General features: G+C 35.0%; 4 protein-coding genes across 4 annotated transcripts; 2 read left to right on the top strand and 2 right to left on the bottom strand.

Moving 5' to 3' along the window:
* Positions 1–20,248: 20,248 nt before the first annotated feature.
* LOC141437920 (lachesin-like) lies at positions 20,249–51,243 on the bottom strand. The gene is made up of 9 exons (XM_074101501.1): positions 51,124–51,243; positions 44,070–44,169; positions 42,254–42,360; positions 41,410–41,595; positions 38,467–38,659; positions 37,042–37,170; positions 35,377–35,496; positions 23,502–23,672; positions 20,249–22,540 (listed from the first exon to the last, which is right to left on the bottom strand). Exons 2-9 carry the CDS (start codon positions 44,134–44,136, stop codon positions 22,158–22,160), a joined length of 1,356 nt encoding a protein of 451 aa, XP_073957602.1. The 5' UTR covers positions 44,137–44,169; positions 51,124–51,243; the 3' UTR covers positions 20,249–22,157.
* On the top strand, positions 39,437–41,415 carry LOC141437919 (sodium- and chloride-dependent GABA transporter 1-like). The gene has a single exon (XM_074101500.1). The coding sequence runs from the start codon at positions 39,495–39,497 to the stop codon at positions 41,376–41,378; it is 1,884 nt and encodes a 627-aa protein (XP_073957601.1). The 5' UTR covers positions 39,437–39,494; the 3' UTR covers positions 41,379–41,415.
* A 4,553-nt stretch (positions 51,244–55,796) lies between the features above and the next one.
* On the bottom strand, positions 55,797–58,080 carry LOC141437966 (NADH dehydrogenase [ubiquinone] iron-sulfur protein 3, mitochondrial-like). The gene is made up of 2 exons (XM_074101576.1): positions 57,030–58,080; positions 55,797–56,420 (listed from the first exon to the last, which is right to left on the bottom strand). Exon 1 carries the CDS (start codon positions 58,025–58,027, stop codon positions 57,221–57,223), a length of 807 nt encoding a protein of 268 aa, XP_073957677.1. The 5' UTR covers positions 58,028–58,080; the 3' UTR covers positions 55,797–56,420; positions 57,030–57,220.
* Positions 58,081–64,573: 6,493 nt separating this feature from the next.
* Positions 64,574–68,307, top strand: LOC141437906 (ADP-ribosylation factor-like protein 16). The gene is made up of 3 exons (XM_074101479.1): positions 64,574–64,895; positions 65,492–65,590; positions 66,634–68,307. The coding sequence occupies exons 1-3, from the start codon at positions 64,617–64,619 to the stop codon at positions 66,829–66,831; spliced, it is 576 nt and encodes a 191-aa protein (XP_073957580.1). The 5' UTR covers positions 64,574–64,616; the 3' UTR covers positions 66,832–68,307.
* The last annotated feature ends 3,782 nt before the right edge of the window (positions 68,308–72,089 follow it).

Raw genomic sequence — 72,089 nt, 5'->3', positions numbered from 1 at the left:
AACAGGATAATATATAGTATGCGATCTGCTTTGTGTGGTTGCAAATTGCCGACGGTCGTCTAGACAATATTCAGAATATGTCAGGGTTGTCACAAAATGTATTTTTTTATACAATAGTTTTCGCTGTATGTCCTTTTTGCTGACTGTTAGCTTTTGTTGAGTGTTACACAGAAGGCGGTACCTACCCAAATCCGACAGAGAAAGAACCGTTTTTGTGGTTCGAACTTATTATGAACCCTTATAAACTGGTGCCGTATTGTACATATATGAGTGCCGTGCCAGTAGCGTGAAGTAAACATTGAGGTACCCCAATGAGAATCTATTTAGTTGCTACAATGCCACGCCTCTGATGGGTAGGTACCTATTTGTATGTACCGACTTATATCTGGAGTGCGTAACATTCTGGATTTCACTAAAGACCAGAATGAAGTTAACTGACCTCAGTTAGTCAGTCAGTTCACTTTTTTCCTTTAGTCCCTTATAATCAAACAAGTACACGAAGTCAAGTAAATAGTAATAAAAAAATATAATTGAACCAGGCGTTATTTTCCGGAACCAGGCTTGCCATTAATATACACTCGGAAAAATTAAATGCATACTCGTATAATAGAAAGTATGGAAGCCGATGCAGTATTTTGTTTTCTGTGTAAATAAAGTTCTGGCCTATAAAAATCTGGTACCACTTTTAATCAAAAGTAGAAAATAAACAAACCTATTTTTTTTTAAATGGCGCACGATCGTTTTGTGTTCACAATATGCAGCATTGCGCTGTGGCGGCGAAGTTATTAACTCCAAGTAACAGGCGTTACGTCGCAGCGCGGAAATACATCACGGGAATTCTTGGAGCTAATTGTGGAAATTAAATTTGCATTGTGAAATGGAATTTAATAGAATGTTTAAGTTGTGGACGGTGATACGGGGACAGGCTTAGATGTCTGTTATGCGCTTTCAATATTGTCAAATAATATATCTTTAACAGATGTAACAAGTGCCGACCGGGCGAGTTGGAAATCCAGGGGAGAGTCCTTTCCCCAACAGTAGGACATTACAGACTAATTTTAAAAAAGATGTACTTAAGAAAAAAGGTACAGTTTATGGCAACGTTTATCCTCTTCCGTCGTATGGTGTAATATTTTGAGATAACTAATTAAATGTTCACTCTACATTTATCTTATAAGAAAAATATATATTTTGAAAAGTAGTTATCATTTATCTGAATTCATAAAATTGTGTGTTTTAAAAAATAAAAAAGAATACATTTGTAAATAATATTAAAAACATTGTACCTCTCTTAAATTGTTTATAGAATTATTATAAGTACCTGATATTATAATATAATATATGTATTGCATATACAAAATAGGCTAACTGTTGGAACTATTCTGATCATGAAAAAACATCAAAAAGTGAAAATATGAAGTTCCTGATTATTAAGTTAACTTTTGAGTGTGAAAATATTTGGAATATTAAAGTTAATACTTATTTTTCAACTTGCAACTGTTAGTGTTGAAGTTCGCTCCATTTTGCGCGATAAAATTATAAATAGAATTACGTTGTATTTGTTATTAAGTATATAGCGAGATGTCACTTACTTAATATATTACATATGGGGCCGCACGCCCGCAACTCTTGGATGTTTCGTTCTAAAATAGCGGCAGACTGGGATGTAGCAACCTGTTTATTTCTATATGAACCGGTCAAGGTGGAAGTAATACATCCGTATTGTTATTTATTTATTAGGTTGTCAAGTAAACATAAAAACAAACCTAATCAGAAGTTCAGTTGCTCTTGTTCTTCGTGGAGCATTTTCTTGTGCCGATAACAAAGACTGCGTGGAGCCGTGCCGAAAGTTCTTGAAAGTTTACCCCATTAAAACCGGTTTTGCAGCACGGTGGATATTGAAACAAGCGAGGTTTTATTTGTTCTTGTTTAGCCTCAAGGGTTTACCTAAAATAGTCTTTTACTGTAACTTGAGTATACAAGTCAAAGAATACTTATTTAAAACACTGTAAAATCTGAAGACATTTATTTTAATAGTCGTTTTCACAATTACATGAAGAACTTTCTGCTGCACTCTGATGATGTATATAAACTAGTATCCTATCGTGTAGTAACAACAATTTTGCATACAAATAAAATATTATTAATAATAAGACGAGGAGTTGTTACGGTCATTAAACTTCTGAGTAAGAACATAGTTGTACACACGTGATGCCCAATTTATTATTGTAATATATTAGTTTATAATTTATGTTATTTTTTTTATCATACACTCAGGTGGTAGTAGTTTGCAGGTGGTAGGACCTTGTGCAAGGTCCGCCCGGATTGCTACCACCATCTTGCTCGCTAATCCTGCCGTGAAGCAGCAGTGCTTGCACTGTTGTGTTTCGGCGTGGAGAGTAAGATAGCCGATGAAATTACTGGCACTTGAGGTATCCCATCTTAGGCCTCTAGCTTGGCAACGCATCTGCAATACCCCTGGTGTTGCAGATGTTTATGGGCGGTGGTAATCTCTTACCATCAGGAGACCCACTTGCTCGTTTGTCATCCAGTCAAAACTCATTTGCGTATAAACGTAATCACCTTCCATTGAATTCACCGTAGTCAGATTAAACGCAGTAAAAAAAACCATCCTGCCAGAGTATAAACTTTTTTTAGAGAGCAGCAAACCGTCTCGACTCCACGGACTCCGCATTCAGAGATCTGTAAAAACTTGGTTCATTTGGCCGGATGCATTGGGAATTTTAATACTTTTCTTTATCTTGAACTTTACTTGTTAGGATCTTATCGAGTATCTCTTTATTGAGAGGTTAGTGAGTTTCCTTATTTTATTATTATAATATTTCATCTTCATATATTCAAGATGCGAATAGTTTTTAGATGGTATGCAAGAAATGTTAACGCTTTGCTCGCAGCCTAATACTTGCAATTTAAAATAAATAAGTATGTGGGTTTCTTGTATTCTTGACTTCAACAGTAGTTATACGACTCTAACTGCAACAATCGCAGGAATCTGTTCAATAATTGGCTGTGTTTGTTTGTAATTCAAAAATTAAAAAACTACCTAGCCGCTTTACAATAATAAATTCATCTATACATATAAATAGGTACGGTTTTTATTGTCACAAGAAAACCCAAAGTTTCAGTGGAACATAGATGTAGTGGCAGGCAATTATAGTTCCTTACAAATTATAAGTAAAACCACTGAACCATTCTATTACGCTTGTTGGATATCAAAAATAGAGTCGAACAGAACCCTAAACAGCTTCATAACTCCGGCCGAGTAACAAATATCCGGCTCATGATTGCGTTATTAAATCCGCTGCACTTTATTCCATTATAATGCTCGACTAGCCGCATCTCCGCTGCTACTTCCTTTTGTGAATAATTTTAGTTGTTCATTGTGCCACAATGCCCGAAATGTTAGTAAATTGTTGTAACCCTATACTAAAAAAAAAAACCAGCCAAGTGCGTGTCGGACACGCCCAATATAGAGTTCCGTAGCCATTACGAAAAATTTAAGTAATATTTTTCCATGGATTTTGTATTGTGTACGTAATGCTCGATTTCAATTAAAAATTAGCACTTTAAAGTTGAATATTTCGCAAACAGATCACTATATCGAAAAATCGTCTTGGCAATCCCCCAATGGTTTTAAACGACCTATCCAGCGATACCCCACAATATAGGGTTAGTCGAGAAAAAAAAATCACCCACTCTCTCTTGTTTATAAGTTTTTTATGCAATAAATTATTTTATTTTCATTTTCATTTTCATTTTTCATTTTCACTTCACGTTTATGGGACCATAACTTATTTTTATTTTTACCACTGTCAGCAATGACTGATATACATGTATATTCATGCCAAATTACAGCTTTCTCGTAGGTACTATTGGTCTTTGAGCAAAGCCGCGGACAGACAGAGAGACGGACACACGTGGCGAAATTATAAGGGTTCCTAGTTGACTACACGGAACCCTAAAAAGGCAGATTGTTTCTCAGTTTAATAGTACAAATTTCGCTAATATTTACTTTACTGTGTCTGTCTGGGCGACTGAGCTGAACATGAAGCCTTTTGTGAAATTAAAACACAGTTACCTACCCGGCGGCAAAAGACCTCTTCCGAGTGTCAGCAGCTCACCAAGAGATGGCGCATAAAAATTTAAATATCTTGACAAACTTTAATGAATCTCCTCGAAGATAATAATTAGGTATCGAACGATTTCAAAATTTTCCTCATATAATAGTTTGAGCCGTTTGCGACATTTTCGCGACGTAATTAAATTAATATATATACAACACTTGCTCATTTATCTCACACATAAAAATATCAAATACCGCTGGAGCATAATTCGAAGCTAAAGTTGAAACATAACACAAAAAGACAAGATAATACAAACGTACTATGACTGACAGTCATGTAGTCTGGTAACTTTCTGTACTGTGACGAAAAAGAAAAAGAAGGTTGCAGGAAATCATATTTTTCTCTCTTTATATCAGCGCCACCTATCCAACTATAACAAAAATACATAAGAAAGTGGGAGACCAACCCCTAGGGAACGCTCTAGGGTAGTTAAAGTAGAAGTTAAAATAATTTTCGCTAGATGTCGCACTACCAGAAGTAGGTAAGTAGTAAGGGGTCAGTACCTAGATAGGACGTCAAAAATAACACAGATGGCTCTAACAGAACTGTAGAGGATTAAGTCAGGCTAGCTAGATATTAGGTAACTACACCTTGAGAGGAGCTAAAGAATGTTGGAATCCTCCGTTAGAGGGCGCTTTTACAACAATTGTTATTCAGTGTTTAGGTTCCGTGCCAGAAAGGTTCCCTTTATTAGTTTTATTCTTCTGATACACAATAAATTATACTCAGCTTAGACAAGTTACGAAACAGTAGAAATGGAAAATTTCGAGTTGCATTGTGAAATTTGTTAAGTTTTTCTCACTTAAATCGACAAGAATAGATAGAAGGGAAGATGGATTCTTAAGTAATTTTAATACGAAGGGCGGTGTTGGTGACCTTTGATGTACATCACACAACCTAACTCGGTAGGCTCGAGCTAGAAGCTTAGCCCACTAATCTCTTGTAAGTGTGCACTAATAGTAGAAATCTTTCAGTAGGTGATCCAACGTAGTCTTCTGTGGGGGCGAAGCAATGGGCATAAGGTAGTTTATTTTTTTAGGGTTTCGTAGTCAACTAGGAACCCTTATAGTTTCGCCAGTCTGTCCGTCTGTCTTTCCGCGGCTAAGCTCAACGACCGTTAGTACTAGAAAGCTGTAATTTGGCATGAATATACATATCAGTCACGCCGACAGTGATAAAATAAAAATATTTTTTTTTAAGATAAAATAAAAATAAAAAATTTTAGGGTACCTCCCATATACGTTAAATGGGGACGATTTTTTTTCACTTCCACCCTATGTTGTGGGGTAGCTATTGTTTTATTGGTATTTGAAAATTAATAGAGGTTTGCAAAACCATTTTTTGATAAAATGAATAATTTCGAAGATATTTACTCCGAAAGTTCAAAAAATGTGCCCCCTCCCGTTACTTTAGAACAGCACGTCTAAAAAATATGAAAAAAAAACACGGAAATTAAGCTGCAAAAATTTTTCTAGGGAAACAGTTGAGCAGTTTTGAAGTTTTTGTAAAAAAAATATCTCTAAGGCAAAGTTAAGTTAAAGTAAAGTTAAGTTTAAAAGGCAAGGTCGATAACTACGGAACCCTACACTGAGCATGGTCCAACATGCCCTTGACCGGTTTTTTTATATAAGATGGACACACAACAGGCGGGTCACCTGACGGAAAACAAATACGCCGCCCAGGCTCACCTTCAACACGTAGGAATTTCGAGTCCTATTAAAATACTAATACACATTATTCTTAACATATTTACTTCTAGTACCTAATACTATACTAGTTGAGCTAAGCGCTGTGCATTTGTATTAAACGGAAACACCTGGTCTAATTGCGTTATTTTACCTGTAGGTAGATCTGGCAGGGAAATCTAGCGCTTGAATCTTTGCTATAAAGGTACCATTTAGGAAAAGTGTGCATCTGTATGTATCTCATACACGGAGTTTCGCGTTACGTGACAAGTCTGGCAAAGTTCGCGTCTTGTTACCGCCGAGTGTTTGGCAGATTGGATTTGTTTCCCCGCATGCTTATAACACCGTACGTGCGGTCTGTGACACCCCGGATTAAATGAACAAAAAAAGCGTCGCGGGTGAAATAAAAACACACCCTGTTTATTACCAGCCAGTCTTTTACCTTTCAAAAAAGCAATTATCTTGTAGGAATGGCTTGGGTGTGTAAATTGTGCTTGCTTTAACCGCGTTTTCATATTAAACATAAATTTTAACTTAAAACCCATTTGGAGCATGATAAACATAGGCTTATATTTTTTTTGTATGAAGTAGGTAGGTATTTCTTCTTTCACAGATAATAAAGTATGAAGGCCGGTGTTATGAAATCATAAAAAATATGTATTAAACGACTAGAAAAAACATGAAAATAATTATCTACTACTTTGAAGTCAATGCCTGAGCACGAGCCACAAGGAGCGATAGAAGTCGATACTATCTTGAGACGTAAGATTAAAAAAACATTATACTAGACTCTAGTAACTAGGGCCTGATTTGTGCTGAGGCGCACAAACTTCAAAGTGGTAGAATAAAAATTTCATGTTTTTTTGTAATCGATTATTTTTTTATTATTTTTCTTTTCTCACTTTTAAATTATGTACCTACCACCCTAATCTGAGTAACTTAAAAGCAACTGCTCATTACCGGTTACAAAATATTGCTTTTTCCGATGTAGAGACGTTTAATTGCTCACAGAATTGCGTAACAATAAAGTTTCGGTTTCTGCCATTTAACTACAGAACCCTAAAAACATGGTTACGATGAATTCGAAACGTTGGAATACTTTACTTGGTATTCTAGGGTGCGCCAAGGTTCATATAAAATTGCAAATTCGATTATTGAAACTTCGAAAATGTATGTCATACAATTTTACATCCTACTGATCATTATACATTTTTATTTTAGATAATAATCATTAGAACTCCAAATTTATTATATTCATAATGTCATTCAACATAAATACCTCTATTACTACAATTTATGTATATATCATTACTCAACATATCGATTTAGGCAATAACATTCGGTATTATATATATTTTAAAACATGCACTTGTTTATTCCTTTATAATCTATCCACACATAAATGCGAGTAAATTAAAAAAATAAACTAAAAAAAACTGCGACCCTCACAGAACCGAAATCCTGCCAGAAAAGTGGGTTCGGTTAGGTTAGAACTGCGATAATTATATGAAATAAGTTTATAAATAAAGAATTTCTCCCAAATAACATTATGGGTATAGATAAAATCTCACTGTTGAGATTATGAGTAAAAAAATCGAAATATGTATCATTATGAACAATGTAGGTAGTAGTAAAAATAATTATTTTAAAAATACATAACAAACAATTTTCCGAAACATGATGATTATGATTACACAGCGATATTATTATAAATAATCGAATAAAAAATAGTATATGAGCCAATATGGACCCCTCTTCTTCTCTTTCTTTTTCATTATCGGACTGTAAAACATTTAAAAGTAAGAATTACTTACATAATTATATCAACGAAAAAAATAATAGTCATCAACTCAGCACCGTTATTGGTTAAAAAAATAACACAGAGACCCAGCTTCTCATTCGGGTCAGTCTTACCACATTACCTACTTGCATTACATACAAAAAAGAAGAGCTGCGCTACACGATTGTTCGCAGTAATATGCAACGAGGCCGCGTGTAAATTGTTAAAGTTGGGCGCGCAGTTGCAATTTTCACAGCCATATAAAATATTGTCAGGCACAACAGCAGATGTAGTTGGAACCCGATGGATCGTGCCTTTTGGCACGTAGTGCTGCGTCACCGATACATTCTATTTTCACCAGCACCAGTTGTTTCATGGTCTTAACACGTTCTAGTCCAAGTGAACATTACTTTGGCGGTTGTGCGTAAAGTATACGGAGCAGCGCGTTTCGATATTCACAAACAATTAGTAAATAGGAAACAAGGTGAAGTGAATATTTAGTTTTTGGTGCATTTATTCATCCATATAAAAAGATAAAGGGAGCGCAAGAATGAAATGTTTCTCAAGAGTTCTTATTTCTTTTTTTTCCCTGCATTGAATGTGGTTAAATATTCGTTTGTATTTTTATTTATTTCTACACTGTACCCCATTTTACACTATCTATTTTCCTACTTTCCACGGAGTAATGAACTCACTCATACTGAATACAATTTTAACTTCTTTATTTCAATTGCCCGTCATGACTGTCTCCACTCTTTATACTCGTGTCGTTCATGTAGTGCGCGTATCCTTTCCCTTTGTCTTTATTGTTTTTCCTCAATTTATGCATTTATGGCATCCACTCTATACGTGTTCATATACGTGTTCCACAGGTCTGCCTCAGTTGGTTCTGGCAGAATATCAGCGCTGCGGTCTCCGCAGCTATATGCTGAGTCAGCACCTTTCTTTTCATGACACTTGGCACCCATAGCTTAGATACAGCAAAATTTGTTTTTTTTTTTACATTATTTCACTTGTTTGTATCTGTGTGTGCATGTATTGTGAAAAAATAAAGTTTTTATCTATCTATCTAAATGCGTTAGCCTAGTAAGTTTCAGAGAGTTCGACGGTAAAGGAACAATTGTAGCATAGCGTAATCCATTGTTAAAATATTTTTATTTTGAATCCTTGGATGATTGTGCTCGTATATGACATCCTCATTAAGATTTCCATGATTCAGATAAGAAAATAAAATTATTGCAATTGGGTCATTTGAATATAGCTTTGTTCTTTCTTCCGTTAGATAGTTACAAAAATAATTCAGACTTGGGTTTTTCACTATCGTTAAAATACATTAACGACACTCCCAAGACAAAACAAAACTCCAAAACGTTCAGTACTGTACTGTAACAGAATTGTTTATTTATAAATATTATTATTGTGTTTAACTTGGTTACGTGTTTTGTTAACGTGTTTAGGTTGTTTTTTACTTACAAATTTAATCTGACAGCGGGTATTTTAATAATCGATTTTAACCTACAACACTTTTTTTCCTGACTTAAAAATCAAGGCTCTTTTAAAACGATAGTTAAATTCATACCCTCTTTTTTTAGTACGTTTACCCAAATAAATAAATTAATATTTTACCTATTTTGTCAAGCTCTCATTCTCAAAATCTTCGTTGCTACAAATCACATTTTTTTTGCCACAAATAATTATACAGGTAGCATTTAAAAAAGATAAAAAAAATCACATTATTTCATGAATCTATCGATTGTTTGTCTGGCTATACCTTTGTTAGTTTGTGTATGGAACTAAATCGCAACGCAGCTACTACTTACTGATAATTTAGGCCGTCTTGCAGGAAAAAATAAATCTAGATTTAGTCGTTAAGCCTGGCTTAAGCTTGACAGTTCCATACATTTTGACACTACTAAACTGAGCTTAACGCAAACTCGAGATTTATGTGTTTCCAGCAAGTAGCCATTAAAGCATAAATAAATTTTAACCAATGGATTCTAAATAAACAGTGCAGAGGCTCGTTGCATAAATCCACTACCGTATTTAGTGGAGTAGATTTCAAATTACGTACAGCTGTCAGATGTAGGCAAACAGTCGTGCAGCTCGTTTGGGACGGAACTAGGATCCGCTCTGTTTCTCACATTAGTTCAATCCCGATGAATTGGGGCACTTGGATAACGGTTTCGTTGGTTACCACTGTAGACTGGTGAGTGCTTGGAATAGCATAAGTTCGGTAAAGCAACGTGGAACAGTGGGAAGTAACTTTTGAAACATATGGATGTGTTTGTACGGGGGTGTGTACAGTCGATTCATAAACTTGTGAGCAAAAATTTGATCAAAAATATCTGAACACGACTCTATTGTTAACAGCGTAGAAGCGTGTTCATATATGTTTGATTAAATTTTTCTCACAAGTTTATGAATTCGACTGTACATGAAATGAGTTTTGACATACAATGAGGGTTTCTTGACAGACGAAATATCGCTAGGTGGCGTTACTATTGAGAGCTCCGTTTGACGTTACAGTCTTGCTTGTGATTGGCTCATTTTCAACGGTTGCCAAACAGACCTTATGATGATACTAGCTCGAACTAACCTGTCACAGAATTATTGGTAAAATAGCAGCATCCGACTGTGAGCTGCTGGCAGGGCGACGGCCGAATGTGTCCACTGAATAGGTACTTGAGATACTGTGAGTGAGATGATGGATGTTAGGCAATCTAGTATTTTTAAATGACGCAGTAAAGAAAAATTTCTTTACCTAGTTTATAAATTGTTAGCTTCTCGGTTTATTGGTTTATCACTGTAAGGCCATGTACTTAAATAATACTTAACTAAATAAATAAAATAAACACAAGGTTTTTTTTGCTAGCTGTGATGTGAAGAGCGCATTAGAATAACTAGTCTTAGGGTTACTATTGACGTTCCTTAATAATTTTTACAGTTACATTTCTTTTTTTCGGAAAGAAAATTTACTGATTGTAATGTCTGTCCTCAACAAACTGAAGTTGGTAAAATTGCAGTAAATGAAAAATAATGGGCGAGGTTAACAAATGCGACAAAAAAGACCAATCTCTTCTAATTTACGTTGTATTAGGTCTGACCGTCTACAGAAACCGTGTGCTCGTTAAGGCATGCACTAACCCCGTCTACGTTAGTTTCTTTATCAATAACACCTCACGGACCCTCAGTACTAACCGTCAGAATAAAGCCGCATTTAGCAGGTGCGAGAAATATTATTGCGGTACATGGCCATCGATGATTGATCGGTTATATAGCTATGGTTGTTTAGGCTACGTACGCACTATGTGGCGCCATCTCTTTCCCAAGCGATACTTTGAGAGGGACTGCGTGATAAAACTGCGCGGCTAACCGCATAGTGTGCTTTTGCCCTTAGGATGTGCGTTGTCTGAGTCAGTTAGTTAAAAAAAACCTCTTTTTTCCTTATTCCGCGGGATTCTGAAAATTCCCTTCTTAGTGCACTAGTACGACCCTTAATGAAGATGTCGGCCCAAGTCTGGCTTTTTTTTAAGATGTGTGTTGTCAGTCAGTTTGCTCATTTATAGTATAGATAGAAAAATATGACGGCTCTACAATTGTATTTTCGCTCCGTGTCAGGTGCTTAAGTCTCAATATGGCGTTAATAAGCAATAGTAGTTTAGATACAAAGGCTTGTATTATGTTAGTTGGTTATATTTTTACGAATGAATCAGTACGATATTACTAAACAATCAACGAACGCTTTCACTGATTGTTGTCATTATTTTCATTAGGTACTGTGAGAGTAATCATTGGACATTACTATGAAAGAAAAAAGATATAGTCCGATATCACGTTTTGATGAGGACAGGTGTGAGTTATTATTTAATAACAATGAGAACAATCGTAATGGATGTTTTGTTAACAGGTACGTTCTGTGGAGAAGATAATCGAAGTATTTATTTAGACAAGAGAAGACAAGACCGACCGAAATGTACAGACTAAGTTCAAAAAGTGGTGTAGCGGTATAGCACGCGGTACGGAATACCGAGGACCTGGGTTCGATTCCCAGTGCTGGTCTTATTTTTCTGGTTTTTCTGTGCGTCTATATTTCAGTTTGTATTTTCAATTTAGGTTTTAAGGGATGACCGTAAAAGTAAAATTTGGAATTGAAATAAAAAATACAAAAAGATTCCAAAAAACCAATCTTAATTTGATTGCTTGGTAACGACAGCTCTTGTCCGGGTGAGCGGTTGGTTCCAATGGAGTGCCGAAAGTTTCTCGATGAGGGCTACGGTATAGATGTCGCTAGCGTCACTGCTTAAGTGGCTAAATAAGAAACAAACAAGCTGAGATATGAGGTGCATAGGGGAAATTCGTGTCTGTACCGTTGACCAGCAGTGGTGTAGCGGTATAGCACGCGGTACGGAATACCGAGGACGTGGGTTCGATTCCCAGTGCTGGTCTTATTTTTCTGTGCATCTATATTTCAGTTTGTATTTTCAATGTACCTACTGTTGTTATAGGTGTTAATATGTATAAAGTTAATATAAAGGGTATTTTTTTACTAATCAAAGAAAACAATTGAATAAAATTCCAATTTAGGTATTAATTCGTTATGAGCCTGCAAATTGAATAGGTATAATTTAAGAGTAATTTTAACGAAATTATGATAAATTTCCGTTAAAAGGTGTTCAAGTAGACGTGCACAAATTGCTCCGGCGCAGAACCTTATTAACAGGTTTAATCTAGAAGGCAAGACAAGTGAAAGCGAGCATACTTCATTTAATTTTTGAATAAATCTTTACGAACCTTACAATCTTCGTTGTATCGAAATACAGTGACATCACATTGAGTAGATATTACCTGAGGGACTGTTTACGGTTCCGTGACTCATAAAAAATAACCCTTTATAAAATCATTTGTCAAGACCTTCTGTGCCTGTGTCAGTGTGGAGCAATCACGTGTGGAAGTATCAAGAAAGAATTTAATAATTAGGAAACACTAAGAGATATGGAAACAATAAAATAATACAACTCTTCCGAAACTTATTTTCATACAAAAACAGTGGAAATCACAATATAAATCTGTAAAACTTGTAAAAGTTATAAAACTTATCAAGAAGTAAGTCAAAATATCCTGTAATTTATCTGGAGATACATCTCGACGCCCAAATTTGCCTATCACCGGATTCTATGCAGGAGAAGAGAGAGATATATATATAAACCCATCATCGCAGTTAATTCGGTTATATAATTTTGGTATTATAAAACCGGTGTGCACGAGTTCAACTCGTATTAAATGCTCGCACTTGGGACTCTTCCGGTGCTGCGTGCTGCAGGTGTCCATGGGCGACGGTATTGTTTACCAGCAAGCGATCCGTTGGCTCGTTTTCCCCATGTTTTTTTTATGGTATAGACCATAAAAAAAACATACAGTGGTAACTACAACTCTTTACAATCCCTGAAGTAACGAGATGGGTGGATGAGACTTGACGCCCGGGCCACTTGGCGGGGCTTTTAACACGTAATTGCTTTAATGTGCCCCAACGTACGACACCTACCAAAATTAGATAAGCCTACACTCAACGCAACACGCAACAGTTTTTCTATTTCACATAAAAATAATAAAATCGTCTTTCAGTTTTGGCCGCGTATGGCCATACCCGAGCAGTCGAGCATATATATAATCTATTTACAAACTACCTAAATATACTTTTTTCGTAAGTACTACCCAAATAAAAAAACCGGCCAAGAGCAGGTTGGACCATGCTCAGTGTGGGGTTCCGTAGCCATTACTATAAATAAATGCACCACATTTATGAAAAAAAAACATTAAATTTAAAAAATCAAAAAACCCGACTGCCTTAAAAACTAAAAGGAAGAAAATAAGTCTAGTGGTCTAGAACTCAGTCAAGAAGCTCATTTAAGGTTCAACAGTCGGGACCCACTACCAAGATTTTTTGAGCTGGTTACTATTTGAATGGTGGGTATTTTCTTCCTTTTAGTTTTTAGGCAGTAGGGTTTTTTGATTTTTTTAAATTAATGTTTTTTATTTTATATATTTTTTGATATTTCTGTGAAAATAGTAGATTAAAAGTATTATAATCCATATATATTTAGAATGGGCTAATTATTAGCATTCATTTGATTCCCATATCAACAGGAAGGGGGGGGGGCACAATTTTTGCTACTTTGGGAGCGATTATTTCCGGAAATCTTCACTTAATCAAAAAGTTTTTGAGAAACCTTAATATCTTTTCAAAAGAGCAGTCGAACTGTCGAACTGCCACACGTTGATGCGAGATAAAAATTTTTTTTCAATCTGTTCCGTGTATGGAGTGCCCCCCCCCCCCTATAAATATTTATTTTTGTTATTTAACTACAAACCTAAACAGCGGCTATTACAAGACATCTGTATTCCAAATTTCATTGATATACATCTTGTAGTTTTCGAGTAAAATTCCTGTGACATACGGACGGACGGACAAACAGACAGACAGACGGACTTGACGAAACTATCCTTATAGTTCCCCTTAGTAACCCTTGTTCCGTTTTTGCCATTTTAAAAGGCTAACTGTACCTACATTAAACCTTACGAAATTATGGTATTCTATAAAATGCGCCACAGTGGTGCGTATCTAAGTAAGTAGGTACTCATGATTACTTAATTTCTGTTACTAGTTTCGATCACCCTTTAACATAGGGTACTAGTCCAAAATTACCCAAAAAACTCGTTGGTCGCGCGGAGGGTTAAAATTCATTATCACTCCTTTATTTGATTTACAGATAACGTTGCCAATTAAATGATTTAATCCCACTATGCTGTTTATATTATAAATGCAAAAGATTGTGGGAATGTGCGAGCACGCGTGCATATGTGTGTGTGCGTGTGTGTGAGTTTATCACTCAATTCCAATCCATTAATACTTACCCGTCAACATTTTGTAAATCTGCTACAAAAAAAACAAACATAGTGATAACTTAAGCACAAAATCAGGTGTCGGAGGAAGGTCAAGCGCTCAATCGATTTATTTGGACATTGCACCGCTGCCGCTGACACACCCCATCTACGATAGGCTAGGCTGCACTAGCATTTTCAATTTACTGTATCTAAGAGTACATTGGCTAGTAATTGAAGCCGGACATCTTTGATGTATCGGCTCTGTTATCGGATTGGATGGACGCAATAACAGACCGTTGATTGCTTCCAAGTGGACTTGGGAGATTGATTATTTTCTCGTTACTACCCCCGTGTCGTGCTTTGTTTCCTCTCACAATGTCTACACGAATGATTAGTCAGTAACTAGCAGTGCAAAATAAGGGTCGGATTTTCCCGTCAACTAATTTATACACAAGGACACATTGATGAAAAATTATATGACCTATAAAAACAGCCCAGAGGGAATCAGACCCGTGCCTTGAAAAGTTTCACATTGTATTTAAAACCTGGAATATATTTATAAGACTGCATTTCATAGTATTTTCATGAAAAACTGTGAGACACCAAAAATTTTGTTTTTATACAGACCTATCGAGTAGGGTATCAAAATGAAGGAATTTAAAAACGTTGCAAAAGTATACACAAGTCATTTGTTTTTATTTATGGTTTTCACGGAAATATCAAAAAACAATAAATTTAAAAAATCAAAAAACCCGACTGCCTTACATATTATTAAAAAAAAGAAAACAAGTGTAGTGGGCTAGAACTCTGTTAAGTAGCTAATTTAAAGTTCAAGAGTCGGGACCCATTCAAGTCGTGACCAGCCCAAAAATTCTTATTACCTAATGGGTCCCGACTGTTGAACTTTAAGTTCTCACGAACTCAACTCAGAACTAAACGATATCAAAGCAAAGGAGGAGGGTATAATTTTGACTGTATTTTTTAGAGTTCCGTAGCCAAATGGCAAAAAAACGGAACCCTTAGGTATAGATTCGTCATGTCTGTCTGTCTGTCTGTCCGTCCGTATGTCACAGCCACTTTTTTCCGAAACTATATATAAGAACTATACTGTTGAAACTTGGTAAGTAGATGTATTCTGTGAACTACATTAAGATTTTCACACAAAAAAAGGAAAAAAAAAACAATAAATTTCGGGGGTTCCCCATACTTAGAACTGAAACTCATAATTTTTTTTTCAACCAACACATACGTGTGGGGTATCTATGGATAGGTCTTCAAAAATGATATTGAGGTTTCTAATATCATTTTTTTCTACACTGAATTGTTTGCGCGAGAGACACTTCAAAAGTAGTAAAAAATGTGTAACTTCCACAATAAGAGAACGATAAAACTAAAAATATATAGATATGATGTACATTACCATGCAAACTTCTACCGAAAATTGGTTTGAACGAGATCTAGTAAGTAGTTTATTTTTAATACGTCAAAAATCGTAAACCGCAATTTACCTTTCATTCAATCAACTCAAATAAAAAAAAATGTTTACGGAACCCTCGGTGCGCGAGTCCGACTCGCACTTGCCCGGTTTTGTTTGTTATTTTAATATCTCCACGCCATGACAAAGAAGGTTTCAACTGACAGACGCATTTCCTTTGGTGGTACGAAACTTTTGCTTAGACCGTAAACCGTATGTAAACCGTAATGAATGCAAATAAGGGTTCTGATTAAAATTATTTTAAGTAGGTGTAAAATAAATGCAATTGAGCTAAAAGGTCATACCTGACTTAATAAGCTTAACCGCAAGCAAATCTCAGTTAGGAGTGTGTTAACATTAAAATAATAGGGGGTTGTTAAATAAACATTCTTTCGAAGACCCTCCTAAAACAATGGCTATTCGGGGCCAGCGTATATTTATTTACGCATCTAAAATGGTATTGCAAAAAACAGCAAACATTAATGTGAAAATATTGTTGGTCAAGCCGGCCGTCCGTCCGGTGCTAGCCAAAGCTCATAAATAAACAGAATACTGGATGCTTCGTCGAAAAGTTCGTAAAAAAACCGAAAACGGGAAAATTTACAACCGGGAATTCAAACGCGTTTTAATTAACCTTCCAACCGTCGCGAGCCGCATCATTGTTATTTATATTCTACATTGTAGTAATGAAATATTTCTATAACAGTTACCATTCCAGAGTACAGTCATCATCCCAGCCTATATACGTCCCACTGCTGGGCACAGGCCTCCTCTCAGAACAAGAGGGCTTGGGCCATAGTTCCCACGCGGGCCCAGTGCGGATTGGGAATTTCACACGCACCATTGAATTGCTTCGCAAGTTTGTGCAGGTTTCCTCACGATGTTTTCCTTCACCGCAGAGTACAGTCACGATCGTTAATTTGGGACCCACTTAAGATCGAACATCTGTCATTTTGTAGGTATGACAATGCAAAGAACTTTTTGACGAAATGGGTCCCAATAAACGATCGTGACCGTACGTGGAGCTTAGACACTGACATTGGTTCTGGCATGAATGCAAATTCAAGAGTTGCGAATAATTAATACAATTGCTAAGTAATTTATGCTCGTCACAATGCAGATGGTTATGAAGCCCCAAGATAACTCTTTAACGATTAACAACTCTACGACGATCAAAACATAGGTAGTTCTTATCTCAGGCCGAGTCAGCAGGAGTCAGGAGTGGATCTAGTCACCTACATTATAAGCGATTGTGGTACCGAGTTTAAAAAGATCAGGTAGGTAGAGGTAGCGCACACGGAAACACACACAATATTAATTTGATTTGTTTCTGTGGTAGCGCATGAAATACACTTTTAAAAAGTCTACAGATTTAAGTTATTTTTCGGTTTCCAATGACTGTTTATTGAAGCTGGTTTAAAATTTCTATGACCTTATAATATTACCTTCGTTCACGTGATTCTCAAGAATTCCCGAAACTTATGTCTCGGTCATTTACGTATAGGTCGAAGATCATCCATGCAAAGTTTCATATTTTCATAATTAACATGTCTACCAGACTCAAATACATTTTTCAACTTATAATTTTGAACTGGCTGATAAAATTTTGTTCTTATGAAGACATACGATGCTGGTTACAAAGCCCACACAGCTCATGGTACCCTTGAAAACAACCGTGTTGTCTGGAATATTGCATGAAATGTAAGAATCTCGTTTCAGCGTAAAGACGCAGACTATCGGGCGCTTAAACATTAAATCTGACACCAAGTGCCTCGAAATATACAAAATTGTGAGCACATGACGACCATTGCGGCGCAGATAGCAGCGTAAAGTACGTATACTTGGTTCGTACATTGTACATCATGCGGCAGCGGCAGAGTATGTTATTTTGGTGCTGCTTCATGTTCACACGTTGAAGCTAAAGCAACATTACGTACATGAAGCAGTGAAGCTACGCAAAACGCACTTTCTGTTTAAATTGTATTTATACCTAATGAAGGCAAATTCTCAATTACTTCACCAGTTAGTGGTAGCTGGCAAATAATAGTGATGATGACGAGGCCAATAAAGCGATCTTAATCATATATTTTTACGAATTACTTGACAAGTATTTTTTTAATTTAAGAGCCTAGAAAGAACATTAGGTACGATAGCTTTTATCCCGGGAAATTGGATAGTTCCCGCGAGATAGCGATAGACGAATGCTTTGCAAATAGTCACGGGTAATATTATAGTATTCTATACTGTCATTTTTTTATTTTATTTGTTTTATTCTATTTTGAATTTAGTACTTCATCAAAATCTGACATACAAAAATATTCGGCGGCAAGAATTCAACACTGTTGTTTTTTGTTCATATGCTGTTTTCACATTAGCGGAAAAACACTCCTCCTACGTTAGTGTGTAGCAATACGTGGCAGTAAATGTATGCTACTTTGAATGAAATTTCAGGTGTTCGTACCTATAGATAAATATATTGATAAAACTTACCTTAAGGGCCAGTAAAGTAACTGTCCATTTAATAAGATAACTTACTTCAAAAATTCACGAAGCTTTTGTTGCAACATTAACTTTTAATCACAGCACCATATCTAACCAAAAAGTTCATTTATTTGTCAACTCGACTGGTTCATTTGCATACAGTTAAACACGCCGTTGTGGGTAGGCGTGTGAAAATACCAAAGTTCCTCTCGCATAATGAAGATGAGTATAGATGTTGCGAATAATCCCGGGAACTTGGAACAAACCGCAAGCCTGGCTGGCTTCCGAACTTCACTTGTTACCTAGTTGACTTATTCCTCGCGTCACACTTCACACCAATTTTCCTTTGACTTGAAGACGGGGCGAAGTTACAGGCGTGGTGTAGTAAAGTTAATAGTGGGTTTGTCGGTTTTAAACCGCGTTTACTATGATTTTATTTGCGATTTTCGTTAATTTTGTTATGAGGTATGTTTTTACTTCTATTCTAGCTTTATGCAAAGTGGGGTAGTTCTGATGGAAATGTCATGCTTGTAAATGCGTTCCAATTTACGCTATTTTAGACGAAATAAATAATAAACACTTAATCCGTCATAGTCATAAAACAATATTGATACAGCCATCGCGTCAAACACACGTATGTACATGTCCACCTTTTTTAGTAGACAAAATTTGTATATAAATATTTTTGATGTCTTAGTCACGTACATAATTTATGACGATGAACAAAAACTAAAATGCTTCATATTTTTATTATATTTATTAATTTACAATGGTGTTGTTGTATGGGAGAAAATTACAATAGTGGCTATGAAAATATAAATTAGATATGAACGCACAAATATTAGACATTTATTATATCAAATAATATAAAATACTTTAATCAAAATTGTCTAAGACAAAATACAATATACATTTCACAGGAACAAAGGGGATAGTACATTAAAAAAAAGCATAAGTGACCTACAGATATATAGGTACGCGTACTTACATAGTGCATAATGATTTTTCATTTTATTGCAAAAAATAAGTCCGTGTTCAAAGATATTTTTTGGTATTTCTGGTATTTGGTGGTGATATTTTTGGTTTTTCAAAGATATCTGAAAAACTCAATGTGGATTTGTATAATTTTGATTTAATACACCTGGATTCTGGATTCTAGATTTGAAAAAAAAGGAAAAAAAAACAAATTTCTTACGCTGATTGACTTGGATGGACTTATCTTCATTTGAAAAAAAAACTGTCATATGGATTTATCTCATTTTGATAAAATATTATGATTTTTACTGTATTTTTCTGAAAAGCCACACGGAATCATACTTAACCGATAAAATTGGAACAAAACTAGTTTTTTACCCTTTTATTTAATAGAAAAATCTTAAAAATATCAGAATTGGATTTACCCGAGTTTGAAGTTAAGCGACTCAATTAGCGTTAAACCATCGTACAACCGTTTTGACATTTGCAAAAATAATAAAGTTCCATATAATGGATATGTAATGTCATATCACTCCGATTGAGATCCAACATTTTCGGATATAAAACTATTAACAAACATAAACACTTCATAAATAAAATTGTAACCCTGATTTATATAAGCAGAAAAGTTTGTACTGACAGCCCCGTTACCTCATAAAAACCTTTTCTCAAAAATGTCCGTAAAAGTTGACATTATTCTTTACATATCAGAAGGTGAAGTGCATAGTTTATGGTCAGCGAAAAATTAAAAAGTTAAAAAGATTGCTGGCGCGCTAGCTCGACAATAATGAATTAGCGCACCTGCAATCAGTCACTTCTTTTTAAAAAGTTAAAAAGGCCATGGAAATGTTGGCACAAGTCGTATACAGCCAAGTCTAATGGCCGGTATCGGATATTTTGTTGGAACTCCGGACTTTTTCTATTGGGTCTGAAATAGCTTGTGGTGTTTTCGGTGGAAAAATACTCCTGCAGTTTATTTTTAATGAAAAAAGGCGGGAAAGCATAAGAAAAATATTGGAATAAAATTAAATTTTACAATATATTTTGAGAAAAAGTTCATTCTATTTCAGAATTATTCACCATTTTTGAGAAAAGCTTTATATTAGTCTCGGCTGGAATAGCAATTGCTGGCTTCGTATTAGTTAAACGGACTCGCAAGCTCGTCCGTTTAATACTCATACTCAGCCAGCAATTGCCTACTTCCAGGCCACGACAATAATCTACTATTATGGTTTCGAACAATAAAAAAAAATATTATTATCATTCTATCGCGTACGTCATAAGCGCGATAGAGTCAGGCCATTTCTAAAGGCCGGAGCTTTTGCCGGAGCTTTCACATCAGTATCAATTTATTGTCCACTTCAAAATGTTCAATTAATTAGCTTTAAGAGCTGACGGAATGCATTAAAGTAATAAAACTGTTAGTATTATGATTTGTTATTGAAACCGGAAAAATATCAAGCGATCTATTCATTATTTAAAAGCCATGCAATTTGTTGCCATTAACTGTTTATATTATATACAAGTAGTTGTTACTTTAAATGCCAAATAAATAAGCTAAACAATTTAGAAAAGTTGGAAAATCCCCGACGATTTGTTTTAAAATAACGTTTTAAACTTAGTGATTTTCACTCATAGTCAAAATACCATAAACAGGACCTATCACGCTAAAACACACGAGCAATATTTACCTCGACATTTCGACCACATTTATAAAAAAAAAAACATTTATTTCAGACAATTAAATCCATAATTTGTTATAATGTGACCACGGCCACGGTAATGTGGTCGAAACGTCGAGGTAAATATTACTCGTGTGTTTTAGCGTGATAAGTCTGGTTTGTGGTATTTTCACAGTTTTTTTTAAAGTTAAATATTTCAAAAGCTACAGGATCGATTTTTATCAAACCTTGCTAAGCACCACCTCAAAGATACTCAAATTTACGTAAACCCAACCGCATCGAAATCAGTCCATCCGTTTGAGAGGTACGATGTCACAGAAAGATAGACAGACATTGTCGTCAAACTTATTTATAACATCCCTTTTCTTGCGTGGGGGGGTTGAAAAAGGTATTTATAAATTTCAATATAAGATATTTTAATAATACCTAAAGGAAGAAACCGAGACCGAGAGTTGTTCACCAAGTGTAAAGAAAATACTGCCATCCATATGGAAAACCACAATTCAATACGTGAGTTGTTGTAGATGTGTGTACCTTTAAACAATAGCTAAGGCCATATTTTCCTGGGCTGTTTTACACCGACATTTGTGATTTCTCTTGCAATTAGTTAAACATATCAATTCCAATACAATAACTATGTTATAGTTAATACAACAATAGTGAATATTTTTATAAGGATACATTAATACCTATTTAACTTTCAATGAATTACAGAAGTACCAGGAAATTATGTTTTTGTTAGAGTAAGATTTTTATTTAAACCAAATGTTACGTTTAAATATTAGGTGTATAAGTAGATACTTTTATCATATAATTTTCATTCATTTAAATGTTTGTGAACATAACTTAGTCCTAGATATAATTTGATGTGTAAGTATTAGGTATATAAAACATTGTGTATTTTTGTTTCCTATCTACGATATAATTATCATACTTTAAGGCAAAAAATACACTTCATATTTTCTGCCTCTAAGTGTACATATCTTTGACCTTATTTTATTTAACAAAGTTTTATAGACTCGTTTTTTACAATAAACTTACAATGATTGAACCTTAAGGATTCAAGGAAAGCCTGAAAACTATACTTATTAAAGTAAGTACTAGCACAAACATTGGTCCTAAGCTATTACTGTAATTAATTTCAAAATCTGAATCTTCTATTTCTAACTGATTTAAAATTTTGCTAACTTTGTTGCTAAGTTTTTGTTTGATTGTATTGGAAGAGGTTAAATAGACAAATGAACGATTTCTTGTATTGTTTTCTAACACGTGACGGATTTGTGTTTTGTCAGTGACAAAGAACGTGGACTCCCTGTCTTCTTCATCATCAGATCTATCTGCTGATCCGAATTGATTGTCAGGCCCTTCAATAGGCGTTGAATACTTGTATTCTTCATTTCTTGGGCTAGTGTTGTAGGCTGTGGGACCTGGGATTTCTGAGAACAAATGAAACATACTTTAATACACATTATTAAATAAAATTAGTTACGAACCGGGCTACTTCAATTTGTGGAGAACGTTACACAAAAATATCTAGATGAACTGATACAGGCATGTATATGTATGTATAAGCGGCCAATTTTACCAGATGGAGAGAAATAATGTAAACCTCAATGTTCCGCGATTACAAAAAGGAACATTTTCCAATAGCGTCAAACTTTAAATGACTATTATTATATTAATTTGACAGCATTAAGAAAATAATACTTTTTGTTTAGAGAAAACTACAACTATTGTTATGTGTTAAACCTGTTAAAATATATTAGACAGAACACAGTTGCAGGTTTACAAGCAGGTGTTGTGGCCCTTGTATTAATGACAGTTCCGCTATTATGCTAAGCCAAATAGCTAGCTTTAGATCATGACTAAGCCGTTAAGACAACGCGTTTGCTATTAACATAAATGCGACGCTTACTGCGCGTGACCAATTAGCCTCAATTAGGTGATATTATGGCTCAAATAAATTAATAAGTATAGTTGTTATAGTTTACTGATATTATAAGTGATGACGAATTTATAAAATTGTGTTTTGTTTGCGTTGAGTGCGATAGTTGAGTAACTAACTGCAATGTAGTAAAATAAGGCTGTACTTTTACTTTGTGTATCGGTAGTTTATATTTTTACCAAGCATATGTTTACCGTCTGTAATAGATTAATATGGTGTAGGTTCTTCTAAAGATAAATTGAATATCCTCCTGAGCTATAGGGCCTATGTAACTATTAACTGCGACTTCAACAAGATCACTATCAAATTACTAAATTAGAAAATAATAATATGGTATCTGTGGTAGATTTTCATTAAAGCATTAAAGTCGAGTCTAAAATCTAAACTGTTAGGTGGAAAATTTCATCACCATCACATCTGTTTAAAAAAACTTGAAATTTCTAGATCCTCACCATATAGCCGGATGACACTATCGACTTCCCCAAGCGAGTTCTTGGCCACGCAGCGGTAGCCGCCGACGTCGGCCGCGGTGAGCCGACGCACCGTCAACGTCATTCGGCTCTCGAACGAGCTCAGCGCCACGTTCATCACTTCGTACTTGTTCGACGATATCACCATCTCATCTGTTTGAAAAACGCTTTAAATTAGCTTTTGTGAAGATTTTTTTTAATTACTTTTGCTGATTTTGCTTTCGTTATCATTCAACCTGATACCTGAAACAAAATTACAAATACAAAACTGTCAAATTGATACAAAACTTCAGTTTGTCACAATTAATTAGAGGTTAATTCCCAGGCAGAATAGTGGAAATTAAACTCGAATTTATAAACTAGCAGTTTTTCTTAACTTTTTAAATGACATTTTTATAGATGCGAATCCAAATATCGGCCTCTAGGCTTTAAGGCGTGTCTTAGATAAAAAGTAGCGACGATACAGATGCTTTTCCACGGTAATTGATAATAAGGAGTATCAATTTGGCATTTGTAACAACCACCGGTACTTAAATAATTAAAGATTATTAACTAAGTAATAAAGAAACTCTGTAATGCTATTCTGGTTAATGATAAACAGTACATTTTTTTTACACGTATTTTAGGAAATAATGTTATTTGCAGTCCCGCACGGAATTGGCCAAGTGGATACTGTTGAGTTCAGAGGTTTAACACGCTCGGAATATGGAATAAGCTCTTAAGTTTTTTGGTAACATTGTAACTACAAGAAAATAAATCTTACAAAACCGTGTCCATGGTTTTAATTCTGAATCAAAACTTGCCTATTTATATACAGGGTGTAACATTTAGATCGGTCAGTATGAGAAAGTCTGAAACTATAAGACATACGAACATCTGTTCTTAGGAACCATCTCATCAATTTTAGTAATAAGAAAAACTGCTTTCATAGATTAAAAAAAAACTTGTATTCAGAACGGGAATCGCACCCGTTTGTTTGTTTGTTTATACTCTTTATTGTACAAAAAGGAAAAACAAAAAGGTTACATAAATAAAGTAGTGTTAAGTACAAAGGCGGACTTATCCCTGCAGGGATCTCTGCCAGTCAACCTTTGAGTGGTAGAGAAGCAATCAAAAAAACAAGGATCGGAAAGGAAGGAGGTTTGTTTTGAAAAATAAAACTTACATTATTTCTATTTGGATATCGATAGTGTAGATCATAAGCAATAAATGTTACTATGAAACACGATATCTAGATTGAATAAAATCCATTTTATTTCATATTCTTTGAAAACATAAGTTTTATTTTTCAAATCGCCCGGTCGATTCCCGAGCCGAGTAGGTACAAGTTTTTTAAAATATTTGAATGGAGTTTTTCTTGTTACTTACTAAAATCGATGACATAAATAAACAAATAAATATCACGGGACAATTCACATGGTTCCTAAGAACAGATCTTAGTATATCTTATAGTTTCAGACTTCCCCATACTGACAGGTCTGAATGTTACACCCTGTATTATGTATATGGAATTATCAAAATGAAAATTGTTCACTATAACACCAGGATAATTACAATCAATTAATTAATACAGTGGATCCCAAACTGGCATATTAACAATAAAGATAGCTACCGTTGTAATGCACAATAAACAAAACCTACATAATACAAAACCAGAATGAAAAGTTCGAATATTGCTAAAAATTTATAATACGAGTAAATATTAAAATTAAAATTGAATGAAACGAAATAACCATGCTTCGGCATTTCAACCCCTACTCTGCATTGTGTTCGTGTATACTGTGTGTGTGTATGAGTGTGTCAGTGAAAGTGTATGTGTGTGTGTTACATTAGAGGAGGAATCCTATGAACAAATCTCAAGCAATTCTTCCGTTTGAAAGTAGGACAGTGTCACTAACCACTTCTTAGTAGCCATCTTCACAGCGGATATACTACGGTTATTTAAGTCCACCCTTCTGCACACTGCATTATATGCAAAAGGGTGAACGAAATACGGTGATCGTCTAGCGAGAGCAGACCTGACTCGTGGGACGGGAGACTTATACAATAGTCTTGTCAAAATCTTTCCGTGAGATACGGATTTAGTAAAGGAGCTATGGGTACGGACGACTGCCCTAAGAATGAATAGCTGTCAAACTCTAACAGCCTTATTCATAAAAAGTTAGAGCCTACTTGAAGGCTCCTTGAAGGCCCGATGCTAAAAAACGTGATTCATAAACGTCTGTTAGCGCTAATCAGTCGATCAAGGCTCTGCTAAAGTTAGAGGACCGTAGACCCTCCTTTATCTCCCTGCTAAGTCACAAAATGGCCGCCACAAGTCTGAACAGCTGACTTTGACAAGAGCAAAAAACCATACCGAAGATATTTTTAGTGAAGGGTGAAGTTACGCAAAGATTAAAAAAAAAAAGGAAAAATTATTTTCAGGAATTTGTATTTAAAAATCCTCTAAAATTACTGCTACTTTACTAACAATAAATATGAGAAAAATAAAATTAGGATGATAAACATAATTACGGCTTTTTGCACTTAAACATAAACATGCGGATCGGAAATGGCGGGAAAACAAACATCTTGCTTTTTTTTCCTGCTAATTTGCTGTCAGTGCTGTCAATTTTTTTTTTAATTATCGATGAGGCCATTTTTTGTCTTTGATTTGTCAAGATTGCCAACATAACGCGTCTAATCCGTCTATCAGCAGCTCAACAACTAGCAGACTGCTAGCAAGCGTTTATGAATCATACTTCTTGACAACCGTCTAACAAGCTTAATCAGTCTGCTAAGTAACAGACCGATCAAACCTCAATTAAGGATTTTTTATGAATAAGGCTGTAAGTAACCCAGTTTCTCTATACAAAACGTCCGTTGGGAAACGATATGGTTTTCTGAGCATAAACTAGAGAACAGCACGCTGCGCCCTTTCGACTTCAACCAGATAGGTCTTACTCATCCCATTTAATGGTTTATTAAATGAGGTTAAGATTGGTTTTTGGAATCTTTTTGTATTTTTTATTTCAATTCCAAGTTTTTGTTACTTTTACGGTCATCCCGTAAAACCCATATCGAAAATACAAACTGAAATATAGATGTACAGAAAAACCAGAAAAAAAACCAGGAGTGTTAGGAGGTCCATCAATGTAAATAAGGACGTAAGTAAATCTGTATTTGCTAGAATACGTTTACAAGACCTAAGTAATTAAATTATAGTCACAGTATTCAGCCGACAGCTCGACATGCAATTTTTTAAAAATAATGGCACCTACTTCAATAAATTATACAAATGAGTATAAATATAAAATATCCCTGTCATCGTTGAATTAAAACAATAAAAATAAAAAAAAGCTTTTGAATTTAAAAATGTCCATTTAAAATTAAAGAAATGGCAATAAATTCGATCTGAAACAATTACTTTGCTCACTCGCGACCAAAGTGCGGATGAGCAAAGTAATTGTTTTAGCTCTATTTAACAGTACTTATCGAAAATACAAACTGAAACATAGGTGCACAGAAAAACCAGAAAAAGAGACTAGCACTGGGAATCGAACCCAGGTCCTCAGCATTCCGTGCTGCGTGCTATACCGCTACACCACCACTGGACAGGAGTACAGACAAAACATTCTTCTATGCACCGCATATCTCAGCTTGTTTGTTTCTGATTTAGTCACTCAAGCAGCGACTCTAGCGACATCTATGCTTTAGCCCTCATCGAGAAACTTTCAGCACTCCATTGGAACTAACCGCTCATCGGTGCATAGGAGAAATTTGTGACTGTATATTTGTACTCCTGTCCAGTGTGGTGTAGCGGCCAGTCAGGTGTAGCGTTATGAGGACCTGGGTTCGATTCCCAGCGCTGGTCTCTTGTTCTGTTTTTTCTGTGCATCTATGTTTCAGTTTATTTTCGATATGGATTTTACGGGATGACCGTAGAAGTAACAAAATTTGGAGTTGAAATAAAAAATACAAAAAGACTCCAAAAACCAATCTTAATTTTATTTAATAATCTCAAACCTAATTAGAGCGTTTTCAGATTATCCGATCCGATATCGGGGTAAATAAAATGTATGAAATATGTACCTATCTTTCAGATTATCCGATTCGATATCGGATCATATTTCATACATTTTACTTGCCTCGATATCGTATCGGCATCCGATATCGATATCGGATCGGACAATGTCAAAACGCTCTTAGGCTCTTGAACAATTTTATAGACTAAAAAAACCGGATGGCCAAGTGGTTAGAGAACCTGACTACGAAGCTATTTGTATGAATAATACGAATGTTTATTCTCGGATCTTGGATGTTTAATATGTATTTATCTATGAAAGTATGTTTATCCGTTGCCTAGTATCCATAGTATAAGCTTTGCTTAGTTTGGGACTAGGTCAATTGGTGTCAGGTGTCCCGTGTTATTTATTAAAAATGTTTTAACAGACTAAGTCATACACATTCCTAGTAGAGAAAACGGAATTACCAATTGGTTTTCTCGGATGTTTGAAATTGCCTTTGTTAGACTGAGAAAAAGAATAATACTTTTCTCTTATTGCCGTATGAATCTAGCTTGCACGTGCTTGGGTTGTAGCGCTTGCTACGTATTTACCGTCTGATGTAGACCGCTACGCCGCGTCGTAGCAGCATTTATGTAACCATAGGATAATAATAATGGATAGAACCATTTCATTCATAAAAATATTTTTTTAGCTGATGTTGTCAATTTAAAACTTGTTTGACTTTTGTAATCACATTGCTCGAAAATATCATTAGACAGTAAACATTTGTAAAAACTTAGGTACATTTAGGGGCTGTTTCACCATCCATTGATTAGCGTTAACCGACGGTTAAATGTGATGCCGTCTCCGTCTATCCGAACAAAACAAATAGAGACGGCAACACACCTAGCCGCCAGTTAACACTGATCAATGGATGGTGAAACAGGCCCTTAATATAATTAAAAAGGGAAACGCTACAGCTTTCATTAATTTGAATATTAATTTTGTGGCACTATTTTTGAGTGATGTGGTTTTAATAATCGGTAATAAGGAAGAAAAAAGGAACCTAATAACTGAAATAAAAAGCTTATATAAATAATTTTACACAATCCGTCTTGGGTAGTAAATAATTTGCAAATGTCATCATTTTACTTAGAGGAAAAGTATGCTTTTAAAACCATGAGGTTTGATTTTATTAAAGCATTATTCTACTATTTATTAAGAGATATGTCCACAAGTGTCAGAATTCTCTATAAAAGAACTACATAAGTAACATACCCTGCCCAAATATTAACGATCCTCTTTTTAACAATGTCTCAGAGGAGTCTTTCTACTATTTATCTTTGTAGGAAAAGCGTTATTTTTCAAGCGAGAGCCAAGCGGCGACGTTTCCTCTCCTTTAGCCGTTGCGACAATCCCTCCATCGCTGTGTTGCCCGTTGTCCCCGAGCTGCGGTAAGCCCAAGTGCTTGTTGCTCGCAAATGATAAAACAACTAGTTTGCGCCCTAAAAACGAAATAAATCTTCCGACAAAATACTAACACGCTCACAGAACTAAGTATGAGAAATAAAAATGTCGCTCGAGCTGAATCGCGACCTGTATGGTTATTAGCTATATATATATATTACTGCTAAATTATTATTTTTAATTGTATTTTATTGATTAAATTGAATAAATTATCTGACTTGTCTATCGCATTGGGCATATTTACCTGTAAGGATAGATTTAAGTTTTGTGAAATTATAAATAAATAATAATAATAATAAATAATATATATATTATTTATTATTATTATTATTAAAGACTTGATTACATACTGAAAAATTAATATATGGCTATTAACCATACAGGTCGCGATTCAGCTCGGGCGACATTATTATATATATAACATATTTTTAACTGACGAAAAAACACAGGAGTCGACTTGAGAACCTCCTCCGTTTTTTTTTCGTCGGTTAAAAATATGTTTACTGTTAGATTTCATTAATGAGTACCATAATACGCTAAAAGCTCAAGCTTAAATCATTTAAATAGCGGGAGAGGCGAAAAAAAAATTGATTGTGGAAGGAAAATATACGATAACATTTCTATTCTTTTTTTTATTTAGTTCTGTGAACACATCAAAAGTATTATTTCGCATAAAATATAAACCTTTGTACATGGACAAAGATAAGACCCCCAAAAGAAATTTACAATGCAATATCTGTATCCTCGCAAAATTTCCGCGGATAACAACTTTACAAGGAAACGATAACACCAGTCACGCTTTTTAGAATCTTCATTCCGATCGAAACTCGAGGTTGTTTACTTTCCAGTGTAATGCTTTGACTTTCCAGCGTGCTCGGTGACCTTCGAGCAAAATTACCCGCCTAACTCGGGTCTCACCCTCGCCCGTTTCATTATAACAAGAAATTTCATCTCAATTAATGTCTAAAATAACACTGTAACACTCTTAATTACGCTCGAGTGAGGCCTGCTTAATTAACACTTACATGTCAGCGGCCCTAACATAGATTGATGACAAATGAAAATGACGATCCCGCGGTGTTCGCTCTTTTGGGTTGATTTTCGGAATGGGCCGGGGAAAGCGCCAGTCACTTCGCGAGTTCGCGGCCGAACAAAGGTTTGATCGACGGCCCATAATACATGGGCTCGTATCACTGCCAGACAAGTTGGGACCCTAATGCACTTTAATAATTAACGCTTGTTGCTTGAGTGAGCGCTGTCCAGACTATAGTTACTTAATGTTGCCTATTTTTTCTTTGTTTTGTTGTGATTTCAGAAATATCACAGCTTAGAAAGTTACCGTAATGAAATGAAACAAACGGTAAAGTGTAAAACTGATTACGTAGTGTTTTTTCACTTAGTAAAAATTCACATAATTGAATCGAGTTTCAAAAATCTATTCGCAATTATTATTTTTTTACTTGTGTACACCGACAAAAAACAACACTACTAACCAAGTAATTATAATTTACCAGCGCAGCGTCGCAAATGAACGTGAAATATAATGTGCAACTCAAAAATGTTCAGAAGCTCGAAACCCGTTCCCATTGTAAATTAACCCGTAAATTTCTGGCGACAACTGCCGTGCCGAGTGGAAGTTTGCGAAACCGCCGTCGGCTGTGCACAGCGAAGTAAATATGGAGTATTTTTAATTCAAATATTCACTAAAATAGTACGCTTGCAACGTAGAAATGTTATGTTTATATTGTCCTTTCGAAATTGTAAGCTTGCTGCCTAGTAACAGTAATAAATAGATGACGATGGCTCTACATTATGAATCAACTTGTTCACAATCAAATCAAGTATAATAAAGTCTGCTCAAATTTAATTTTCAAAGCATACATACAATACAATTCCAATTTAAAGCAGAGAGCAAAAAACAGTAGCAAAGCGCACAAGGAAATACCTGAAAGTGTGGCTTTGCCTAGAATCGCAACAAACGTAGTTAGCACTACATTACTTGGAGCTGCCGAGAATTCTTAGAATATTTTTCAGTTTTATTTTTTTCAATTTCCGCACTCCAGTTTTGCGCTAACAAATGCAATGCGCTGAGATATTGTCATTCTTCTTGAATACGTAATACCGTGATTTGGCGCTGCTACGTTACGCGCCAGGATTCTCTGACATACGCTGTTATGAGAGAATGGCGGGCAGAATGTGTTATTTTATTACGTAACTTACTTTGGTTTATTTTACGGGCGAATAAGTGTTAATGGATTTTTCACTGAGAATATTGCGGTGACTTTTATTATGATTCCTTAAAACTTATACTTATTTGCATGCGAGTACATATTTCAGTGTTATTGGAGCAGGTTCCGACTCAACGAGCTGGGTTACGAGCTGCCGCCTTCGTGACCGCCGCGAGTATTGAACTCCGTTGCAATAACCGCAGCTTGCAATCTCACGAAATTTCTTTGAGATAAAAATCAATTGGAAGTTTTATTTCTTCTATTATTCATTATTAGGTAGTTGCTTGAATATTTCTCCGAATTAATTCCGGTTTTTTTTTTTAAATTATGACATTATTTTCAAATAAAAATTATTGGAAACAGCACAGTTATCAATGAGTTATTCTACCCCGTAAATAAACATGATTATACTTTTTTCCTATAATATTTCGAAACATATTCATACGGAGATATTATGTTAATGTTTCATTTCTATTTTATACAGAGAGTAACCGGAATCATGCAGTACAGGTACCGGGGAACCCCCTCACCTTATACACGGCAATATGAATAAAATATGGACTCATCAGTTAAACAAAGGAACATTTCACGCCTGAATACTTTCGTATTCATAAAAGGTGTGTAAATATCACTTAGGTCTCTTCAACTAAAATGTTTGTAATTTTTTATTTTTTGACGTTAAAATGAAGGTAATTTATATTTATTTGTACAGTAATTATGTTTATAAAGTCAAAAATTATTCGTGATGCAAAAATAGAACAAAAATAATCTGACTCAGAAGAAAAATATGTGAAAAACTTCCAGTGCTCGGAATACCTAACTATTTTAAAATTGGGCTATCCTAAATGGTTGTAGGATGGTTGTAGGTCAGTCGACAATACAGTAATAAAATACCGCGAGAAAAGGTTTATTAGAAAAGTAATTTTTTGACAAAACTCAATAAAATACACAAATAGACTACACAAATAAATGGGTATAACTTTGTGCAACTTATCTTTCATAATTGCGTCCACACAACGATGCAATCAAGTTAGAATTGAGATTGAGTAGGTATTGAAAAGGAAAAAGAGTCAGTTAATATAACAGTTTGACTACTACTACTACGATCAAGTTCCTGTAGCAGTCAAAAGCTAGTTATTATGATAATTGGAACCAAAATTCAAAGTATAACCAAAGACCATACGAGCATCCAGTCAGAATTCAAGTAGGTAGCTAAGTTCGGTGACTCGTACAGGAAACTTGGAGGAATCAAAAGCTTGACTTAGTTACTGGAATGCTTGCTGAAGCGTCGAAACTTGTCGGTTACATTCGGACTCGGACGCTACCTCGTTATATTTAACTTCAACAACAGGAACGAGCTTAAAATTTTATGTATATATTTAGCACTACAGATTATTATTTTATCCATTTGTTTCGATGATTATTAACTGACTAGACAAGAGAATACTGAACTAAATCAATTAACATGTTTTTGTCAAATTTTGTTGAGAAATTGTGATAAACACGTGCATTTACTAGTTAAAACCTAAAGTAGTCTTGTTGTTGGCCCTTGTTTTTTATATGTTAGTGTATAATTCTAAATGCGTGTGTAATTTTTATTCCCAAAAAATTGATTTGTTTCTTTGCAAAAAACAAATACACAGAACATTCTTATAATAATTTTCGGACAACTTTTTCACTGTAAAGTCGCGATAACTTATAAGACAACCTTGGTGAAACATACAAAGTGAAAGATTGGCGGAATATAAATTACAAAAGCATTGTGGGCTCTAAAGAGCAGTCATAAACGCCACGTCCTCTCATCCGGAACTAACGCGCATTGTCTTATTTCACCACAATAGGTCAATTTTCTTAAGAATTAAACCCAACGCACTCGTAAATTCAAACTTAATATCTCATTACTTGCCAGCGTAACCACGCCCTGGCTGCGTTGCCAAAAATTCGACTATTTTAAAATTATTCACAACTGTTGAAATAAAAAGATCATAGCAATTTTATGTGTGGAAATAACTTTCGCGTGTACCTTTTTTTTAAACTGATGCTGGCTCTATTATTCATTAGAGAGCAATTTTATCATTCCCTGGAAAAGTTTCAATTCATTTTTTTAGTAACGTTATGCAGCGTATCTCCGCAATATTTTACAGTAAATTGATTGTAAACCGATTGATTCCGCGCTTTTTAAAAATGCAAATCAAAATTTTAGCATTTAGACGATAAAAAATTATTCTTTTTATCTCGATGCCTATGTTCTCTAGTGAGCGATAATTAATCTCTTTTTTAACAGGCCATGATTACCGCGTGGTGTTTGTTAATTATTCAGTTATATTTAGCGCAGTCATTAACTACTCATCAATGGTATTTGTTGACATGCTAGAGCCACGTGGATGTTTCATAAAAAGTGTATTGAAGCTGAAATCGTTTTTGAAATTCGCATAATAATAAAAAAAGAAAAATATTTTTTATCACCCGGTTCTATGTAAACTCATGAGTAGATACTAGGTAGATACATTTATAAGTTTAGTGTTACGGAAGAAATGTGTCAAAATAAAGTTTAAAAATAATAATGGACGAAGTATTGTATGTAATGGTCATTTCATATAATATCATTTTCAGTGAAACTATAAAGGTTAGGTTAGGTTTATTTATAACAATTCTACAAACAAACAGACTTACAAACTTTCTAAACACTTTTTTATTAAGTGCTTTTCAAATGATCCCTTACAAGCCCTTAATTGAAAAACTAATTATATCGCTAACAATAATTCAACAACTCAAAAGTGTTCACTCGAAGGACTGTAGATAGTGTTCTCAAGCTACTTTTACGTCGCGTGATGGTTTAATCCCAGTTAAGTAAAGGTACATTTGCGTGCCTGAGTAACATCAGCTCACTCCCAGAGGAGCGCATTGTATCTAAACTTGCGTTCTGGACACGAGAGGGATCCTCTGTTGGTAAATATCTTACGATTAAGCGCAATCAAACTTAGACGGGTTGCTTGGTTGTAAGTTAACTTAAACAAGACGGGTGGAGCGAGTTATAGTTTAAACGTAAGTGGCCATGACGATAATTATTTGCGGTAAAAAAGCTTAAGTGACGTAAAGTATGCTATAACAATTAATAAAGGAAGTTGTTGAAGCATATTTCGGCGTAAACCGGGTATAAAAATTATATTATTATATAGGATTAGGGTAGGTAGTTAGGGTAGGGTATTAATTTATAGAATTTCATCATGAGTCGGCACAAATGCAACCCTTATAGGATCCTTATGCTGTCTGTCTGTCCGTCTATCCATTTCACTTGTTGTCTTACTCTCCACGTGGAAACATTTCATTTATACAAAAACTTATAATAGATAGCGGTCCCTTAATACATTCATCCGTCAGAGGCGTGTAATTTTTTTTGGTCTAAAACATTAAGGGGCTGTTTCACCATCCATTGATTAGTGTTAACTGATGGTTAAATGTGACGCCGTCTCTATTTGTTTTGTTCGAATAGACGGAGACGGCATCGCATTTAACCATCAGTTAACACTAATCAATGGATGGTGAAACAGCCCCTAAGCGTCAAGATTTTAAACTAAGTAGGTACTTTCATAAATAATATAATATCATTCAAATTGCTGCCAGGATTAACAACTAAGACAGTAAGTAAAAAATTGCAGAATATTACTCAAAATCCAGTGATTATAACCATAAATTAAGTAGCAGCACTCCCTCTTGTCTTGTAACCTTTAATTCTGTGAACTGTATTGCATATTGCAAATGCTAGGAAAAGAAATGCTAGGAAAACCCTGACCTATGTCAATTACTTATTCTGTGCCTATGACAAAGGTTCTAAGTCACTATTAATGCAAGAAATAGTGTAAAATTACTACATTAAATGCATAAAAACACTCGGTGCGCATCTATTCTCATAATTTTCGCAAGTTATCATATATTTTAGGTATTCATATTTTTTTCCCGTCGAAACCATATTTTTTTAGAAATTACTAAATGGTTATCTTGTAGAAATGTAGGTTAGGTTTCTTTTATAACAATTCTGGACAATTAATGGATTCAGAGAAAAAAGAGTTATATAAAACAATACAACATTACATTATGAATTACGATAGTTATGAGAGTCGATATGAACCCAAAAGAATTAATTGCCTATCCTTAAGAAAAAACATTAGCACTTACTAGAGTCTCTAACCCAGTAGTTGATGGACTTGGGCGAGGACTCGACGTAGCACTCGAGCGTGACATCGGTGCCGAGCGGGGCCCCCACCAGCTGGTTCGGCACTTGGATCACTGGGTGAACTGCATAAACAAACATATTTACTCCTGTTTTATCATTTTGATGCCATCTTTGTTTTTTTTTAAATGACAGGAACCAAGAGTAACGTCACTGGTGTAATTAATAAATAACAATTAGTTTGACCTAACACTCAAAATGTTCAAAGGATTTTTTTATTGCAGAGGACAAATATTTCCATATTATGGAGTAATTTAAACTATACTTATAGGTATCAATATTCTGGATTGGTTTTCAAAAGACCTAATTCAATGGAGCTAAACAATGGGTCTCATATTCATTAAAGATGGAGCGAGTTTTGTTTTTGAACGAGTTTTCGAGCTCAGGGTTTGCCTGCGTAATCGAATTAAAAACGAGGAGATCCATAAGACAACGAAAATCATTAAGGTGGAGAACCTGCATGAACACACATTTGTCGCATAGACGTAACATAAGGTCATGGGTGAACAAAGTTATTGTTTTTAGTACATTAAACCAACGATACCAACGACTGTTAGATATCACAAAATTTTAGACCATCTTCTTGGACCATGTTTTAACATCTTTTTGAGCTTATCTAAGACGACTTCCTTTTTTCGAGTTTCTTTTATTCAGGCCATATATGTTTTTTTCTAGATCATCATCTGCTAGAAATTTTCCTGAAAAATAACATCTTGAAAAAATAAGATTTTGTAACAAGGCAAATTGTCTCATGCCAACGCAGTGACATAAACAGTCTCCAACAGCCAGAAAATAATTAAACGCCACTGGCCTGACATTATATAACACCATTAATAACCACCCCAAAAGTTGGTGAAATACAATTAAATATTGCTATTTCAGAGCCTACTACTACTTGGAAAATGGTCTTTGAAAGACAACAGAATTAACTATGTCTATGAAATGAGTCAAAAAATACCTACTTATTTTTACAAAAAAGTCTAGTTTATCTCTAAAAGTTAAAACAAGTGAAGTTTTATTAATATCCACACTGATAGACTATGGGCCTAAATTTAGCCATGTGTTAATTGATTGAATTCAGCCAGGTTCATCACCACTAGGAATAGGAGAGTTAAGAATAAAACGAAGAGAAATTTCACACCTATTTGGTCCGATTATCATCCATATGGGTCACTGTTTGATACAGCGCCATCTATAGTTCATCTGCTGAACTAGATAGCTTGCTAATTAACCAAAATGATCGATGCCCGTTGACATTTATGAACCTCATCAGTTACAAAATAAAACAAAAAATGTGGTGGCGCTAGTATCGCGCATCAATATAAATAAGGTTTTTAAGTTTGTTTGTCACTGTTCCATTGCAATCGGCTTCGGAGTAAAAGTTCTAAAAAATCAACCGATCTCTCATTTCGGGCACCCAATTTTACAGTCACATTTATGATTATTTATGTAATCGAACATGAATTTATAGCAATAAACACTCCTCTTTGCAACATAAAGGTCAGTAAAGTAACAAAGACAGCTTCATTTCGACAACGCAAACATCTAATCACTTATGTCATATTTGGCAAACAAGGGGGGATATTTGGTAAAAGGGAAGTCAAACATACAATGCACTTTGATCAGGATCCTCTTGCTTACAGTGGGGGGAACGCCGTTGCTCGCTATGCAGAGATAGGCGCCCATGTCCGAACGGGAGACTTTGCTCAAAGTCAACACCTCTTCTTTAGACATGTTTACTGAAAACAGAAAATGAAATCAATGCAAGGAAACCTTTATTTGATTAAAATCATTGCGAAAAAACCACTTCGTTCTTGTAGATATCTTACTTTCAACTAAATAGGTATAACGTGAGATTGCCTATAGTATTTTTTAAATAAAACCATCTAAAGTCAGGAGTCATCTTTTTTGTAACGGGGAAAAGTTTTTTGTTGCAATAAAAAAGTGTGCCTGTCTCTGCCTTTCCTTGGTATAGGTACGCTAGGTAACACTACCTGCTGATTAATAAGACGATGCTTATTTGTTTCTATTTACGCATCCAGTATCTAAATAATATAAACACGAACTTTGTGACAAGAAATCGATCGTCTAATCAATGAACACAGCCGTTACGAACTAAGATACTAGACACAGAGCCAACACCTCCATATAATTGTACAGTAATAACTTGATCAGGAATCTAGATTAGTTAGAAAGGACACGCACGCCTTATTTAGCTAAACTAACAGCGGGAAAGCCAGTTTAACAGCAATTTAACACCGTGTTTTTTTTTCTTTACGTAGAAACTACCAATTCTTTGATAGAAACTACTTGATAATTAATTAATTGGCAAAATCAAAGAAACAAATTTGTCATTCATATAATTATTAACTTTACCTAAGTTTATTATTTTATTTATTTTTTAAACCTTTTATTTAAACCGTGGTGGCCTAGTGGTTTGACCGATCGCCTCTCAAGCAGAGGTTCGTGGGTTCAAACCCCGGCCCGCACCTTTGAGTTTTTCGTAATTCATGTGCGAAATTACATATGAAATTTACCACAAGCTTTACGGTGAAGGAAAACATCGTGAGGAAACCTACACACACCTAACTATGAAGTACTAAATTATCAGCTATGGTATGTGTGAAGTTCCCAATCCGCACTGGGCCGCGTGGGAACTACGGCCCAAGCCCTTTCATACTGAGAGGAGGCCTGTGTGTGCTCAGCAGTGGGACGTAAATAGGCTGGGATGAAGTTTATTATTTTTTGATATGCAGATTTGTATCAAATATAAAACAGGATAAAATCACGATAACTACGAGTATAAGATACTATTATTAACTTAAGATTGTTTTTTTGGAATCTTTTTGTATTTTTTATTTCAATTCCTAATTTTTACTTTTACGCAATTTTTTATTTTTATTTTTACTTTTTTTTAGCGGTATAGCACGCGGTACGGAATACCGAGGACCTGGGTTCGATTCCCAGTGTTGGTCTTATTTTTCTGGTTTTTCTGTGCATCTATATTTCAGTTTGTATTTTCAACTAGTATTAACCTCTATGTTTTCCACCGTGCTGGTCTCTTAGCACAATATCGGCGCCGTCTTCCCTTCTCCAGACCACAATGGGAGTGGGGATGCCACGAGCGCGGCAAGCGACGCGCACCGTGCCTCCTTCAGGTACCATCACGTCACTGGATGTCTCTTCGGGGATGAAGTCTGGTGGTATCACCACGTCCAGGTAACCCATCTGTGCAAAATTCAGGTAAGGTAAGTGATATTATGGTTGATAAAAAACCTAACGGAAAACTTCTTAAAAAAAAAGTCTAGAACTCTGGTAACTAAAGTCACGAGTTTTAATTTTTTAAATTTATTTTTGTTTCATAATTTTTGATTTTTCAGCGAAAATGGTAGCTTAAAAGGGTTAAACTTAGTTCTTGATTGTTTTTAATTTTGTACCTACGGAAGCCTCAGGACAGGATTCCAAACCGCATATGGTGATTTTTTTTCTTAAAATACGTACTTATTGCTAGTTCATGTATATTTAAATATACAAGTCCCCCCTCGAGTTTTTCTAAGTCGTACTGTACGGTAGCAGAGTGTAAACAAACAAGTTTAACTAATGATAATTGAAATGCATTTATACTAAAAGAACCAATTTCGTCCTATTCCGTCAAGTGGCATCACGCTGCGCGGACGTCGAAGCCTGCAGCTGCACTGTCACCGGCACGATTTATACTGTTATCAGGCCAGGGTATAAATTACAGTGCGGCGCAATAATTTAGGAGCACCATGCACGAATCATTACCCGCTGCGCCGACCCCCACGTAGATTAATTCACTTTATCTGAGCGATGTTTATTTTTTATCACTATTTAATTTAGTGGACGCGTCAAGGACTATTTTTGGTCTCAAGTTTGTTTATCACTAAGACTAAGATACTTATTTCGTACGTAACTGTCTTGTGTGTATTTTTTTTTAACTTAATAATGTAGGACAGCAAAGACAAATCTAATTGGTCATGGAAATCGACGACTCTTATTATTATCTGTCATTTTTTTCTATTGTGTTTCCATTATTGTAAAAATGTTTTTAGATGGGGATAGCGACGGTCAGTTTTATAAAAATAAATTGAAGAGATGCTGGAAAAACTATAATGACTACAAACTAATATTATGGATGTGGATGTTAAATGACGTATCCGTGGTCTGGGCTGTGACGGAACTATCACACAGTGGCTATTATATCCATGCAAGCTTACATTTTGTCGCAGTTATTTTCGTTGGGATACCTGTGGTCTACTCAGAAATCTGCTTAGCTCAATATACAAATTGCGACGTGATATCAATGTGGGATTTCTTTCCTCTTTTTCGCCCAATTGGCTACGGAACAATCTATTTGGTGATACTCAAGACCATTTTCATGATAGTCCTAACTACATGGTACATGGTGTATACTGTCCACTCAGCGCTGGATCCACCGCCGTGGTTTTCGTGTGACGAATTTACGGAATTACATATTACAAATTGCATGGTAAAAAGGATAAACGTTTCAGTTTTTCAACATTGTATCGAAACTCAAAACTTGTATGGTGATGACTGTGGATTCAAAACTGCCAGTAACTGCTTTTTTGAACGTGAGATTGGAAACTATACAACAGTTAATTGGCCGCAATGTATTCCTAAACTGAAAGGGATGATAACTACCTGCTCTATAGGGTTAATCTTGTTTATTTTAACTTTAAAACATAGATTTTTGGCAATAGGAGTCAAACTTGTGCTTTTATATTTAGGAATAATCTTATTTGTTTTGTTTTGTGTAGCCTTGTCTACCAGTGGTACTTGGTACGCGAGCAAAAATACAATTAGTTGGAGAAGTTACAATTTAAATAACTGCTTTATAACGCTTGCTAGGGGATTCCTTAGTCTAGGAACGGGGACAGGTATGATCACCTATTTATCGAGATCCACAGCATTTCGCAGTCCCGCAACTATGACATCTATAACGACGCCATTACTATCCATATTCATAACTCTTATGTTTAGCCTTATTGCCTTCAGTGGCATAAAAACAATGTCTTATTATCACGGAGAGGAGGAAAACGTCATAGAGCTGGGAGATAATTACTTCTTTGCTCCGTTTGCTTCTATTACTGAAATAATAAGTTACTTTGATGCTTTGCCCATTTGGGGCTTTGCTTGGTTTTCAGCTATATTGGCATGCTTATTTGTTCAATTATGGCTTCTATTTGGTTATTTGAGAGAATTATTCTTCAGTAGCTTTCAGTGGACCCGACAGTATGAAAAATGCGCCACTATTGTAATTATATCATGTTTGATTTCGTTAGCTTGTCCATTTTTCTGTTCGGATATAACACCGGCTTTAATTGACGCTGTGGATATAATCCAAATATTTAGTAGCCTAGTATTTTCTTTAACTCTTTATTGGTTTTACGGGTATTATAATCACAACGTCGATATAATTTTTATGATTGGTGTAAAAGCAAGTTATTTCTGGAAAATTACTTGGTTACTAAATCCTGTAATCTTAGTATTGTTGTTTATTACAAAATTTTCCTTTTTTGCGATAGATGATTACGAAAACTCATATGTGATCGTAGATTTAGAATACCCAGTCAATTATTTATTGTTTCTTATAATAATTGGTATTTACGCATTCATTATAATACTAGGTATGATATTTCAAGTAATTTTCTTCTACATTAAAAGGCACTTGAAAGAATTAATTAAGCCAACAAACGATTGGGGACCGAATGATAATGTATTATTCAAGAGTAGAAAAATGTTTGTGCCTGAAATTATGACCCGAGAATTTCTATACAGGCAAGTGAAAATACACGGATACTGTAGAAATAAGAAGAAAACTGTAGTTAAGGAAGACTTCTCCGCTAACCATGAGTCTAAAGAAAACTTTCATGTGAAGGAGTGGAGTGCCTTAACCTCTAACTAGTGTAGGTATGGTGTGTTTGTACTGTCCTTACCTGACTCTTCATTGGATCTGTATTGATCTGGCACATGTACTGACCCCGATCTTCCTCTTGAACATTCCGAATGTGGAGATTCCATACCGTTTGCCCGTTGTGGGATACACCTACTCGATGGTTATTAGTTATTACGTGGACGTGTATCGCTTGGATCGCCTTGGTGTCCGCTTTTACCCATCCTACCTGTAAAATTAAATAATCTTCACCATAATCAACAAGAATTAAAAATTAAACGGAGCAGTCAGGTTTGTGTTCCTAGATACAGTCTAGATGACGGTGTGGGGCAATTGCTGTAGGCACATGACTTACGATGACACTTTAAAGTTTTATTTTACTTTAAAGTGTCAAAGAAACCTCAGAAAACCATTTTATTTTTATATTTCAGTTCTAACTTTTGCTAGTAGTTCGTTATATTTTATTGTAATTTGTCGTTAACATTGTATTTATTTGATATATGTACATAATTATAACTATTTCAAATTATTATTTACCATTTAGTTCTATAAGAACGTCTGGACATAGCCATTTTAAGTTTCCATTTAAAACACATTTCAAGGGATTACTTTTAGTTTGGTATAATATTTGTTTTATTTAGATTTTACTTCTCAATTGCCTTGTCTTGTTTTGTATACATCGAAATAAACTTTAATTTTATCATTTGTATTGTTTCATTTCATTATATTATTGCCATAACAGCATTAACTGATAAGTCTAGTTACGTTTTTTTTTTTACATAGTAAAACATACCTCAGCTAGGTAATGTTTGTATAACATTGAAGAGTGAGAAATCTAATTGTTAGCAAATATATAAATATATTGTTATAAGGATATTATTACTTACTCTGTATCCCCCGAGGTTTTGAACTAGGCATCTAAATGTCGCATTTCGGCCAATAGGAACAGTTAAATTCGTTATAGGCTCCACAAATTCCGGTTGGAAAGCCTGCCCTGTGAAATGAAATCTTGTTTAAGCAAACAAATATTACAATACGGACTTGGCGCTACCGAATAAATTATTACTTCGAAAAATTACCATCGCATTGAAGTTTAATTATATTGGATACAATTACATTTATTATTACAGTAAATTTAAAACTGGGTTCGGAAAATTAATTATTGAATTTTCCTTTACAGTTTTCTACTATTATGAGGTTATGAGGATAGTTTAACTCTCAGATGTTTCGAGATATATAACATTTTCGCTAGTAGAAGGGGCAGAGAACATTTAACCCTAAAAAATAGCATTTAAAACCGGCCAAGAGCGTATCGGATACGTCCGAAATAGGGTTCCGTAGCTATTACGAAAAAATTAAGTAATATTTTTCTAACGATTTCGTATTTTGTGCGGAATATTCCAAGTTTAGGTATATTTTATACCTTAGGCTGCTATTTACTCTTCAACTACAAATAATTCTCAAAAAACTTAACCGTTATTGTTTTCCTTGTAAGTTTGATATAATTACTACCATACTGAATTTTTTCAAATTTTTTCACCCACCGGTTTAAATTTTAGAGGGGGGGACGCACAATTTTAATAAAAAATGGCACTTTAAAGTTGAATATTTTGCAAACAAATCACTGAATCGAAACAAATACAAGGATAACTATAACAGTTAAGTTTTCTTGAGAATTATTAGTAGTTTAAGAGTAAATAGCAGGCTAAGGTATAAAATATACCTAAACTTGGAATATTCCGTACAAAATACGAAATCATTAGAAAATGTTACTGAATTTTTTCGTAATGGCTACGGAACCCTATTTTGGGCGTGTCCGACACGCTCTTGACCGGTTTTATTTTTTAAACTTGGTCCGCGGGGATAATTCTGGGGCCTCAGTGAAAAGGGGGTTTGTTCTGCAAAAGTTGAACAGCTGATTTCGACTTAAACCCCTTTACACATAAAATAGAAAATAGCTGTGTAATTTCTGCAGACTTTTTCACTAGGGTCCCAGAATTTTAGAACTCATGCAACTTTAAAGCTTTCTAGCCCTAACTGTCTCTAAATTTAGCCGCGAACGGACACGGAGAAACCATAAAGGAGAATTAATAAAACTGTTAAAAACAATAGGCTAGTCTTTGGTTTCATTGAAACTACTATAACAACGGGTAATAGACAGAGGTCAACCGAAAGTCAGATTTAAATAAAAAAACCAGCCAAGTGCGAGCCGGACTCGCGCACCGAGGGTTCCGTACAAACCTGTAGGTAGTAACTTTAAAGTTATTAAAAATATTTTTATTATATGTTGTAACAAAAAATTTACAGTTTTCGCAATTTTTCCTCTATCTGTGCGGTGTGACGGTGCTTCGTACCAAATTTCAAGATTCTGAGTTCACGGGAAGTACCCTGTAGGTTTTGATTCCCTTGCGAGTTTCGAAGATTTGTGGAAATTTGCGGCATAAACGGCTGAATCTTTTGATTGCGTTGGCTTATAAGTTGTTTTTTTCACAGAAATAAGGGACAGTAAAGAGTATTTGATATAAATTTCAGCTTGATACCTCCACGCGTTCCTGAGAAACAGGGTCTTGACAGACGTCAGACGGACGGACAGCAAAGTGATCCAATAAGAGTTCCGTTTTTCCTTTCGAGGTACGGAACCCTAAAAAAAATTCGTCGCAATATAAGAGACCTCCGATACATTCCTACCTTAGATATACTTACCAACTAGTTTTGAATCTAGACCAAGCATGAACACTGCCAGCAGATACAACGACCACCAAGGCTGCATATTTCCATCAACGTTATAAACTATGATGCAAGACTGTAACAAATTCATACAAATATGTGAGCTCAATTAAAATAGGAGATTACGTTTACTTAAAACTACTGACCTATCAAAAAGAGAGCAGCGATTTTGAATAGATGATATCGATAGATCGATAGTTGATACCTTGGTTGTTTAATGTGGAAATAATTTGACAGCTAAGGATAATTCGTATTCATAACGAGCTCTATTACTAATAACTACTTATTCATTTTGAGGAATATTATGTATTTTTGATTATGAAACTACCGTGAGACTCAATGCGGTGGCGCGCAGTGCGCGTTTTGCAGCAGCCGCCGAGCCGAGTCGCGTTGCTCCCAGAAAAAGGGTTACGGATTAGCCCGAAACATGTCGAGCTAAACTCGATTTCAGACGTGAGTTATCCGTTTTGTTATCATTTAAAATATTATGCATGTTTTGAGTAATGTGTACGAGCAGCAGGAGTGAACGGTAATTTCATTACACGTTTTCAAATGACTAGCAAAAAACACATAGAACAAAGAAGTGATTCAGTTCCAAACCTACACAAAGCAATACGCCGCTTGCGCCCGCCCCGCCATGTAGAAAACACATTGTCACCGTATTTGCAAGCGCACAGCAATTAGGAGGCGTGTGTGTGATCACGACACGTGGAAAGCTATTCCGGTCCCTTCCGCACGACGATTTTGCGATTCGATCAGTCAATAATGATTCCCCAACATATCTATATGACAGGCATCTTTGTATCACATGTCGCCATTACACAGGGTGAATGCCGACCGAAAATGTATAAAACGAGTGCGGATGCGATCGCGCACCGGTAACTACTTTTCCGCACAAGTGCGATAATGCTTCAGAAAAATTCGACGCGTAGTAACGGCCGTATGAAAATGGTCACTGGCATATTGAAACTTCTATCGCTTATGCTTATGGGTATATTGGTGGCGATATTGAACCACCTCCTATGTTCACATAAGGCATTTGTTCGTGTACAAATTGAGACTACGAAAAGTCCCGAAGATTTTGTTCATTAAACTACAAACTAAGAATTTCAAGTTACCTTAAAAAGTAGTAAGTATTACACAGATGGATAACGGAGACAGCCCTTAAATTATAATCAGGGTATTATATCTGATAAAAATTTACTGCATGACAGCGGTATCAGAGCATAATCCCGGGTCCCGATTGGGAGTATTCCAATAATTTAAAAAATCACTGCGAATTCGGGATTTTGTACGGACACGTGATTTATTTGGGTGCGGAGTTTTGAATTTGTATTATTCCTGTGGATTAGGTTACACCTGGTTCAGAAAACAGTTCCATTTATGAGCCTTAAGTGATTTTTATGTAGTGAAGTATTTAATATAAAAAACTAAATTGTCATACTTAAAGGTCGAGGCAAGATTATTTCTAGTAATCAAAACAACGAATAAAAATAAAAAGCTTTTATGAAATCAAAACCCTCGGTGCATAGATTTCCCTAACTTACTCTTTTCTTATTCGATTCATAATAAATAAACTTTTAAACTCTTTTCAAACCAAAACTGCAAGCACAGAGGCTTTCTTTATTCTCATAAAAACGAAAATTAGAACTTCAAATCGCAATTATTTCTGTAAGACCCGGTACCTTAGGAAGCGTAATATTCTACCGCATTGGTATTTCACAGTAGTAACTAACAATATTTTCCACTGCATTGATGTACATTGTCTTAGAGCCAGTCTCAGGCGAGCTCGACGAACAACTTGGACGTGGAAACTAAGTTTACAAACGCCGTCGGAAATTTCATACCGACCGGTAAACTCATTGTACCTATATAGCCTCTGTATAAAACAAGATTTTGTATAAAGTTGCGATACACCTATTTCCGTGCACTTTTTCATTTGTTACACCGATTAAATCTCTATTCACAAAAAACTTCAAGATTGACTAAAAAGTTTCATCGAGATAGTTATTTCGTCTCAGTTATTTCAAAAACTTATATTAGCAGTTTAAAATAGTTTTCTTAAAATAATTAACGATCTTAATTAATGAAGAATAGATAGAGGTTCTATGAACATATTACATTACAAATCATAAAAATAAGGATATTACATTCATAAATGATTTTTCGTACAATCTATTAATTATTATGTAGATAAAAAAGAATCGAAGAAATGTAGGTATGTATATGTTTGCGCATCACTTTAGAACGGCTGCACCTATAAGGTTAATTACTTTTGTTGTTCTTTGTAATGGCCGGAAGAAAGTTTAAATGAAGTAGAATATATGAAAAACTTATGAAAACGTAAAATCGGATTTAAAAAAATTGCTCACAAAAAGTAATTGAGTAAAAGACAATGCTTGCATGGTAAATTTAGTCTATCGTGCATTTAAACAACATTCAATCATTCTCATTCGTTCGTTAACTATAGTTTTGCTATAGGTACTTAATGTAGCCGTGTAGTAACCATTCACCACAAATATCCTACCGACGAAATCTATAGTTTTAGCGTTCTCGGTTAAAAAAATCGATAGCGGAGAGCTCATTTGTTAAAGTCGTCTAAGCCATTTATGTTGTAGTAGATAGCATAGAATTCGACGTAACATAGTTTATAATGAGAAAACAAAATTATGCGATACTGTGTACCGCTTTCATACATATATTGTGCTAAATATTGTGCTCCTTAATTTACTAAGTAGAAAAGTTTAGAAGTGCTTTTCGTAAACAAAGAGAAAAATTTTCGACGGGATATTTATCAAATGACCTTAATTTGATCGTTAATCAACAAGGCATTGCGTCGGTTGTAAAGTGGAGTGTCGTTACACTGCACGCGTATACAAAATAATAATGTAAGAATGAGCGGTTTTTACTAGGGTTCTATGTAATTATTATGTATGAATTAAGTAATGATTATTCCAGACTACATAGCCACTTTTCAATGATAACAATAAAAACACTTATGAAAGAAAAGCTGAAACACTACGTTACTCATTTTTTCGCTATTTGAATTTTGAACAGGTGTTTATTAGTTGTATGGAGCGTAGGTACGTTTTTAAAAAGTAATAAATGTTAATTTTGTATAGAATGTCATTTTTTTCCTCGCATTCAATGTGAATTAAAAGTAGAGAGTTTAACGCGAGACTAAACAACAATAGTGACACTCGAACTATAGCCATCTTCGCTCTGCTCGGGTGGCTAAACATCTCGTGTCATTATGGCTTGTTTTAGTCCCTTGTTGAACAATCAACTATATTGACTCAGGCGTCTTTGCGGAGTCCGTTTCAATGAACTAATTGTTCAACCATTTTTATTATTTTTCTCCTCCGCTACCAAACCCAAACACTGGCACTGGTGGATCAAAGTAATATAGTAGATTGTACAACAAGAGCATAAAACGAACTATTTTACCCAAGACGTTCAAATAGCCCCCCGAGCCGGTACGGCGAAGGTGGATAGTCACGTCGAGGGGAAAATGGGTTTAATGCTCAAGTTTTCACTTAGATTCTGCTTTTCACTTAGATTATGAGGAAATGAAACAGCAACAATGGAAACAATTGTTCACTTTCTATGTACCTTTTATCTTTCATGCATTATTAAATATTTTAATTATTTATTTTTTTAGTTTTATTTATTTATTTTGGTTGATTTGATTGATTACTTATAAATAAAAAATTATAAAAAATATGTAGTAACTGTTTTGTTTGTGACTGTTGACACTATTACCTTGGTCTAGATCTAGATCCACCACAAACACCAACTTTACGAGCATGAAAAGTGAAAAATTATTTGATTTTTTCAATAGTTTTTCAAGTGCACTTTTTTGACTGTTTAGCGTGTGCAAAGTTCGTTTTTACGATCTAGTGCTTTTTACTTTTCCATTATTTTTAAATTGGTGCTTGTTCCAATTCATGATTACCTACTTACCGAAGAGGTTAAGTATAATGTTAAATAGTTTGTACCAAGACGTTATGAAACTAAAAACCTATTACCTATTAATGCAAAAATATTGATATTTCATATTTTACTACATACCTCTTCAATATTATAATAATAATTATTATTTTTAAATATTGAATTGACCAGCGCTTTTTTATGCTGAGTCAGCGCCTTTTTTCCCATAGCACATGTTATCCACTGTTTATAAGCACATGTTTTAAGATTTTTGTTTTTTAAGTTTTAGCTAACCTACCTATGTATGTATAGTTCGATATTGTGTTTCTTGTCTGTATTTGTGTTATGTTTAAATTTGTGTGATGGTGAAAATAAAGTTTAAATCAATCAATTTTGAAAAACAGTTTTTATTAAGGTGTTTGAATGGAACTGAACAGCTGCCAAAACGGCTGTCAAAGTGGAGGCGTTTTTCCTACTGCAAGCAGTATATTAAGTTTCTAAAGGCAACAGTAGTTTTTGTTTTCATACAATTTAAATATTTTTGTACCCGAATAATCGAACACAGTGATACTTAGGTAATAATAGTAAACTATTATATTATTATAAAGTGGTTTCTTTCTTATAAAATATGTATTTGAAAAAAAAAAACTTTCATTGAGTTAGCTGAAGAGCAAAATCCATTGCCTTATGAATTACAAATGTAAGTTTAAATGAAAAAAAAAACGCCTTTAATTTGTGAAAAAAATTACTGATTAAGTTCGAACTTACTTTGTTTATCTGTCTTCAGTAAAGTTTAAAGTTTTCAAAAAGCTTGTGTAAAATGAGTGGATCAGAGTTTGAAATGGATTTAACACCGCCAGACATAATGTGAGAAGGCCGCAATTGTGAGTAATAGTGCTTTACCGGAAAAATTTAAACATGAATATCTTTGCTGTTTTATGAATATTTTGTGACGAACGGAACATAAAGCGAAGCCGTACTCAGAAAACATTGTTATGGCCTTTTTTCTTGAACTTTCTTAGAAATATCGGGCTTCTACCTTGTGGTCGAAGTTTTCAAGGCTAAAAGCTATGATGAAGACAAAAATGATTTGTCATTAAGAATCACTCAAAATGTACTGTATGTTTATTCTTTTCAACATCTCTTTTCTATATTGTATTTTTTTTCGCAACTGTACCTATACCTATACCTCAGGACTCATGAAGTAACGACATCCTTTCCGCACTAGTATCGAAATGTACTATTTATCATCGCTTACAATCATTTATTTTATAGAAAATAAATTATGATCTATGTATATTAAGTTTTTTGAGATGTTTTTAAATAGATTATATTTTTACGTGATTAATTCCCCGTAGTTATAGTAACTATATTGTACAACTAACAGCGATTTTCACAGTGACCTTTTCCATCACTCACTGACCTTTATTTAACTCTCCAACTATACGTGTAACAACTTAATTAAACTTCTATTGTAAATTTTTCTTTAGCTTGTTTAAAGTTAGCGAAGTATTTATCTGTTACTTTGACATTTGCCTGTGTTAAAAACGTAAGGTGACCCGGGGCTATTATAGATGGGGGGATATTGTATCTAAGCCGTCTGATGGCGTCCTAATGACGCCATGTTTGCCATGTTCATGTTTGTTGTGTAAAGAAAAGAGTCTTCTGGCGAACACAACGTAAAATGGCCGAGAAGAACATGGCGTCGTAAGGACGCCATTAGACGGCTCAGGAACAATATCCCCCCAGCTGCAATAGCCCCGGGTCACCTTATTTTATTTTTGCTTTAAGAACTGCTACTTTGCCACGATTTAGGGGGCTAGTTGAAAAAATTAAAATAAAAGACAGTTGAAAATATAAATTTTCTAATCCGATCGATATGAAGTATCTAGCAGTGTAAGAGCACTTTAAACGAAACGCTTTTCATTTAACAGCGAACGTGTTAAACTCTAGTTAACTTCCGGCAACTGATTATTTGAACGTCTATTAGCCGGGAATGTTGGCTACTGGCTTCCGAAAAGAATGACGTTAATTACTAAAGAATTCCTCCTTAGTTCGAAGGGAGGAGATTTTTCCTTCATTAATTTTGACGTGTGGTTTGTCACGGGGCAGTGAAAACGAAGTGTTAATTAGCAAGTAAAACTTGAGAATGTTTTTACACAAGGCATAGTCAAGTCAAGGCCTATTTCATTGCTTTTTGGAACTTCTGGTCTTTATTTCGGTGACCTGTTCGTTTCGCCGAGTTTAATTAAGCAGATTTCGTTTAGCAGACAACTATTGACATATTTTCATTTTGGCCGACCAACGTTTAGTATAATTTTGTTACGCCTATTATTCGTTTCGCCGAGTAGTCGGTAAGAAGAATAGCGATATGCAGATTTACTTTTAGTTGATTGCTTGTTTCGTAATTGTTTCAGTTAACCGAACAACTGTTCGCCGAAATACGATAAGCAGAGTTACCACATGACATAAAAAAGTTGTACGAGCAAACGTTGAAAATGTGTAGTGATTAATCGGCTAAAAGAATTTCTGTTTATAGTTGTTCGGCTTACTGACTCACAAGCCAACTGAATTACGAAACGTTAGTCTGCGAAACAATACATCTGCGTACAAATTCATCGGCGTATCGTTACTCGGCGAAAAGTGGTCTGCTAATCAAAAATCTGCGTAAAAATTGTCAGCGAACCATTAGGTGACCCTTTAGTTTAATTCAGAAACTTTTAAAGACAAGCTTATTAAGACATCAAGGTTTAAAAAAAACCATTTGACAATTTAAAAAAAAGCTTTCGAACTCCAGGTTGTGCAAGCGAATTTAATGTAAATGTTAGTTAAATTTATAACTTTTTAGATGGTTAAATAAAATTAGTTAAGTACCTGATAAATAATGTATTGAATCATATAGTTTTCCGTACCTACTCAAAAATGAAACGAAAGAAGAAAGTTCCCTAAAAAATATTTAACTACTGCAAGAAACAAATAAAACTAAAACACCTCTAAAACCAACAAAACAATAGATAAACTTTCTTTCAACAAAAAAAAAAACTACCAAACATCAAACTGGCCATCACAAACAAAAAATAAAAACAACCAAAACACTCACCTCATTCCATTCTCAAATTGTCTTGGCGTCCATGCCCGTTAATATTCGATTCCCCGCATAAAGTTTGCGCGTGATAAGTTGGCGGTCCCGCGGGAGCAAGGGACGGCACAGCGCGGCACGGGCGCGCCACACACTGACGCCGATTGTTCATTCAAAGCTCCGCTCTGCCGTTATTCTTACGCAGATGTCCGTTCATGAAGGCAGATATGGAGCCAATAGGATTTTGGGAACGCTTTTGAGAAAAATCAAGGACTTGTGCTAGCCTAGTGTTAGGACGATTTTATAAATGTTGAAATTGATTTCTTGGTGTTACTTTTATGATTCTTCAAAGTATTCAAAGTATTTAACTATATTTCCTATAACTGTACATAATGTTGGGTTACATAAAACAAAAACCTTGCATATTGACATATTGCTCATAATACGAGTGGAATTATTTTTCCCGTGAACAGTCATAAGGTTCTAAACTCCGTCCACGTTCTCGTAGTATTCGTTTATCGCTATCCCATGGGAATTATGCAATTTTCCGGGATAAAAACTATGCTGTGTCCGTCCCCGGGACTCAAAGTACCTGTATACCGAATTTCATCTAAATCGGTTCAGCGGTTTAGACGTGATTGAGTAACAAATATCCAAACATTCAAACATCTCCATAAACTTTCACATTTATAACACTAGCCGTTACCCGTGACTCCGTCCGCATAGAATTCGTTTATCGCTATCCTATGGGAACTATGCAATTTTCCGGGATAAAAACTATCCTATTGCTATCCTATGTCCTACCGCGGGACTCTAAACTATATGTATCGGTATATTTCATCTAAATCGGTCCAGCGCTTTAGACGTGATGAAGTAACAAACAAACTTACAAACTTTCGCATTTATAATATTATAGTGGGATTAGTAGGATTTTGTTTAATCTCTTGTAGTATCTCTGAGTGATGATGATGATGATGATCATTGGATTGAGAGGTTTAGCTTGTAGCTAAGCTTGTACAAAATTTTATTTCAGTATTTTAAAAACAGTCCCAAAAGTCTCATAGATCTAATCTCGTGTCCGCATCTCAACCTATTCAAGGTCAAGGGTTATAAATAGGTAGGTACTGTTTTTAGCGTTCCGTTCCTCAAAAGGAAAAAACGGAACCCTTATAGGATCACTTTTTGTCCGTCTGTCTGTCTGTCTGTCTGTTAAGACCCTTTTTCTCGGGAACGCGTAGATCAAGGATTATCAAGCTGATTTTTTTTAATGCTGAGATCTACTGTCCCTTGGAGCTGTGAAAAAATCAAACTTCTAAGCCAACGCAATCAAAAGATGCAGCCGTTTATGCCGCAAATTTCCGCAAATTTTCGAAACTCGCATCGCAAGGGAATCATAACCTACAGGGTACTTCCCGTGAACTCAGGATCTTGAAATTTGGTATGAAGGTAGCTATTATAACAGAACCAACTAGAAAAGTCTGAAAATCTTGATTTTTTATGTCTGTCAGTAATATTTCAATGCCCAATATAATCTGACCCAACACTGCGTACATTTTGCTTTAGAGTAGGGCTCTGCATACACTGGATGTTTAAATTGGAAAAAGCGAGAAATATCTTCAATACACGATTCCCATTTACTTACATACTTATAAATGTGTATGAAACCCTCGGTGCGCGAGTCCGATTCGCAATTGCCCAGTTTTTTTTTAAATTCGTTTTATTGTTTTGATAAAATTTAACTGTAGGTACTAGGTACGAAATTGTAGAGCATAAGATCGATTACCTATAAATTTTGCCTGAAATGATTTTTTTATACGTTCACCTGCTTAAGAGATAGAGCCCGGAGAGCGCATAATGCTCAGAATCCTCGTTTCTTATTCTTTATCATGCAGGAATTATGGGAAATCCTGAAAGCAGTTTTTACGAGTAGCTATTATAACTATTACTTACCTACTTAAATGCCTTCAAACTAAAACGTATATCTCTTTTATTATTTATTTTTAACAATACATTCTATACTTGTTATTGATAGACCCGGCAACCAACTATAATCTTCCTTATCAGTTCCTCTTCACGAAATGATGATTTCGAAAAGCAAATGCACGAGTTATTATACGATAATTATCTTTTTGAAATAATCATGTACTTATGTAAGGAAGAACTTGTGATTTTCCCACTAACGTCGATAAGCCAAAGGCTACTAGAAACACAGGGAAGCTTAAAGTTCCATCTTACAGACTGGCTAAATCCAAAAAGTCTCTGGGAAATTGCATACGTTTTTATGGTGGTTTTTATAATAAAATTCCCAAAAATATTATAAATGAAACAGATACAAAATTCAGATCTACTGTCAAGAAGACATTAATATCTAAGGCGTATTATAAAGTTAATGATTATATCATGAACAGGGATATTTGGAAATAATTCCGATCCGCATTAGCGATCCCTTCAAATAACGAACCTACAGTGTTAAAAATAAAGCTGTATTAAATACTTGTGATGTATACATAATAATATCAAATATTGTAGATCTGTTTAAAAAAATATACCTCGTTGAGTTTCTTGCCGGATTCTTCTCAACAGAAGTTTTTCCGAACCAGTGGTAGTTTTTTTTGACGTTCATAAAAGTGCTTGTTATAGCCTAAATTGAATAAAGATATTTTGACTTTGACTTTAATTACAAAATAAACCAAAATCAATATAAGTGTTCCCTAAAAGCGCACAGCGTAATCAATAAACCTAGAGACTTTAAATTTGGCAGACATATTTCATTGTTGGTTATAGATGATGATAGATAATAAGAAAATGCGCAGATCAACTGGCTTTACGGTACCATTCACCATTTTAATTATTCAATCCTTTAATGAAGGCACATTCCCAGATTATTTAAAAAAGCCATAATTAAACCTATTCACAAAAAAAAACACTAAAACAGATCCAAATCATTATCGACCCATAGCTCTTTTACCAACCGCCTCAAAAATATTTGAGAAAGCAATGTACCATCGCATTATTGTTTTTTGTGAAAAATATAAAATTTTCGACGATTGCCAAAATGGTTTTCGTAAAAATAGGTCAACCACTCTAGCAGTTTATAAATACATCAACGAAATTTTAAACGCAATAAATGATAAAAAATACGCTGTCGGAATACTACTAGACATGACAAAAGCCTATGATAAAGTTCAATTCAATATACTGTTAAATAAGTTACATGGCATAGGAATACGTGGTATTGCTCATAAATGGTTCGCCTCCTATTTAAAAAACCGAGAGCAGTTTACTGAAATAGAATATTTTGATTATGAAACCGGTGTAATAGAAAATATCCGTTCTGAAAGTAAACTGCTAAACGCTTCAATCCCTCAAGGTAGCGTCATCGGATGCCTTTTATTTTTAATTTACATAAATGACCTACCAAAAGTTATGAACGAGCCGTGTATCTTATTTGCTGACGATATCTCTCTGCTCACAATATGTCAAAACAATTCTAACTTAACTAACACATTAAACTCTATATTCGAAAAAAACTAGTAACTCGATGAATGACCACAACCTACAAATTAATTATGAAAAAACTAAAATAATGACTTACTATCCGCATCAAAAACCCCCATTAGACATAAATTATTCCTACAAACATTTTAAATTAGAGGTGGTTGACGACTTTCCTCTGCTTGGACTAGTAGTTGATACCCATCTATATTGGAAGTCACATATTAGAAAGATAAGAGGTAAACTATCTAGCTTTGCGTACGCTCTACGAGAGATTAAGAAATTCACTAATTTACACGCTGCTCTTGTAACCTATTATGCCTATGCCCACGCGAGGCTTAGCTACGGTATCATCTTGTGGGGTAATAGTACAGATGCACAGACACTTTTTACTGCACAGAAAAAACTGATCCGGATCTTAGTAAATATTACCAACACTGAAACCTGCAAGCCCCATTTCCAAGCACATAAAATACTAACAGTACCTTCCATTTACATACTAGAAATATCCAAGTTTGTTCACAAATACCCTGATTATTTCATACAGAGAGATAATCAACAAAGCACCTACTCACTACGCCACAGAAATAAATTAAAATTGCCTCCATCCTATCTCAAAATTCATTCACTACTTACGCCATGTCTGTACAGTATAAATGAATATTTAGAAGAATAAAGAAAAATTGTTTTACTGTTATTATTATTGTAATTAAAGATGATCACATTGCACTAGGTATTACTTGTCCTATTATCTATTCATTCTGTGATACCACATAATATTAAGTTCTAAGTTTATGTTATTTCTAGATAAATGTATAAGTAGTTTATTTAGATACCTTACATAAAGTTAATTTATAAGTGTTCCTTAAACCTCTTCCTAAAAATTACATAAGGTTAAAATAGCATAATATGTTATGTATAAGTTAATTAATGTAATTAATTTTAAAATTGCCACGCCCCAACAGGGCATCATTTTTTATAATTTTTTGTAAAAGGTGTTGCAATAAATAAATACTGAAATACTGAGATGTGCACTGATGTGCAACACAAAGGAATTTTGTGGAATTCCCACAAAACATTCTTTGTAGTGCACTTCTAGTAGAAAGTATTCTTATTTGAGTTTCTTCAAAAGTACTTATTTCTTTAGACAAAAAATCTAATCTTGTAAATATGTTGCACGAAAGATGTCTTGCAAGCAACTGTCAAAATGAAAATAAGCATTTTGCAAAATAAAATCTTGATTTCTTTTGTACCTACTAATATAAAACGTAAACAGTCACAAGTCTGACGTGGCAAAATAGAGCAAATAAAGACTTCAATTTATGTCACAATATTTTCAATAGAGTCTGATCATGATCATGATTTTCAATGATCCTTAACAATTTACCCGTTTCGTTAAACTGTTGACAAACCATTTATTTAACCATTTCCGCAAAATATCACGATGTCCAGCGAGAAAATTCGCCTCATAACTCCCGTATAATAAGTGAGGCATCGAAATGTAATTTTCCTGACCCAGGCTATTTATGAGGCAACTAACTTAATGAAATGGAGATAGAATAATTAGCCACTTGCCGCTAATTTCCAAAGTTATTAATCGAGGCGTTAGAAAGACCGTCATCTGGTCGACCACGGGACAAAATGGCGGCGATCTTCGCTGTATACCAAACGACGTTTTTTAATATACTGACTGGTTAGATCATTTGCCAAAAATCGTCTTTTCCTAGTAGCTAAATTTCCAGTCGCAAATTTTCTATTCTTGATTTATTTACACCAGACGTAGGTATTTATTCCTGACATGGTTTTTCCATTCGCAGATTTTCCTGAAACCAATAATGCTTTTTTACTGAAGGTTATTTTTACAGTCGCGTTTTTTTCCAATCGACACAGAAACAGTTACTACTTTTGTGTAGTTTTGGCCCTTCGGACTGATGCAAACTTAACATAACCTAAACCAACCTATGTTTCTGTGACGATTAATTTATTAATTTATTTATTTATTTTTGGAGATCCAACAGTTATAATTTACAGAGTAAACTTATTTTATAGTATCAATAAAGCCAATTATAGGATCTCACAACTAGAAGTTAAAATTGGGAAAACGCGATTGTGAACAAAAGCTTCAGTAAAAAAGCATATTGGAAAAAAAGCATTTAGGATAATCTGCCAATGGAAATATCATAATATTAGGAATAAATACGTCTGGTGTAAATCAAGTATAGGAAAATGTTCGACTGGAAATTTAGCTACTAGGAAAAGACGAACTAAGTCAGGGTATCGACAAAATAAGACGAGATAGAGTACGTAAATATTTTTATTAGGACAAGAACTAAACAGGATGGATATAGTAAAGAGTAAAAGTATTATTTTATACCAAATTGATCTAGATAAGTTTGCTTAATTAAAAAGGACTCAGTAAATGAAGCACTCACCTATAAAAATGATCTCCCAAAAAGATCGAAACTAGTCGAACCATTCCTAGCTTATAATCGTGAGTTGAACCGTTTAATTTAGTAAGTTTGCTGAAGTAAATGTTAGAGATCTTCAATAAATTTATTATAATAAATAAACCAATAACGTCTAAAAGTTCAGAAACACTGTTAAAGTAAAATGATACAAGGTGCTAAGTTTTTTTTGGAGGTGGCATCGGAGCATTGTATCCTTCATGGAAATTTCTATAGTAAGTCCATGGTGATTCTAACTGGAATTTACGATTTTCCTGAGCGAATTCCACCGGCTCGTATACAATTTTTTTCAATTCATCATCGTAACGACACTCCGTATACCCCACGATGGGGAAATCTTTCCTCAACGGATGACCAGTGAACCCGTAATCAGTTAAGAGTCTTCTCAGATCGGGATGGTGGGAAAACACAATGCCATACATGTCATACGCTTCCCTTTCAAACCAGTTGTTACTACTCCATAATTCACATGATGAATGCAAAGGAGTCAATTCATCAGTGTACGTTTTTACCTTAGCCATCTCCGTAAATCTCAAGCTACGAAGTATGTAAATGGCTTCAAATCTGTAGACACGGCTAGGGACATCTATCGCCGTCATGGCAGGGCAATAGTTAAAGCAGGCGTGTTGGTGATAGCACATAAAACTCAAAACAGGAAATAAACCTTCAGGAGCAACTAGAATTTCCAATTCATCGGTGTGCGCCATCTGTATCTTCTGCACGTATTTTGGTAAGCACGCAGCAACGTACAAGCCAAATTCATAAAGCGTTTGCCTTTTAGCGTTGTCGTGTTTCCGCAACGTATGGCTTTCATATTCGATAGGTTCCAAACAAAACGGGTTACCCAACTGCACACTTTGATCTTCGTTTCCTTTCTTATTGCTCAATGAAGTGCTTGTCTTGCAGAATGAACGCTTTAAAACCGGTAGAGCATTCCTTAAGAGTGTTGTTAAAAATCTCTGCATTTTCAATGTTTTGACAACCAGTCTGTTACTATGTTGACATAATTGAATTTCAAACAGTGACTTTTAGAACAAGGCGTAAACTGAGGCATAGTATCATCGAGTTGTGGACTACGTTGTTAATTTTTTTGGCTAATAATTAAAAGAGGTCATATAGTTTAACATAAAAACGCCTCTTTATTTTCTAATAACTAGTATGAGCCCTTAAATAGGACTTATTAATTTGATGCTTTATTTTTACAAGTTACTTTATGAATTCGCGATGTTATTTCGTTCGCTTTTAGTGTCTTCATACATCAGTATTTTTTATTTAGAAACAATGAATCTGCTCAATAGCTATTAAATGAAATCATCTCGAACCAATATCGTTTTAAGGGCACAGGTTAAATTTCATAAACAGACTGACCTTTTTTAATACATACCAATTTTATTAATTTTAGTTTTTTTTTTAAATGAAATGAAATGAAATGAAATGAAATGATTTATTTTGCTGGAACATCACAGGTGTTACTTGTACATGTTAGGTGGGTGCAGTTACATGAATGCATACAACAATTTTAACTTAGTTTCAAAAAAGTATATGAAAAAAAATACAAGTTTTTTGTCTACTGCGTCTCTTTTGCACTTGTATTGACTAAACCACGTGTCCGTGCCAAAGGGGCTGCCAGGATAAGAATGAATTCCTCACGGGGGCTACTCTTCCTTTCTTATCCTCCCAGACGCTTTCAAGTCAACCGGATTATAAGAAGTGGGTGAGACTAGCAAGATTTGTAGATAACTTAGATAACACAGGGTGATTCGGGAGACGTGAGCAGAACCAACCTACCGGATTCAGATAGTCGAGGATACCAGTAATGAAATTATCTTTTTTTGTTTCTGCGAAAAAAAGTATTAAATTACGAGTATTTACTAAGTGCACGGTCACTCTAAAATTAAAAGTGTAGGCTTTTGTTTAAATATTATGATTGTGAATGATCCATTATAAATTACTGATGAGGGTATAGGGTTGGTCTTGCTCAGTGCTCACGTCTCCTGAATTACCGTGTTTATAAGTACATACCTATAATTATGATCTACTGCATGCTTAATAACACCCTGTAATTTTTTTTTTAACTTTCAGTTTGAATTAAATTGAAAATGTTTGAGTGTCCATTACATTGTAACATTAATATTCCAAAAGATTACTTCGGTTTTGATTAGGGAAGTAGTCAGGAGCGGCCGCGGTAGACCGCGCGCCCCTTGCGACCGGAAAGGAAGATTTACTCCAATTTTCAGCTACCCAGAGCACCCAGTTTTAATTTTTGAATATTTAAACGGAGAGCTGAGGCAGGTCAAGCGGAAAGGTACAATAAATCTCTTTAACCGTCTTTGAAAAACAGAGCTTTGGCAGCTTTTGAAGTGATTGCAAAGAGAGAAAAATCACCTAGATTTTCTATCATTTTAATATTCAATTGTCTACTAAATTTATAGTTAAATTTTGCATGTTTTCCATCATTGGCGGTAGATAGTAGACCTATAGTAGACCTTTGTCGCTGCAGCTGCTTAATAATTAAAAACCTTACAAAGTAAAATGAGTTCTTTGGCACCGAGGGTTCCGTAAATTTCTAAATAAGGAAAAAAAGTGTTCATAATTTAATTGTCATGTTGACAAATTTCTTGTCGCTAACCCAGGAATCATATTAGTTCACTGCACGTGATTCAATTAATAGTCTAGTAATATAAAAACAACCAACTGATACGGCTTTCCCCAATCATACTTATCTTAGTTTTTTCCTACTACTTAATTTTACAAACGGGAAAGTTTGTATGAGCGTGTATGTGTAGATATGAAAAAAAAAACAACCGGTAACATTAGACATGACGTTTGACACTGGTGTTTTGTACGCAAATGGTACGCGCAACGTTAATGAAATCCAAAATGTAGAGTAGGGTACCTTTTTTTCAGGGATTCCCATGAAAGTTTCGACAAAATCCCGGAATTTCATTTTAACTGCTGCTGAATGGATTACGTGTGCAAAATCGCGGGTAAAATCTAGATATGTTTATATAATTCAACAATGACAATGTCATGTCATTGAATAATTAATTACGACATCGATTATAATTCTGTAAAATCAGATTCAGATACGGCTGTCCGATTGAATTTTTCATAATTCCCTATGATTGCAGGGAGTAGGTTGTTGTGACGTAACATCCGGCCCAGCACAACCGCGCAAGCGCATATTTGCCACCGGAAGCCGGAAGTTGTGGCGTGGCGGGCACAATCTGGAGTTGGATGGCGGCGGGAAACACTGAATCAAGTGCAGCCTGAACTTTGTTTTATGTATAAGACTATTAATGATAAATGACTAACATTTTCATTTCATACCAACAGCGTTTGTTAATGCTCGAGGCGCAAAATCTAAATGAAAACTTCTCATGTGTGATGTCATTTTTTGACTAACGGTTTTATTGCTTAGTTTGGGACTAGGTCAATTGGTGTCAAATGTCCCATGATATTTATTAAGTATATTTGTTTAGCTTTAAAGGCATTTAAGCTAGACGTCTTGTTTTCAGCTTTTATTGAGCCTTATTTTGTTTCTTTGCAATGAGATAAGACCTAAATACTCGTAGCTAAATAGCTGGTGTCTGTCTATTTTTTTTTTCACTATAACTTGTGTAATAAATATTAATAATAATAAAATCACAAAATTTCGCTGATCTTTACCGTGTTGGGAAGTTTGTTTTTCGGTTGATTTGTGGGGATATTTATTTCTAAAAAGATTATATTTAGCAAAAAATTGCGATGATTACAAAACATGAAAATAAATGAACTAAAACATAGCTACGTTTATGCAAGAAATGTGTGTTCATGCAGTTCCTTCACCTCCACATTGTCAGAATACAAACAAATCCAACCATCACCACACTACAACTCAATCAGAGCTTTTTTTCAGAGCAAAACAACCGTTCACCATGCTACCAGCTGTTAGCCATGAAAGTAACTTTCTACCACGAGCCACCATTAGTTAGCACAGCTAGTTAGCACCATGTGCATTAGCACAGTATAAAAAAGGAGCAGTATTCCGTCTCCGCAGCGTCCTTGATAATTAATTACCTATGCCGCGGCTCGGTACACAAACGCGCGATAGGGCTGCCTACTCTATTACTGTCATTCTTCAGTTATGTAGGTATTTGATTTGATAATGTCACATGAAATTTAAAGTAGGGAAAGGATTAGGAGAGATTTAAAAACGGACTAAGTAGTGTTTAACAAAAATGCATTTTACGTTATTTTAATAAACCACAAAACGTATTATGTCTTAAACGGTTTTATTTGGCTTCATCACTACGTATATTTGTTACCCACAAATTAGCTACGGAGAAGTATTTGCGCCTCTTCTGGGATGTGCGAAAAGCTTTGTTGTTGAATTTAAAAGTATAAAAATTCACATACTGATAAATAACTTCATTATACGTTTTTATTATATTACATTAGATGAATTTAAACGTCCGTACACCGAACAATACTGTTTATATCGTTGTGATATATTAAGGTACGTAATAAATGCGCGTGAGTCCGTGCGTAACCGCGGAACACTCGCGACTGATGGTTGCCGAGTTATGCTGAGAATTCGTGGCGCTTAGGTATAACTCGCGTTCCGGCCGTTTGTATAAAGATGGTATACTGCTCCTTTTTTGTACTGTGCCATTAGTGACAGAAGCCCAATAGTTAGTATGTGGGTATATTGATAAGTTCGTATGTATAGTTATTGTTTTATTCCCTTCTCGGTGTATACAAGAATCAATTCTAATACACGTTCCTATTTACGTTGATTGTGTTCCTGTGTGTACCTGAAGAATCCTACTAATATTATAAATGCGAAAGTTTGTGAGTAAGTACTTATCTGATTGTGTGTGTGTATGTTTGTCGGTTTACTAATGTTTCGGCTTCGGCAAATAACGTCTGGCAACCTAAGCTGTTTCATTTCGCATCTTTTCATTTCCCACCTGTTTAATATTTCTGAAACTGTAAATATTTCAGGATTTTTATAAAACAAACCTAACTTAACCTAAAGGGTTCTACACGATGGCCCTGAAATAAGTCCTGAAATATTTACAGTTTTAGAGTTTGCGGAATGAAAAGTTGCGAAATGAAACAGGTTGTCAAACGTTACGTTGCGAAAAGGCAGTAATGTTGGACTCGGAAAGGCAGTTAAGTAAGGCTGGATGGATTTGGATGAAATTTGATGCGTAAATAGCTGAATCTAGAATAAATAGGCTACTTTTTCCCGATATTCCCACGGAATCGGGACAAATTCTCAAAATTTTCAACTACTAGGATTACAGACATGAAATTTGACATCCACGATGTAATTTTTTGGGAATACCAATGAGAATTTAGTTAAATCCCGGAAGTTCAAGCCAAGTGCAAAGCCGCGGGTAAACACTAGTAATGCTATTACTCGAATTATTTCTTCTAGTTCGTATTCTTGAATGCAGCGTTTCTTAACCTAGGGCCGCGGCCCAAATTTGGGTCGCGGGTGGTATTGGGATGGGTCACAGGGATTCTCTAATAAAAGCCTCGCAAAAAAATATTTGTTGTATCTTTTAATACTTTACTTTGACGTCAACTTTGCGGTATTTTAGGGTCGAGGGCTACAAATATATTATCAATTTGGGTCGCCAGCCAAAAAGGTTAAGGACCGCTAGTTTAATGCGTAGCTTTAACCTAGATATTAGGTATTAAAGTATTTTCTTAGTTCAACTGTTTAAGTATTGAGATTAAAGAGAATTCCTGGATGTTTATACCTACGCTTTATTTTCAGTGCGAGATGTACTCTTCTACCTAGGAGCAAGTCTTGCGGGACACATGTCGAAAGTTCGAGGATGAACTTCCTTCGAACGAAGCGGAGAACCTTGTTCGACGTGTAACGTCTACCCCACCCCTAAGGTTTAAAATCTTCATAATTTATAAGACGCAAAATTCACAAAAGTTTTATTATTGTTATTAGAATCTGCAAGTAATTAAGCTGATAGACGCGAAGTTGTTCTTGCGAAGAATTTCGGAGTTTGAGGCGAATGTGTATTAAAGTGTTAATTTGCGAACTGATTAATTAATGCTTGTTTTTTAACCCCCGACGCAAAAAGAGGGGTGTAATAAGTTTGACCGCTATGTGTGTCTGTCTGTGGCACCGTAGCTCTTAAACGGGTGGACCGATTTAAATGCGGTTTCTTTTATTTGAAAGCAGGTTTTATTTATGTTTTATCAAAATCGGTTCAGCCGTTTCAAGATCATCAGCTCTTTTGTTCGCTGCGGTAGGAATCTTAGACGCATAACAGGTATTTGGGAATTAAATTTGCGTTAAAAATAACGGTTGCTTATATTATAACCTAAGATTTTATAACGTAATTTAACTAATTATTACCGTGTTCATTATTACAGGTACAAAATAACTGTGACTGCATGACACTTATTATTGCATAAGACTACTCGTAAAGTAACGCTTCATTGAATTAATCGTCGTTATAAATATTTTAAAACATTTATAGTATGCATATTTCTTCGCCATTTGATCTGAAATTATTTGATCCAATGAAGAAGTTTATGTATGTACAATCTTGCACAAATTAGATAGCTCATAAAGGAATTAATTAAATTCATACATAGAATAACTTTAATTGCAACAATAGTATTCCATTGTTAGTAGTATACATATAGGTACAATACAATTAACTTTTATATCAAGTACCACAAATAAGCGATACAGAAACTGGTACGCAGAGAAAAAATATTTAAGGTACCTAAGCTATAGGCGGCCTTATCGCTTCAGAGCGATCTTTTCCAGGCCACCTTTTCAACAGAAAGAATTACGAACCTATAGATTTCATATTTTTATTTGTAGGTAAGTATACATATAGTAGTATGTGCATATTGAACATCATTCATTAATTTATTATAGGATATTTAGAATGAGTTTTCCCTGAAAAAACTCACTAAATGCACAAATTGCTTCATTCACTCGAAATGATTAATGAAAAACAGGCACGAGATCTTACGAAATAGGAATGTAAGTAATAGGTATAAATTTGAAAATAATGTGCAGATAAATTATTTTCGTACAAAACATTAAAATTTACACCCTGGATGGAAGATACTTTTTCAGGAAATTTTCGTTCTTTTTATGATGGCTCATGATTTGTTTGACACCTAATGTATTTGATAATTTATGTATGGAACTGCAACTTTAATTTTCCTACTATTATACAAGGTGTTTTTTAATAGTAACTTTCAAAATTTCGATATCAGTCATATTCCCGAACATTTAACATGCACCCTATAATTCAAAATGTTAATAGATCACTAGAAAACACTTAAAAATGTTCTTTTAGCTATACTCATTCACATATCCAAATTTAGACGGTGACAAAAAAATAATCTTGTATAATTTCCTCTAACTACAGAATAAGACTGATCGCGCCATCTATGGTTTACTTATCAAAGAATATTCGTTGCTAAGGAAAGGTAACTAGGGACTTATCGAAATATCAACCACCCACAATCTTATTTGTTCTACTACCTATTTGAAGTGTCTGTTTAACTCGAAATAAAATGAAAAATAACGTTCTTCGCCCTACAGTGGACGACCAAGAGAAAAAAATATCCGTAATTTGCCTTGGCCCAAAAGGGTCGGGGAAAACGACTTTGTTAAAAAAGCTGGAAGAAGCCGAGGGTATAGACAATACATATAGTCCTGTACCAACTATTGGGACGAACATTTATGATATTCATTATTTAAATAAGCATGGGAAAAAACAAACGCTGAGTATTAGAGAGGTCGGCGGAGAGATGGCGTCACTGTGGAGTAATTATCTGGAAGGAGTTGAAAAGGTAACTACTTTTACCTATTATTACTTTGCCTAGTACCCATGACAAAAGCTTTGCTTACTTTGGGACTAGGTTAATTGGTGCCAAGTGTCCCGTGCTTTTTTTTAATTACTGTTATCCGGCACACATGCCCTTAATATAATATTCATAATGTAATACGTTATTTTTTTGTAATTGTAAAAAAAAAGTGGTTTAGTATTGACGTGGCCCTGTCTTTATTATGGTTGGAAAAGGCAAGACTTCGACTCCGGCCTATTCACCTCCTACTATAGTCCCAGACCATCTCTGTTAAAATGCCTTGATCTGTAGTTCCCGCATGGGTCTAGTGCGGTTTTAATTATTATATTAACTTTAAATCCAATTGCAAGTATTGTGGGTAACTTCACTTCTTGTGGTCAGATTAACTTCGAATTTGGTACATGTATGCAAGTTAGATGCCAACGCAAACTAGGTTTAATTACCACAAAATACCATCAGAGACAGAGCTCATGATATCGTCAGTCCGCCTGGTGTAAGGCCGGCCAACGCTTCGTCTTCCGGTTTGTAGTCGCCACTCGACTCGAGGACTTTTCTCAACCAACGGTTTACTTATTTTTCAGGTATTATTCGTGGTTGACACATCAAATCTGTGCCAGATATCAGCGGCTGCGGTTATGTTTTACACTTTACTGGCAGACCCTTGTTTGCAGGATGCAAAGGTAGCTATACTTACTTACAATTAACATAATGTAAAACACTAGACAAGCAAACTCTAATATAAAACAAAATAAATTTACTAGGAAAGCCGAAGTAAATATTTTTAGGTGTTCATGGGAGACTATCACGCAGAAACCTGCACCGTGCACGCATAAGGCTAGATAACTTAATTTTTGCAAATGGTTATTACTTTTACAACTTTATATTATCTTCAGTTGTAACCATAATATAGACAAATATTACAAGTCGATCTTTGCTAATTTATAAAGGTTCGACTGCTTTAAAATTTCGCACATGAGGTCCGATGACAATGCATAAGAAAAAAAATAGGAAAAATTAAATTTTAATGATATTATTATTACTTTATATTTTGGAATCAATTTTATTACCTGAACTATTGCTATTCGTATTTGATATTGATCCCTTCAGAGCACACAGCAAAATATTAATTAAGTAGGTACTTACCTTAATATTATTTACATCGTCACAAATTGGCATTGGTCTCAAAAAAAACAATGTTTATTTTTATTTTATTTTTTCATAAAATAGGTGAATTTAAGACATCTTTTTCAAGGATTTAGGTTTTAGTTGGGTTTAAGTTTTTATCCTATTTATAAGTTACCGGAATTAAAGCTAACCATAGTCGTCATGGCGTTAAAAACTACGTTTATCTTTGCCCGTCACAATTATTTAAAAAAAACGTAGTGTTATCTGTCGCCTGTCAGTGTTAGATTAAGGCGGTTTAGTTACTTAACGTTTATTTACGATGAAGGTCAAACAAACGTCAAATGTTATTTTGGAAATATACCTACACACGATCATTTAGTATTTTTTTACAAAAATGTCATAAAATGATTTAATAAACCTATTCCACGAAATATTTTTGGAATTAGACCACGATATTATAAAAAAGTGATCAATGCCAATTGTCAAGTGATCAAATGCAAGAGAACTGTTATGAAATTAAAATGAACATCCGACACTTTTGACGTTTTCAGTTTTCGAAAACTGACGAAAATTTACGATATTTTTTTTACTTTTTCAGTTTATTCTAGTCTTAAGTAAGATGGACCTGGCGTACCGTCAGATGCGTAACGAAGCTCTCCTGATGCTACAAAGCCGCCGGCTGCGAGCAGAGCTGAAGCGACCCCCGGTCATCCTGGAAACTGCGCCACTGACCGGCGAGGGGCTAGCGGCTTTAAGGGCTTGCCTCACTAACCAGAAGCTTAAACCTACTATATAAGTTGCATATTAGTAATGAAACCCTCCTGATGCTGCATAGCCGTTAGCTAAGGGTCGAGCAGAAACAACCCCTGGTCACACTGAAACTGCGCCACTAACGGGCGAGGGGCTAGCGGCTTTAAGGGCTTGCCTCACTAACAAGAAGCTTAAACCTACTATATAAGCAGCATATTAGTAATGAAACCCTCCTGATGCTGCATAGCAGTTAGCTAAGGGTCGAGCGGAAACAACCCCTGGTCACACTGAAACTGCGCCACTAACGGGCGAGAGGCTAGCGGCTTTAAGGGCTTGCCTCACTAACCAGAAGCTTAAACCTACTATATAAGTAGCATATTAGTAATGAAACCCTCCTGATGCTGCATAGCCGTTAGCTAAGGGTCGAGCAGAAACAACCCCTGGTCACACTGAAACTGCGCCACTGACCGGAAAGGGGCTAGCGTCTTTAAGGGCTTGCCTCACTAACCAGAAGCTTAAACCTACTATATAAGTAGCATATTCGTAACGAAACCCTTTTGATGCTGCATAGCCGTTAGCTACGAGGTCGAGCAGAAACAACCCCTGGTCACACTGAAACTGCGCCACTAACGGGCGAGGGGCTAGCGGCTTTAAGGGCTTGCGTCACTAACTGACTAGAAGCTTAAACCTACTATATAAGTAACAGTTTCGTTACGAAACCCTTTTGATATTGCATAGCTGTTGGCTACGGGCTGAACTGAAGCGATTCCCGATTATTCTGTAGGCTGTGCCACTGAACGGCGAGGAGCTAGCGGCTTTGAGGGTTAGCCTCAGTAACCAGAAGATTAAACCTACCATATAAACAATAGACAAGTCAATTTAGTAACGAGGGCCTCGTTACGCTGTAGAGTCATACCAGGCTACTAACTGTCATCCAGTAGACTAGATCACTGGCCGGCGAGAGGCTATCGGCGTTGAGAGTTTGCTTTATAAGTTATAAGTAAAAATTTAAACAGTTATTAAAAACCGTGAAGCATGTTACAGATTTTAATCTGCCATTATTATGCTAAATTAAAAGTGTCAATATTTGTTAATGATATCAAAATTTTGCAAAACAATAAGAATGTTTCCAACCCAACGCTTAAAAAGTGCTTTCCAAAAAAATTTAAATGTCCGCTAACTAAAAAAGACTTTTCTTTTATATTCCCTGCGGGCACGCAAGCACATGTGAAAATAAAACCATTATCTTGTGTAAATAAAGAAGCCTGCACATTTATTTACAGAAGCGCTTAAAAGAGGTAATTTGTTAATGGAGTGGCCGCAAATCTGGCGCTATCTGATGGCCCAACGACCTTCCCGCGGTGGCTAAAGAAAACAGCAGAACGGTTACAAAAACTTACTGTTTCTCAATTAGTACGTACTGTTTTCTTTTTCTTGGACTCAAAAGTTTTTATTTTTTAATTCAGTGATAATTTTTTAAATTAAGATCCTTTTGCTGATTTTTTTTTAAGTAATCCAAATTATGCCACGATGGTAGGTATGCCTATAAAATGTACGAAGGAATTTTGCTTAATTTCTACAGAATATACGAAGTTTTACACGGGTGCAAGCTGTCAGAATAAAAGCCAAACATAATCATATTGAAACGTCTGTGTTTTACTTAATGTTCTTGCTGCACTGTAAGTGAAAATATTGAAGCAATACTACAATGTTTTATGCAGACTGTTAGCAATATCTGGTATAAATAATTAAAAAACAAAAAGTATTTGCTAACAGTAACAAAAAACTTGTGGCTTGTAAACATTACTTGAGTGACTACAAAATTAAGGCCTACTAGTAGCTAAAAGTTAGGTAATGTTTTACAAAATCAGTTATGCAATATTAGCATTATGTTGGTTCCTAATTAGTAAATTTTGGCTAAATGTCAAGTAGCCAGCTAAGCAGCAAGTAAGCAGTAAGTAGTTCAGCTATCCTTTTTTTTTTTTCAATGTATCTTCTATTTTTGGGCCTTTTTCATATAAGACAAAAAAACGAAAACGAGTAAGTGGGTCGAAAACGAGCAATTTTTGTTAATAGAAACCATGTTGGTATTTGTGTCGCAACCATAGTTTAATTTTGTTAGCTTATCGTTTATCTTGTGTATTAATATTACACAACATCACAGCTCATCATTTTATTTTAATCGTAATGTTTTACATTAATTAAAAAACGTAAATAGTAGATTGATAACCCAAGGTGGAAAGTCACCCATTTCAGCCGAGGCGCCAGTAGTTCGAGGGGAAATGGGTAATTTCACCCGAGTTAGACACTCTACTTTTCATTTCGACTGTGCGGAAAGTAAAATACTACCAAAAATGAGAATAATAATAAATTGAATTTTCTTATATCCAACCTCCAACGGTACCTTTTCGACTGGCCACTTGCCACGGCCGACTATAAAAAAAATCGAGTTGGTCACGACCAAGGAGCTTATATACAAAACTGGAGGTTGAATGCCGAACTAAGAAGATTGACCTTTATTACTTATTTATATATTCCATCTCTTTCTCTCATATTTCACGAAAGACTTCCATCTCTTTCTTAACCTAACTAAAGAAAGAGATGGAATATGTTCGTGATGTAATAGAGATCAATTTTCTTGTTTCAAACGGATGTTCGGCGTTCAACTTCCACCGTATATAAACTCCTTGGTCACGACGTGCATCTAGATGGCCATGCCGAAACGTGAAAAAAAAGTGTCATTGACGTAACTCAATTATTTTCGACTCCGTGGCTAACCGAAAATTTAAAAAAAAAATACTTTCCACCCTAGAGATGAAAACGCAATTTTCCACCCGCCTATCTACCCATGAAAATTAAACTTTCCGAACAGGAGAGATGAAAAATATTTTTCTGATACACTGTAACCTTGTCTCGTGCAAACATTTCAAAACAAGTAAACTCCCGCGGCTTCCTTTTTTTAAATAATGTTCGCGACGCGGCTTGTTTAGTACCCCTTTCACGATAAGCACTCTTAAAAAGATATTATAGGCTTTTAAAGAAATTGTGTCTAGTTACGGTAAACTTGGTTAGCTCGGAGAAAATCCGATTGCTGGTTTACGTTTAGTTTTTTACCGGCTTTAAGGGAAAATATTTCTTTTTAACTTAAGTTTTCTTAAAACAAATTAAGTTGACTTTGTTTGTTCTAAATTAATATATCGGCAAACGCCTACTGCCTAACTACTTATAATATTCACACTTGCTTTTAACACTATTTTATTAACCTCTACTACTTATATTATTAACATAACTAATAATGTAAATCTATTTGGTAAGTCGACTTTATTCATTTTCACTGGCCTGATGTGCCTACTTGAAATGTGGTAAACAAGCTAGTAAGCAATTAAATTAGTTTATAAATTATTTACTAGCTATTGCCCGAAGACTTTGTTTATCGCGTGTCCTCGGTAAAATTTCTTTCTTTCGTGATAAATTGTATCAGTTATTCAAGTATTTTAATTTAATAATGTTGTACGCAAAATTTAATGGCACTTTGTTCACTAATTTAAGGAGTGGTAACGGAACAAACAAACTAACTTTCACATTTACAAGATATTTCTTTTAGCTAAAGCTCATTATTATTTACTCTAATACTATAATAACGTTGTATGCAAAATTTTATGACAATCTGTTAGTTAATTTAACGCGTACAAACAAACTCACTTTCACATAAATTATAAGTTTTTGCAGTCGTGCGAGCAGAGCGGTGGCGCGTGGTGTGCGTGTTGCGGCAGCCGCCGGTTCGCGTGCTCCTGAGAGGAAGGGCTACGAAATAGCCCGAAACATGTCGAGCTAAACTCGGAGTAAGACGTGAGTTATCCGTTATAATAACATTTAATATGAGTGAGTCTCACGGTAGTTTCATGTTCAAAATATCTAAAGCTTCAAAGTTTCATACCACTTAAATATGAAACAAGCAATACCAAGTGGTTAATAAATCTGTTAGTAAGTGAAGTATGTTAAAATAAATAAAAAATAAAATATATGGTCCTTGCACATACTGTATAAAAGCCAACTTATCTCTTTAAGGGATATCTACTACCAATCAATCTTTGAGTGAATGAGAGGAACAGCTATTTAGGAACCGACAAGGAGTGAGTTTTAAGTCGAAAAAGTAAAAGCTACATTACAATGTAAATAAATTAATGAAATCAGAGATGCGTTGCCTGCCTATTGGGCTAATACGACTCTTTACCCCCTGTTTCACCATCCATTGATTAAATTAATTTGACGGATAAATATGATGCCGTTTCTGTTTGTTTTGTACGAATAGACGGAGGCAGCATTACATTTATCCGTCAAATAAAATTAGTCAATGGGTGGCGGAACAGTCCCTAAGAGGTATCTTAAACGGAACTTAAAACTGCACTTACTAAATACCTATTAGAAAAATCATATATCATCAGGAATATTTAGAGAATAAGCACAATTTCTTTGTGTGTGAGAAGACACGTTAAAGCTTAACTTGCGCACAGCCAAGCAATCACACGCTTATCATAACTATCAACACGTAATGAAACCGCAGCGTGTTCTATGAGTAGGGTGTCCACGAATTTCAGGGTTAATGTTAAAAAGTCGAAGTAGGTATACTTATTTTACTCAAAAAAATGTTTACATTTTAATAAGGTATATTATAGCTTATGTTTATGTAAGATATTATTATGTCTATGCAAGTTTTAGTCAAACTTATAATTTAGTTGTAAATTGACTGTGGCATTATTTTATTAAATAGTGATAATAGTGTACTATCGTCAAGTAAACACAAAGTAAATACGACAATTTCTAGTAAAAATAATATGCCCGCTTTTGTGTCATTGTGTGTTTACGGGCCGTAAGAGGATTACAAACTCGAGTCAATAAAAGCCCTCCGCCTTCGGCGTCGAGCTTCTAATAAACTCTCGTTAGTAATTCGCTTCTTACGCCCCTTAATTCACAATGTACTATTATATAACCTAAACATTTTCATACCTACCATTAATGGGTCCAGTCGGATCTTAAACTTTGTAGAATCTTTGTTGATTTTATTACTCGTTTATTAAACATTATTTTAACAATGTTGTACCTTATAAGAATATTTGTGCTAGCCGTCTCGTCGCTTCATTATTTAAGCAAATATCTAATATGAAAGAAAATTGAAATTGATGTTGATTAAAAAATGTAATAATTGTTTAAAATGTTAAATGAATAATGGCGCATTTGACTTAGCTACAGAATAAATTTTGAACATGAAACTACCGTGAGACTCACTCATATTAAATAATATTG

Source organism: Choristoneura fumiferana, chromosome 18, assembly GCF_025370935.1.
Source record: "Choristoneura fumiferana chromosome 18, NRCan_CFum_1, whole genome shotgun sequence".
Classification (NCBI taxonomy): Eukaryota; Metazoa; Arthropoda; class Insecta; order Lepidoptera; family Tortricidae; genus Choristoneura; species Choristoneura fumiferana.
The sequence above is the reverse complement of the archived record's forward strand: the minus strand, read 5'-3'. Positions and strand labels throughout refer to the sequence as shown.

Excerpts from the sequence above, each read along its gene's own strand:
- LOC141437919 (XM_074101500.1), top strand. The coding sequence starts at position 39,495 with ATGTTTTTAGATGGGGATAGCGACGGTCAGTTTTATAAAAATAAATTG.
- LOC141437920 (XM_074101501.1), bottom strand. The coding sequence starts at position 44,136 with ATGCAGCCTTGGTGGTCGTTGTATCTGCTGGCAGTGTTCATGCTTGGT. Across the intron at positions 42,361-44,069 it reads TCTAGATTCAAAACTAGTTG|GGCAGGCTTTCCAACCGGAA; the intron begins GTAAGTATATCT and ends TTCATTTCACAG. Across the intron at positions 38,660-41,409 it reads CAGATCCAATGAAGAGTCAG|ATGGGTTACCTGGACGTGGT; the intron begins GTAAGGACAGTA and ends AATTTTGCACAG.
- LOC141437966 (XM_074101576.1), bottom strand. The coding sequence starts at position 58,027 with ATGCAGAGATTTTTAACAACACTCTTAAGGAATGCTCTACCGGTTTTA.
- LOC141437906 (XM_074101479.1), top strand. The coding sequence starts at position 64,617 with ATGAAAAATAACGTTCTTCGCCCTACAGTGGACGACCAAGAGAAAAAA. Across the intron at positions 64,896-65,491 it reads ATCTGGAAGGAGTTGAAAAG|GTATTATTCGTGGTTGACAC; the intron begins GTAACTACTTTT and ends CTTATTTTTCAG. Across the intron at positions 65,591-66,633 it reads CTTGTTTGCAGGATGCAAAG|TTTATTCTAGTCTTAAGTAA; the intron begins GTAGCTATACTT and ends TTACTTTTTCAG.